The sequence below is a fragment of the Oryctolagus cuniculus genome, chromosome 11 (genome assembly GCF_964237555.1).
Source record: "Oryctolagus cuniculus chromosome 11, mOryCun1.1, whole genome shotgun sequence".
Classification (NCBI taxonomy): Eukaryota; Metazoa; Chordata; class Mammalia; order Lagomorpha; family Leporidae; genus Oryctolagus; species Oryctolagus cuniculus.
In genome coordinates this window covers 115473164-115534111 of record NC_091442.1, presented here as the reverse complement: position 1 = coordinate 115534111, position 60948 = coordinate 115473164, and the positions used below count along the sequence as shown (strand labels likewise).

At 60.7% G+C, this 60948-nt stretch overlaps 2 protein-coding genes and 1 long non-coding RNA gene across 8 annotated transcripts; 2 read left to right on the top strand and 1 right to left on the bottom strand.

The window, feature by feature from the left end:
• The first annotated feature begins 17651 nt into the window (after positions 1-17651).
• On the top strand, positions 17652-33144 carry CBX7 (chromobox 7). Of its 2 annotated transcripts, none has more exons than XM_070052946.1 (6): positions 17652-17949; positions 19511-19554; positions 25657-25722; positions 27802-27868; positions 29708-30059; positions 30301-33144. In XM_070052946.1, exons 1-6 carry the CDS (start codon positions 17881-17883, stop codon positions 30453-30455), a joined length of 753 nt encoding a protein of 250 aa, XP_069909047.1. In that variant the 5' UTR covers positions 17652-17880; the 3' UTR covers positions 30456-33144. The 2 variants fall into 2 exon arrangements, with proteins under 2 accessions (XP_069909047.1, XP_069909048.1); XM_070052947.1 differs by having other exon boundaries at positions 17655-17949; positions 29987-30059.
• Positions 33145-44992: 11848 nt separating this feature from the next.
• LOC100340649 (DNA dC->dU-editing enzyme APOBEC-3H) lies at positions 44993-55629 on the bottom strand. Of its 4 annotated transcripts, XM_070052943.1 has the most exons (9): positions 55321-55629; positions 54412-54549; positions 53120-53276; positions 51326-51611; positions 51093-51207; positions 46969-47125; positions 46475-46742; positions 46175-46285; positions 44993-45238 (listed from the first exon to the last, which is right to left on the bottom strand). In XM_070052943.1, exons 3-9 carry the CDS (start codon positions 53126-53128, stop codon positions 45213-45215), a joined length of 972 nt encoding a protein of 323 aa, XP_069909044.1. In that variant the 5' UTR covers positions 53129-53276; positions 54412-54549; positions 55321-55629; the 3' UTR covers positions 44993-45212. The 4 variants fall into 4 exon arrangements, with proteins under 4 accessions (XP_069909044.1, XP_069909041.1, XP_069909043.1 ...); XM_070052940.1 differs by lacking the exon at positions 54412-54549 and having other exon boundaries at positions 55321-55628; XM_070052942.1 differs by lacking the exon at positions 54412-54549 and having other exon boundaries at positions 46475-46542; positions 55321-55628.
• Positions 55453-58355, top strand: LOC103348386 (uncharacterized). 2 transcript variants are annotated; one of them, XR_516801.4, is made up of 3 exons: positions 55498-55639; positions 57058-57194; positions 58104-58355. It is a non-coding gene; the product is annotated as an uncharacterized lncRNA (long non-coding RNA). The 2 variants fall into 2 exon arrangements; XR_011380288.1 differs by lacking the exon at positions 57058-57194 and having other exon boundaries at positions 55453-55639.
• The last annotated feature ends 2593 nt before the right edge of the window (positions 58356-60948 follow it).

Sequence of the window (60948 nt, the reverse complement as noted above, 5' to 3'; positions counted from 1 at the left end):
GGGGTCGCTGTGTGGCTGAGCTTGGGCTTCCTCCCAGCATGGCCGCCAGGGCCCCAGGAAGCTCAGGAAGCTGGAAGCCCTGTGCATCCCCTCCCCCACGAGCCTGCACAGGCTCACGGGGAGAGAAAGCTTGGCACTCCATCTCCTGGTGGAAGCGTGGAAGGTTCCAGAAGAGCCTGTGGGCGGGAGATGTGGGGCAAAGCCGCCGCCTTCCCACCTTCCCCAGGCACTTGCTCCCCGCCCTCGCCCGGGGTTTTCCCATCCTCTCTCCCTGCCAACCCTCAGCCCCGTCTTCCCTCCTTCGTAGCCCCCGGCCTTGCTGCTGTTTTCACTTGGAAACAGGGACTCATGGGAGGACCTGCACCTGCTCCCCTGCCCCCGCCCCCAGCACTGCACCCACATATGCTGCCGTCTCTGCTACTCCTGGGGATGGGGTCGGGGTCTCACCCTGCACCCTGCACCTTTGCCCTGGCTGCACCTCTCCTGCAGTTCCCACCCTCGGCCCCTGCCCCTGCCCTGGCCCCTGGTGCTATAAACAGGTCAACAAGCTCCCTTGGCACCTGAGGAGGGTTTGCACTTGGAATCCTCCAAGCACCAGAACACGGGGGTGTGGGCGGGGCAGACTGCAGCCCAGCCCCCTCTCCTGTCACCCCAGCTTCTATTGCCGGGCGCTGAGCACCTGCCGGTGGATCCCCACTCCGCCCTGAGTAAGCCAAGCCCTGTCTATCATCCGTCGCGCCCTGCCCCACAGCAGACACCTGCCCGCGGCTGAGCCTCCTGCCTGGGTCTCACTCTCCTGGGAGGAGCTGCTCTGTTTGCCTCTCGTGTCCTTGCTGCAAGCCTCTCCCCCCATCAGGCTCCGTGGCTCCGTGGAGGAAGAGTGCACAGCACCTCGGCCCAGGACCCGGCTCTCCTGACCTCACCTCCCGGCTCTGGGCCTCATCTCCCCTGTCCCTGACTGTGGGGGGCCCGGGGCTCAGTTCCCCTGTGTCTGCATCCATTCCCGGGGTGACCTCACCCCGACACCACCCGCGAGCCCATGCCAGCCAGGTGTGTGTCCCCAGTCGGGACAGGGACGTCAGACTCCTGTGTGCAGCTGCCTGCTTGCTCTGGGCATCTCCACGGGCCCTGCCTGACCTCGACACCTGCCCCTCCCCTCTCCCCAGCGGCCCCTGCAGCTCCCCGGCCCAAACTTGGGCTTGCTTTGACCTCCCTTTACTCTCCCCTCACCACATCGGCCCTGGGTGCTGTCAGTCTCTCTTCAGAGCCCATCAGATCCTGACTCCCCCAAGGCCAGTCCCTGCGCCCTTAGCCCCACTGGCTCCCAGGCCAGGGGGTCACCGGCCAGGGTGGGCTCCTCACCGCCTGGGTCAGATCCCTTCTCCGCTCAAACCCTGCACTTCCCAGATCTCATTCAGAGCACCAGCCCAGCTCCTCAGGACGCTGACCTGGCCCCGCCTGCAGCCTGCACTGTGCCTGCCTCGGGGCTCTGCAGGGGCAGGCCCTCCGCCTGCAGCCCCCTCTTCCTGGTCCGGCCTCTGCCGGCTCAGCCCATCACTCCCGTTAGTTCTGGGTCCGGTGCAGCCAGGCCTGCCCTTCCCCCGACCCGGCCTCACCTTTGCTCAGAGCCCTGAAGTCAGCCTGGTTTATGGGTCCTGTTTGGAACGAACACCCCCAGACCGGGGCACACGTCCTCCTACTCGGATGGGAGCTGCCGGCAGGGTCCAGGGGCAGTGTGGGGACCCGGATGCGGCTGTTGAATGCACTGCTGGCCAATCCTGCATTTCTGCTCAGGGAAGGCCAGCTCCGGGGCTTCTGGATCTCTCTCCACCCAGGCTCCAGCCTTTGGGGGAGGGGAGCCCCAGCTCCAGAGCACCCCCTGCCCCAGCACCCGGAGGCCCTGCCAGACCCCCAGCCACACGCGGCCTTTCCCCCAGCGCCGCGTTCCGGCCGCCAGCCTCCGCGGCAGCAGTGACCGTCCCCGAGGTCCAGCCTCATCTCCTCCCCACTCCGGGTCTGTCACCTGTGGCGGCCACTGATCCCCGCCCCACCAACGGGCTCTACTTCCTTCACTCCTGGAAGCCCCGCACTGGACAGAGCTTCTGCATACAGTGGGAGCTCACTCGATGTTGTTAACCTGCGGTAAACAGTTGGCTTAGGGTGGGCGTTGTAGCGCCGCAGGTAAACTCCCGCGTGGGATGCCGCGTGCCACATGGATGTGGAGTCCCAGCCGCTCAGCTTCCGACCCAGCTCCCTGCCAATGAGCCCAGGACAGCAGCGGAGGACGGCCAGGGGCCAGGTGCGCGGGTCCCTGCCCCACTGGGAGACCCGGATGGAGTTCCCGGCTCCCGGCTTCGCCCGGCCCTGTCCCATCCGCTGTGGCCATTTGAGGGGTGAACCAGCAGATGGGAGATCTTTGTATCTCTTTCTGTCACTCTCCCCTTCAAAAAAATAAATAAACTTCAAAAAAGAAAAAAGGAGTTGACGGAATCGCACGGGTCCTGTCCCATGGCGCCCCGTGTGTTTGATCTGCTTTGCGGTTCTCCTCTCACGTGCGCGTGCGCGGAAGGCAGACGGGCACACCTGCGGCTCAGCCCCGCTGGCGCCTTCACGCCGCTTGCATTTTCTTGCCCTAAATCGCCCGTCGAAGCCCGTGTCGTGTCATTGCCACGCTTCAGACCTCGTATGTAGTGGCACACAGCCTTCCGCGGCACCGTCTTTGTCATAATTTACTTAACTAAGAACAGCACACAGATGATCTCACCCCAGTCCCTCCCCCACGAACACACCATACCCTCTCGTCTCCCCCGCCCGCCCCCGCAGACACACCCAGCCCATGTGGCTCGCGGGGGCCCTGGGATTTCCCAGGGGAGGGGTAACAATGGGCTGGACACGTGCACCCCGCAGGGTGGGGCCCCAGCTTCTTCCTCCTACTGTCCCAGAGAGACAGACACAGTTGGATGGGCAGCCAGGCAGGAGGCACCAGCCGCACCCTGGGCAGGAGCCCGGAGCCCAGGACGAACCCAGACGGGGGTTAAGAGTCTCCAGGGCGAGCAGAGGGAAAGGAGAGCTCGAGTCTCAGTACGCTGGGGCCAGGCACCTGCGCCCACCTCTGCAGGTCAAGTGAGGGTGGGCCCCCTGGGGCTCCCTCCTCGCCCTGTGGCCCGAAGCAAACCTCCTGGTCTCTGCCCCCCCCCGGGGAGGGGGGACAGAGGAGGGACGTGGAGCATCTGGTGTCACCCGCCCACACTGGGGGGGTCCCAGGCCTGGACACACGTGCGTGCACTTACATGCACACTCCGCAGTGTGTGGGGCCGCGCAGGCTCCTGCTGGGAGGAGGGTCTCTGAGACACCCCCGGCTCCGGCTCTCCTGGCTCTGAGGCCATGGCAGTGTGCAGAGAAACGGGAAGAACCATGACCCCAGTGCTAGGCGGCTGACCTAGCTGAGTGGGACCTGGGGCAAACCTTTTCCCTCCCGGGACCCCCAGGCTGTCCCAGGGGCGGGCACTGGGAAGCCCGACCCCTCCAGGGGTGGCTGAGCGTTCGAATCCTGCAGACCCTGTGGAGAGGGCCTGGTTAAGGAAGACACCCTGCGAAGGGGCAGTCACGGTGTCATGGATGGCCACATCAACGTCTCCCATTTTACAGATAGAGATACCGAGTCCTGGAGAGGCAGAGTGGCCACAGCATTAGAGACCGGAAGCCAGGGCCCCTCTGGCTCTCCCCCTCCTCCCTTCCAGCCCTGGCCCTGGCCGCTTTCCAGAGCAGCCGTGGGGATAGTGGGTGGGCCGTGGAGCCCCAGGAGGAGGCAGAACAGGAAACAACCCCACACACAACGCCTTTCACTGACGGCTCGGGTCCCTGCTTCCACGGTCCAGGGTCCGTGGATGGCCCGGGGTCGCATGGGACTGGCAGGAGAGGGTCCCCAGTCACCCCAGGTCCAGGGGCACCCCGAGCGGGCCGCTGCTGCTCCGCGCCGGCCGGCCCCAGTGGCTCCGGGCCAATGCCCCCGGCGGCGCGGCCCAGGCAGCTGGACGGGACGGCTGCCAAGAATGCCAGGAATGCGGCGCGGCCGTGCTCTTCCCGCTCCTCTTCCTCCCCCCTGGCGGGGACAGGATATTCCCTGTGCAGGGGACTCCAAGGCCTTCCCTTTATGGGAAACCGCGGGCACTGGTGGGCCCTGCTCCTGCCCTGGGATGGGCGCTGACTGCGGGGCTACATGGGGGGGGGTCTGGGCATCGCACGGGGCCCTGGGGGTCTTGCTGAGGGTCGCCTACTGTGCGCTAAGCCCTTGTGTGTGTTAACCCGCTGACCTGCCATCAACCCCCGCAGAGAAACTTGCCCAGAGCAAGTTACAAGGCTGCACTTGAACGCAGGCCAGTCTGACCGATGCCCACACGGGCCAGCGGGCCAGGTGGCCTCGGCTCAGTCAAGGTGGGAAGTGCACCCTGGGGTGGGACTGGCTCCGCTATGCTCTCTTGCCGCCCCCCGGGGCACCTCTGCGTCCTAGAATCCATGCAGGTCCATGGGCCATTGGCTCCAGGAGGGGCCCCTTTGAAGGGGATCATTCTGGAGAGCCCGGGGGAGAGGATGGGGCTGGCAGGGCGGAAGGGAGGCGCACAGGTAGGGGACAGGCAAGCAGCCCCACCCCAGCCCTGTGATTCTAGAAGGGCCCCTCCCCCAGGCTGCACCCCACACTTGCTGCTTCCCACCCAGCTCTCCCAGCCACTGCCCTGGCGGCAGGTGCAGACCCCACCTTCCCCCTCCTGGAGGGTGGAGGGCCAGCCCTGGTCCAGGCCCTGTTGGCAGGTGGGGGCCAGAAACCCAGAGCCCCAGGGCTGTGTGCTGCAAGGACACCCCCCAACACCAGCCCCAAACACTTGGAGAGAAAGGGGTCACGTCCCCTTATGAATAGGGGAACCCGGGCTGGGAGTGAGCACCCTCAGCCCTCTTAGAGGGAGTCCAGGCTGGGGCTGCGGCGCCCCCTCCCCATCGCCCCACCCCCTCGGCTGCTCGTCTCCCAGCCTGTGGTCCTGCACCGCTCCAGGTCCCCCAGGGGCCAGGGTCAGGTAAACAGGATCCCAGCCGCACTGCCTGGCCCTGTTTACCTCCCGAAAGAATGCGAGTGGCTCTTCCCGGCGGCCACAGTGTGACTCAGCCCTCAGTAATGCGCCGGCCCGCGCAGCCCCTCCAGACCCCAGCCCCTTGCCCCGGTGATGTCACCCAGGCCCCCCCTGCCCCCCGTGGAGCCCACCGGGCTGCAAGTTGCCATGGCAACGGCTCACAACAGGAAGCAAGGCCCCATGGAGGCCTCAGCCAGGCCGAAACACAGGAAGCGCTGAGCACTGGGCAGCATTGTCAGTCCCATAAAAAACAAAACAGGACAAAAAGATTTAATGAGAACAATTAGCCCAAAGAAAAAGGAAAAAAAAAAAAGGCCAAGAAAACAAACAAAGCCAAACAGCCTGAAGGCAGGGGCCTGGCTGAACTCCCAGGACCCCATGTCTTCCCTCCCCACACAATGCAGGGGAAATACAAGGTAGGGGGCGGGGCAGCCCAGGGGCTCAGCTGCTGAACCCCCACTGCTCCTCCAACTTCCCTGGTTACCCCGACCCAGGCCAGCTCTGATCTGTCCTGCAAGGCTTTTTTTTTTTTTTAAAAAGATTTATTTATTTTAAAGGCAGAGTTAGAGAGAGAGAGAGAGAGAGAGAGAGAGAGAGAGAGGTCTTCCATCCACTGGTTCACTCTCCAGATAGCTGCACTGATCCGAAGCCAGGAGCCAGGAGCTTCTTCCGGGTCTCCCACATGGGTGCAGGGGCCCAAGGACTTGGGCCATCCTCCACTGCTTTCCCAGGCCACAGCAGAGAGCCAGATCAGAAATGGAGCAGCCGGGACTTGAACTGACACCCATAGGGATGCCGGCCCCTCCTGCGAATTTTGGGGGGCGAATGGACTGGTCCTCCCACCCCAAGTCCTGCCAGGGGAGGCACAGGCCCTGGGGTCCCTCGGATGCCTGACAGGGAGATTGTGTGCAGGCGACACCCCCTCGAGCCTCAGTTTCCCTGTCAGTGCCCCACCATCCTCAGTGGGCACCATCGGCCTCCCCTCCTCACCTATCCCACAGGTGTTGCAAAGCCTCAAGGTGTAGGCACAGCCCTGGCAACCAGTGGAATGAACTGGTGCAGACTCATGGGCTGGGCAGCAGCTCCCAGGGGTCAGCTGGGGAGGAAGGAACCTCAGCCCCGGGAAGCCCTGCAGGGGCGGGCTCCCCATCAGCAGAGGGACCCTGTGCAAGGGACAGAGCCCGGGGCGGCGAGCGGGCAGCGGCCAGGGCTGCAGCTGGAACTCCCTCTGGGTGATGGGAGGAGAGGATTCTGGGCCCCCGGGCACCCCTCTCTCTACTACTCAGGAGGAGGCAGGCCCAGGGCAGGAGGCCCCACTGCAGGTCATTCTGTCCCCTCTTCAGGAACCTGATGAAGTGAATGGCCCCCAGCAGGGGACAGGGCCTGAGCTGGATAAGAGATGCCCAGGCCATCCCTGGCCACCTGGCTCCACCTTGCACCTGCTGTTGGCCCAGGGCCAGTGGTAGAACTGGGGCGTGGGGAACAGGCTGCTTAGACCAAGACCCGGGTTGAGGGCTACAGCCTGGCTCCAGGCAGCCAGAGAGGCCACAGGGCAGAAGTGGACCAGAAAACAGATCGGAGTTTATTATTAAGCACGTCCAAGAGTGGTAGCCGGGGGCCGGCGCTGTGGCGTAGCGGGTAAAGCCACTGCCTGCAGTGCCGGCATCCCATGTGGGCGCTGGTTTCGGTCCTGGCTGCTCCGCTTCCGATCCAGCTCTCTGCTGTGGCCTGGGAAAGCAGTGGAGGATGGCCCAAGTGCTTGGGCCCCTGCACCCACGTGGGAGACCTGGAGGAGGCTCCTGGCTCCTGGCTTCGGATCAGTGCAGTTATCTGGGGAGTGAACCAGCAGATGGAAGGCCTTTCTCTCCGTGTGTCTGTGTGTGTCTCTCTCTGCCTCTCTGTAACTCTGACTTTCAAGTTAAATGAATAAATCTTTGAAAGAGAGAGAGAGAGAGAGAGAGAGAGAGAGAGAGAGAGGCAGCTGTTGAGCCCAGGCGTGCCGGTGAGACAGCCTGAGATAGGCTGTGCGTGGGACTGGACCACGAAACTGCAGTAGAATTTGATGCCACAAAATGAGGGGAGAGCAGAGAGGCTGGCGCCAGATCCCAGAGGCCTTGGGGGCTTCTGAGCAGGAGGTGGCAGGTGCACCTGCGTCCTCTGCACAGCTTTGGAGTCAGGGGCCCCCCAGGGGAGAGCAGAGCGGGGCCCCGGGGTTCCTGCCTTGCTTCTTGTCTTTAGAGCCGGACGATGCGACACGAATAAAAGGTGGGCTGCGTACACAGTGATGCTGTCAGTGCTGGCTACAGCCTTAAGGCCTTTCTTCAGAGGCTCAGAGAGGCCGAGGGACGTGCCCAGGCTGCACAGCACATCGGGGCGCTGGATGCAGCCCAGATCACACTACGTGGCCGTCTCACATGGCAGAGGCTCTCCAGGGCTGCCTCTGCGCTGGGCTCTGGGAACACACAGACGACCCAGCCCCGGGCCTGCCTCTGAGATGCCCCTGAGCCAGATGGGCGTCTGGGAAGCCCTCCAAGGGGAGGCCGTGGCCGTGCGGAGCCTGGCGGGCACTGCAGGGGCAGTGGAGCTGCCCTGGCCCTGTAGGGAGGCCTGGGTAACCGCGGGTGTCCACAGGAAGAGCTGAGAGCAGCTTGGTGAGGAGGGGGAGGGGCGGGTGTCCTGAGGCCAGGGGACAGGTGTGGTCAGGAGCCCAGAACAGGAGGAAGTGCACCTCAGTCCGGGCCCCAGGGCTCTCAGGCCCCCAACAGGGAGATGGGGACGGGGCAGCACCTGAGGGCCCCCCTGCCCACACCTGTCTTCCTGCCCTCCATCCGGGCCTGGCACACCTACTGGGGGGAAATCCTCTGGGGCTGTTGAGAGGGCTGGGTGGGCCGTTGGTGCTGGTGTCTGCAGCAGGGGAGGCGGGGGGGGGGCGTGCAGGGAGGAGGGCCTGCGGAACTGGTGGACGCAGCGCATCACCGACAGTGGAGGGAGGGGCATGGCCTCGCAGCCCCCAGTTACTCCCCTCTGTGGGCCTCAGTTTCCCCCTGTGGGGAGAGGCAACAGGCAAGCCCAGTGCTGGGGTGTGGTGGTCTGGAACCTGACTGCCTGGGCTCAGGCCTGGCAGCCCCGTGGACAGACCCCCAGTGTCTGCTGAACCAGGTGCGAGGCAACATTGCTGCCCATGTAGACAGGTTCTGGCTCCGTCACCCGCTGCCCGTGTAGACAGGTTCTGGCTCCATCACCCACCGCCCGGGTAGACGGGCTCTGGCTCCATCACCCACTGCCCGTGTAGACAGGCTCTGGCTCCATCACCTACTGCCCATGTAGACAGGCCCTGGCTCCGTCACCCACCGCCCATATAGACAGGCTCTGGCTCTGTCACCCGCAGACCGTGTAGAGGAGCTCTGGCTCCGTCACCTGCTGCCTGTGTAGACAGGCTCTGGCTCCATCACCCGTGGCCCGTGTAGACAGGCTCAGGCTCCATCACCCGCGGCCCGTGTAGACGGGCTCTGGCTCCATCACCCACCTCCCGTGTAGACGGGCTCTGGCTCCATCACCCACCTCCCGTGTAGACGGGCTCTGGCTCCGTCACCTGCTGCCTGTGTAGACGGGCTCTGGCTCCGTTGACTGCAGGCTAGACGCTCAGCATCTCTGGGCCTCCGTGGCCTTGCAGAAGAGGGAGAGCGGTCCCTGCCGGCCCTGTCTGCACCCGGCCACGGCCCTGGGGACAGGAGTGGGGCAGGCAGAGGGGGAGGGGAAAGCAGGGGGAGGGCCTGACTCAGAGGTCAGGACCACTCCCCTGGCCCCTCCTCCTGACCTCGGCCCAGGAGGGCTGGCGGTGGCCCCATGCCTGGCTGGGGCTCACTAGGAGGTTCCACGTCCTGGGGGAACCGCAGGGCCCTGGCCTTCCCTGCCAGCCACCTGCCTCTGCGGACCTCTGCATGGGGGGAGCGGCCAGGGCCAGGTTGGGTGGGGGTGACACCACGCGTGGGAAGGGCCAGCGAGGGCCGGGCCGGGGCCGCTGCTGGAGTCTGCCCCCTCCCCTGCTTCCAGAATCCTTCTCTGCACCCAGCACCCTCAGCCCCTCAGCCTCAAAGGCCACCTCCACCGCAGCTGCACCCCGCCCGAAGCTCCCACGGCTCCCTGGCGCCCCCTGGCGCCGTCACCGTTGCCGGTGCAGTCGTGGTCCCTCCCTGCTTGCACCCCCCTCAGCTCATCAGCATCCCCACCCCATCTCCCCAGGCTGGGGTGGGGGGTCCGCCTCCACCCCTCCTAGCTGCTCCCCTGCTCTGGCTGCAGGGACTCAGCGGGGGGACCTCGGTGGGCCAGACCCCAGCTCCTAGCTGTGTGACCGTCAGCAAGGCCCTGACCCTCTCTGTACCTGAGTTCCCTCATCTGTGAAACGATGGTGGTTCATGGACTGGGGACCAAGTGGATTCAGATGTGGAGCAAAGCAGCCAGCAAATTCCCTGCCATCCCCTGAGACACCTGTCACCCTCTTTCCTGGGGGAGGGAGTTCACCGTGGAGCAGAAGGGGAAACCCCCCCCCTCGCCCCCACACCCCCGTGATACTGCTGTCGTCCCTTAGGCTCTGGCCTCCTCCGGGCTCCAGACAGCAGGACATCCGGGTGCCTGGCGCCACCTGGTGGTCAGAGGGTGCCCCACAGCCCTCCTGGGCTGCCGGCGGGAGCTGGGGACCACGCCCCCGGCGGTGGTACCCTCCCCGGCTTCTTCCCGAGCGGGACCGGCTCTTCGGCAGCCACCAGGCTCTCCCTGGGCATTTATTCTTAAACCCAACAAAGGCAGACACCCTCAGCTGTATGCCTAGTCCGGGGCACAGCACCTGGGTACGGGACGAGCCAGGCACCTGCCCTGTCCTGGAGGGGCGCCCAGTCTGACGGGGGAGGCACACGCAGACCCGCAGCAGGGACGGGGCGGGGAGGAAGCGTAGCCGGGGTGAGGAGGAGCAAGCCGAGGGTCGGCGAGGACGGCTGCGCGGAGACGTTTGGACCTCGTTTTGCAACATGGGGACCGGACGGACGGGAGAGCGCAGGGACACGGAGGCCCTGAGCTGGCTGCGGGATGCTGGGAAGAGGGGTGATGGTGGCGGCGGCCAGGGTGGGGAGCAGAGAGTGCGACCGAGGGAGGTCAGCCTGGGGTACCCCGTGGGGATCTGCTTGGCCGGCTCTGCTCACCGCAGGGACTGGGAGGAGAGGAGGTGTCTGAGCCCATCGTGGGACGGGGGGCAGTGACCGCAGGGTTCCCAGGGCGGCAGTCGGGGTGTCTGCTAAGTGAGGACGAAGAGGAGTCTGGAATGCCCCCCCCCACTTCCTAAGACAGTGCTTCTCGAACTCACGCTTTCGGGGTGGGGGCGGAACCTGAGAATCTATTTGTGACCAGTGTCCGTCCCTGCTCTGAGGCCAGAAGGCTAAAAGACGCTCGGCGGGTGGTGGGGGCAATCACAGAGCAGGAGCCAGGACAGGTGGGGCCGAAGGTCTGGGGCGTTCAAAGCTCTGCGGGGGACTCCCGCCCCGGGCGGCCGGGCAGGACGGATGGGGGACGCGGCGGGCTGGCCGCCTGGGCAGGGTCCCCGAGGTCCCCGGGCTAGGAATTCCCAGATGCGGGGCAGGCAGTGCTGGGCGACGCCTTTCCCCTGGTGGAACCCTTAGTGGCTGCACAGGTCACTCGCCCGCCCGGGGCGCCCGCCCTGTGGGGACAGGCAGCTCCAGGGGGCTTCCACCCCCTCCCAAACTTGCCCATCCACCTGGACCTTCCCCTCCCAGTCATTCACCCACCCCCTGTCCGTCCCTCAGCCAATCACCTCTCTCCATTCTGCAGCCTGGGTCCCCTCTGCCCTGGGCTATGGGAGGACCCTCCTGACAAGTGTGCCCACTGGGCCCCTGGACCCTCCCCGCCCCCGACCTCACGGACTCTACCAAGGACACATTGTTTGCTGTTTATTTCTAATAAAAATTATGCACATATATAGATATCAAAAAGTTGTAGGAAATGGAATTAAAGGGCACGTCTCTGTCGGGGCAGCAAATTCTGAAATCCGGGCATTTACCGAGGTTCTCCCAAACTTCTGTGGAAAATGTGTGCTGTGGGAACGCCGCCTCGCGGGCAACGCCATTACCTCCAGCTTCTCCGGGCGCTCTTTGCGGCTTTTTCCCTGGAGTTTTCTACTTTTCATTTTTATGTACTTATTTTTTCAAGGATTTATTTAACCCGCAGAGCCACAACTCCTGCCCTGGGTTGCTTCATTTTAAAAAATGTAGAGACTGGCATCGAGGAGCAGTGCACTAAGCGGCCACCTTGGGTGTGCCGGCACCGCATTCGAGCATTCGAGCGAGCGCTGGTGGTGGCGTCCCCGCTGTTCCACTTCCCATCCAGTGGGTGAAAATCTCTGTCTCTCTAGCTCTGCCTTTCAAATGCATAAAATTCACTTAAAAAAAATAACAAGTTTGCTTCACTACCAGTTCCAACCCCAGCGCCCCGCGACCCCCGCCCTCGGGTCCCTTTGAGCTCCCCTGCGAGGCTGTCCATTTGGTGTTCTGGAAGGAAGCCCCTCCCGGGGTGCAGCCGGCGCCCCCCCCCCCAGCTGTGTGGCTCTGGGTCTCCCGTCGCCCTCCCCGCCCTCACGGGCCCTGCAAGCCGGTTCCTCGCCCCCTGCAGCGGCTTCCTGAGAAGGGCGCGTGGGAAGGACACGCTGGGGACTGCGTGGTCCGCTCTTCAGGCGCCGTGGCTGGTCTGGCCGGTACAGAGTTCCCACGGCGGCCGGCGAGGTCGCCAGTCACTCCGGCTCACCCCTTCTGCACGTGACCCCGCTTTTGTTTTTAGAAGCTTGGAGGATCTTTGTTCAGAGTTCTCACATTTCAGCATCACTCGGCTCAGTGTGGGGCTGTTTTTGCTGACTGGGCGAGGCCCTTTCCACATGGATATTTATTACACTTTTATTTCAAAAATCAAGCTTTATTCTAGATTTGACCCTATTATTGAGTTTTAAAAATAAAATGTGAATTCGTCATCTAGGGAAAACGATGAGGTCATCCCAGTAGACGCAAAAAAGCACTTAGAAAATTCAACACTGTCATAATTGACAGTGCACGTAAGGAAACTTTCTCAGTCTATTAAAGGTGATATTACAATGTGATAGCTGGCATCGTAAACGCCGTAAAACCTGAGCACCTCCTCCCTCAGATAAGGAAAAAAGCAAGGTGGCCACTCAGTATTTCCACTCAACACGGACCTGGGTCTCAGGCAGTGTGATGAGATAGAGAAAGGCAGCCAGCGGTCCCTATTCAAGACTGCTCAACTGTGCGGGAAGCTGGGAGAGTGTGCAGGACCTGGACGGCTAGGACAGGAGGTTAGCAATGCTGAGGGCACGAGGACATCACACACAGATTCATTTCTCCATGCTACTCACAAGTAAAAATGGAAATCTAGCACTTAACAAGGGGACGGACACACTTCGGGATAACTTCTAACATTTACAAACGGGTTTTCCTGTGGCACATTGGCAAGCGTGTCCATGTACATCACCCTAAGGCATGTCCATGTCCCGGGAGATCAACTGCTGGTCACAATGGAGTCGCCAATGCCAAACTGATGGCTCCCACAGTCGCTGGGTCTGTGTCATCATCCCCAGCGGCGCAGGAGAGTGGGTACTGTCCACATCCTGGCTAAGTCTTGCAAGAAATGGCCATCAGATTTTAAATGTGTGCTCGGGTGGGGGAGCTGCAGCTCACTGTGGATTTGGATTTGCATTTCTGAAGGGGTTGAGCGGCTTTCCATCTGGTCCCTGCGTGCCTGTGGCTCCTTTTGTGGAGGGCCTGCTCCAGCCTGTGGCCACCCTCTCATGCCCCCGTGTTTTGTGACACTTGGGGCGCCTGGCTTCCTTATGGATTTGCAGGAATTTTTTGCATCTTGTCCTGTGCAGGTTTCCGGGGGTCTTACATAGTTTCTTCCCCTGTTCATTCTATATATAGTCTTTTAATGAGGGTAGTTTACAGCTTTATTGTTGTGCACGTTATTGTTCCTATATGACTCACACTCTGTTTCTTGTTCAAGAAGTCGTTCCCTACTGCATGGTCGTACTTTGTGATGTTATCTTCTGAAAGTTTTGTCTTTCACATTTAGGTTTTTATTGGTCCGCTTTTATTTATTTGAAGGGCAGAGTCACACACACACACACACACACACACACACACAGAGAGAGAGAGAGAGAGAGAGAGATCTTCCACCTGCCGGTTCCCTAACCGAATGCCTGCAACAGCCAAAGCCAGGCCAGGCTGAAACCAGGAGCCAGGCGCTCCACCGGGCAGGGACTCCAGCACTTGCGCCCTGGTCTGCTGCACGACCGGATCCCGGGCATCCCCAGTGGCTTAACCTGCTGCACCGCGATGCCCAACCCACATTTAGGTTTTTATGTGATGTGAAAGGGGCCCAATGGTCTAATTTCATTTTTCTTTATCTGGATAATTATTAGTTCTAGCACTGTTTATCAAAAAGCTCATCCTCCACACTGGCAGTTTTAGTCTCTTTCTCGCTTTCTTTCCCCTCCCCCTTCAAAAGTTCGTAGGAAATTGAATTAAAAGATAATTTAAGAAAAATTTGAACCTTGCAGTTTTTTCATAATAGGTATGTTTCTGTACTTTTTGAAGACCCCAGTGCATGGATTCCAATTTTTTTTGCACCAAAATAAACTGATTTTTAATTCAGTTTCCCTTGTTAGATCTCCTTTAACACTCAATAAGCTTTTATGATTTTATTCCATAAGGGCCTTGCACATTTCGTTACATGCAGGTCCACGTTCTTTACATGTTTTAGGTTTTTTGCTGACATATTCAAACACAAAACAATAGATTTTTGTACTTGATTTTTTGTCGAAAACAATTTTGCTAAACTCTTCTTAAGTAATCTGAAGAGTGAGTTTGATTTTCTACATAAAATCTGAAAATAGAGACAGTTTTGCTGATTGATCACAAATCCTTTTACCTTCCTTTCATTTTGTTGTTTGGGACAGCCCTGTCCAACAGGAACCTAACCTGAGCCGGAAACACAACCCCCCCCCCCATAACTGGAACATTTCTAACAGCTGCCTTAAAACACTGAAGGGAACAGGTGAAATTAATTTTATATTTTACTTAACCAAGTGTATTAAAATATACAATTGAATTACATATATAGAATTATTGAGACATTTTACAGGATTTTTTTGGTACTAAGTCTTTAGAGTCTGAAGTGTGTTTAATTTTACGTCTTGGCTGCTCATATTTTAAGTGCTGGGTAGTCACTGCGGCTGGTGGCCATGTGGGGGCAACACAGACGCAGGATGGAGGAGGCGCGGCACCGGGGGACTGCAGCCACCTTTGCCTCGTTCCCTGTGCGGAGGGGAGTGCTTAGGACATGCCAGCATTATTCAGGAAAGGCGCTGTGATCAACTCTACCGATAGAAACAGTCTCTCCTATCCCTAAACATAAATACCCGTTGAACTCCCTGCATCTGGTGAGATGATCAATCCCAAGCCTTCCCCCTTAACATTTTAAGGTGGTGAATTACGCTGATTGCCAGTTAAACCAACCTTGCATTTCTGGCAAGACCCACACTTATTATAATTATTGCAATTTTTCCATGCTGCCAGATTGGGCTGCTAATACTTGGTTGAGGATTTTTTGTGTCTGTATTTATGAGCAACATTGGCCTATCATATTTTTTTCTTCCTTGTCATGAAAACAATTGGGAAGTATTCCCTGTGTCTATCACGTGGAAATGCTGGGATGCACCTGGAGTTGAATAACTGACAGGAGCCGCTGCGTGGTCTGAGTTTCTCCAGGGGAACGGTTCTTCTAAGGAGCGGGGCAGGTCTGATGGCAGCTGGCTCCCGAGGACTTCAGGTGGACAAAGTACGGAACTGGTCTCACCCGCCTGGGCACCCCCACTGCACAGCCACTCTTCCAGGGCTGTCCCAGAACCCCCAGCCCTGCAGAGGCCACTTGAGAAGATATCCGGGAGCCTCTGGCTCTGCTGGGCATGCAGTCATTGTTAAATTCCTGGGCGCTACGACCAGGGACGGTGCTCATTCAGGGTTTCATTTTTTCACCTTGACCACACTGGTATTTTACTTTTTCTTTTTCCTTTCCTTTTTCTTTCTCTTTTAAAAAATATTATTTATTTGAAAGGCAGAGTTACAGAGAGGCAGACGGAGGGAGGGAGGGAGGGAGAAAGAGAGAGAAAGAGAGGTCTTCCATCTGCTGGTTCACTCTCTAGTTGGCTGCAATGGCCAGAGCCAGGAGCTTCTTCCGGATCTCCCAAGCAGCGGCAGGGGTCCAGGGACTTGGGTCATTGTTTACTGCTTTCGCAGGCCATCAGTGGGGAGCTGGATCGGAAGTGGGGCAGCTGAGACCCATATGGGATGCCCGCGCTGCAGGCAGCACTTTACCCACTACCCCACAGCGCCGGCCCTGTAACTTACATTTTCCGAGAAATTTGCCCATTTCAACTATATTTACAAGCTAGTGTAATAAATTTAATTCATAAAATCCTATCTTTTCCTCCCCTTTGTTAAAGGTCTACAGATTCTTTACCTGTGCATTCCTGATCATGGCTGTCTGGTTTTGGATCAGTTTCACCAAGCGCTGTCAATCCCGCTATCTTTACATAAATCAGTTTGCTGTTGCCGCTCCACTGTCTCACTTCAAGGGGGCCTTCGGTTACTTCGTTCTCTTTGCTAGCTCCTAGCAATGGGTGCTTTCTCTCTTCTGAGCCCGACTCCACACCCGCACCTCTCCGCGGGGCTGTAGCTCTCCCCCACCACCCTCAACACATTTCCAGTCACACCCGGGTAAACACTTTACAACTGCCATTAGGAGTTTTTAAAAACTCCACCAGTTATTTAGCAATGCACCGCTTCTTCCCACACGTCGGGAACTGCGCGGGTTCTCTCTCCCTCTCTCTCTCTCTCTCACTTCTATGAGCTGTGGTCACAGAACGCAGTCCCACTGCTGCAGGCGTTGGGGACGGCGCCTGGGTGACCAACCGCTCAGTGTGTCTGCGCCCGCCGTCGGAGGCAGCGCTGGACAAAGTCAAGTTTACTAATCGTGTTGCCAACCCGCGGAGCTATCTTGTTTATTCTTCCAATTCCAGGCAGCTGTGTTCGGGCACCCCCCCCCCCCCCGTCACCGGGGCGTGCCGGCCTCTCCGAGTTTCTCGGCAGTGCCGACCCCACAGCTTGCGTTCAGACCTGAAACGGTGGACTTTCCGGTAACAGGGAAGTTCGGCCGTCGGAAGTGACCTCGCCCGCGGCTCCCGACGCCGCTTCCCGACTCCTAGGACGCCCGCCCCAGCCCCCTCTGTTAGCATTTGCATGGTGCTTCCGCCATCCAGCCAGGCGGACCTGCTAGTGCCTCTCGGGGATGTCTCTTGCAAATTGCGCTTCCCCGGGTCTCACGCGGGGCGAACTCATCTTTGTGTCCCAACTGCGGCGTTTAATCCGCTGGCAGCTGTTGAATTACAGGACATTTGCATTTGTATCCACCGCCCGTCCCGCTCGGGGCTGGCCAGCTCCCGGATTGTTTGCTTGGCTTTCTCCATCTATTTCCCCTTCTAATAACCTGGATAAATGTGACCGCCGTGTTTCCATTGTTTCATTGTTTGCCCGAGCAGTGACGGCAGGAATTCCTAACTCATCGTTCCTCCCGTTCCGCCCCCGCAGCGTGGAGAGGTCCCGCGGCACACGGCGACTCCACGCACCCACGCTGGGCGCCACGGCTGCGTGTTTCCACGCGTCTGTGACGAAGGACAGGGTTCCGGCTTCGCCTCGCGCGGGCCGCCTCGCCCTGGACTCCCTGTCGCTCCAGACCTGCCCCTGGCCGCCCTCCTCCGGCCTCAGCTCTCCGTTGGCATTTCCTCTGGGGAGGACTGATACCGGTCACGGCCATCCTCGCGCCCTCGCTCTGCAGCGCTGTCCCCCCCGCACCGGGAACACGGTTCTCCGACTTGGGCACGTTCACGCCCGAGCATCCCTAAGCTCGTGGGCACTGCCCCAGGGTCTGCCCCCCGGCTCGTCAGGTGTCCGTCTCCGTGTTCCCGCGTGTCAGGCGTTATTCTGAGAACTGGGAGCCACGGGGCGTTCTAGAGCGCGGGGCGTCCCAGGCAGGTCAGCCGCGGCCGAGACGCGGGTGCGGGGCTGAGGGCCCGGGCAGCCTCGAGGGCCGCGGCGACGCCGGACCGGGCCGGGCGGCGGGCGTGGGGCCGGGTCTGCCCCCGCCGTCCCGGGACCCCGACGTTCCCGACGGGGTGGGCAGCCGCCACGGCGGCCCAGGGCCCGCTTCCTCCTCGGCCCCGGCGAGCCCCCGCCGCTTCGCCGGCTCGCAGGCCCGGGCAGCGTTCAGGCCACGTGAGCGCCGCACCAAATTAGTCCCGCGGGCCGCGGCCCGGGAGGGGGCGGGGCCCCGAGGGGCGGGGCCTGCGCGCGGGGCGCGAGCCGGGCCCCGGCGCGCGCGCGCCCCGCCCCCTCCCCGGGCGCGCGCGCGCCCCCGCTCGCTGGCGCCGAGGAAAACGTTGCGCAGGTTCAAAAATGGAACGTCGGCGGCGTGAGGGAGCGCGAGGGGGTGTGCGCGCGTGCGCGTGCGCGTGCGCGCCCGGGCGAGGGTGACGGGGACCCCGCTTGGCCCGAGCCTCGCGCGCAGCAGCCGCGGCCCCGCAGCTCCGCCCCCGGCCCAGCCCGGCCCCGGGCCCGCTCGCCCGCCGCCCCGCATGGAGCTGTCAGCCATCGGCGAGCAGGTGTTCGCCGTGGAGAGCATCCGGAAGAAGCGCGTGCGGAAGGTGAGGCTGCCCGGGGGCGGCTCCCGGGACCCCGGCGGGGTGGCCTCGCGGCCCCCGCACCCGCCGGCGGCGCCCGCTCCACGCTGCGGGCGAGGGGGCGAGAGTGGCGCGGGGACCCCGGGGCGCCCTGGCTGCTAGGCCCGGCCCCTCCCCCCACGCGCCCCGCAGCCCGTGCCTCAGTTTCCCCGCCGCGAAGAGAAGTGAAAGTTCCCGGCGCGGCGTGCTGGGGGCCGCGGAGCCGGCCGGAGCCGAGGCTGGGCAGGGGCCGAGGGGTCCCGAGTGCTGTCCGCCGCCTCCCACCTTCGTTCCGGACTCGGGGCGACTGAGGCCCCGTTGAGGGGCCGCCTCGCCTCGCCCCGCGCGCTGGCGTGCGAGCGGGGTCTCGAACTCGGGGCGCTGGGCGCCAAGCCCCTCAAGTTGGAGGCGGAGCTCGGGAGAAGCCTGCGCCAACGCTGGACTTCGCCCTCCGCCGTCCCTGCCCCGGCGCACACCCCTCTCCCCGCCTCCCTCCCACTCCCACCCCCGGGCATCCTCGGAGCCGCTCCCTCCGGCCTGCGCCTGGACGGTGGAGCCGCGCTGGTCCGCGCCTCGGGGCCGGGCCGCGGCGGCCCGCACGTGCCGGCGGAGGGGGCTCGCCCCACGCGGGAGCCGGGCTGGGGGAGGTCCTGGGGCAGAGTTGCCTTCCTGGCGCGCACCAGGTGGTGCTGCCTCCGCTCCCCTCTGCAGCTCCCCGCAGGGGGCAGGCTGGGGGGCGGGAACGGGACCGGCTCAAGGTCAGCAGCCCGGCCTAGAGGGTTGGGGGGCTGGGCTCCGTTGACTGCCAGCCCACCACCCTCAGCTCTGGCATCCCGCGGGTCCTGAGCTTACTCCCCCCGCCCCGCTGTGAAAGGATTATTCCTTGCAGGGCAGCGGGAGCAGGTACTGGGATTACCCGCGCTGGGCAGGGGTGGTGCTCCGAACTTGGGAGCCTCCCGGCCCCAGAGAGCACGGGGAGCACCAGGGATGCCACCTCTCCCTGTTCCAGTGGCCGTGCCACTAATGGGGTCCGTGTTGGCTGGTCTGGGGGGACAGTGTCAGAATGTGGCCGGGACGGACCTCTGGGAGGAGGGGCCGCGTCTTGGTCAAGTCCTGTGGACAGACTTCAGGGCCCCTAGCTCTGGTGAGGGAAACGGGGCCTGGCTCTGACTCCTGAGGTGGGGGTGTCGGGATGGGGTGCCTGCAGGTGGGAATTCTAAGGGAGCCTCCCCAGAGAACCGGCCGCAGGGCGCACGCCTGGAGGCTCCTCCAGGGTCTGGGGGGGGGAGGAGCCAGGGTCTCCCACTGGGACTCTGGACCCGGGTCTTGGGCCATGGGTGCCTGCTCGCACCTGGGCGCCGTCTGCACAGGAGGGGACGTCTGGGGCCGGCGCGGGTCCCACGCTGCAGCAGGGAGGGTGGTCGCACAGGGTGGGGGGCGGGGGTGTCTGGGACTGGGGACCCCTGTCTCTCTCCAGAGGGCTTTTACCGGCCCTCGAGTGGTGCGGGACGAGTGCGCGTCTCACCGTGTCTGTTTCTCTTCCCAGGGCAAAGTCGAGTATCTGGTGAAGTGGAAAGGATGGCCCCCAAAGTAAGGCTCCTTGGTGTCTGTCCGTCTGTCCGTCTGTCCGCCTGCCCGTCGCTGCTCCGTAGGGGGCAGCTGACCGCGCTTTGTCACCCTCTTCTCTGGGTCTCAGTGGTCCCCCTGCCCGGCAAGGAGCGCCCAGGGGCCACCAGCTGCCCCCTTCCTTTGCCGCCCAGTGTTGCCTCCGCCCTGTGCTGGCAGGGGGAAGCCAAGGGCCAGCACCTTGGCTTCGGGGCCGGCGCAGCGCTGGGTGAGTCCGCAGAGCCGCACGGCCGAGTGCGCCTGCTTTAGGAGGCACTTGGAGTCCAGAGAGTGGGTTCCCAGCCAGCCTCTGAGGGAGCTGTGATCCTGACGGCTCAGAGAGGGCAAGCAGCTTGCCTTGGGTCACACAGCAAGTGCAGCAGAGCGGGGACTTGAACTAGGGCTTCCCACTTCGAGGCCCTCTGTGTGCCTCCATAACCCCCCCATCTCTGCCGCAGAGGCTGGGGGCTGGGTCTCACCCCTCTCCCACTGGCTCCATCTCTCTTGCCCCAGGCCCAGCTAGGAATCTTCCCACGAACCAGTCAGGTCCCAGCAGCAGGTTGGAGAGGGAACGAGCCCGCGTGGGGCCTCCCCATTGGCCTACAGATGCCCCACCCCCTGGAGACCGACCGCTGGAAACCCCCTCTGTACAGGGCTGTGCTGCGGGTGCCGGTGGTTTTCTGCTGAGGCCGCGGAGCCGGTGTCGCTGAGCTGGTATTAGGACAGCCCCTACTGCCTCAGCTTTCCTCTGTGAAATGGGCTCAGCAGTCCAGGCCCTGCTCCCAAGAGGACAGGCGCAGGGCGCAGTGGCCCTGGTGGAGACGGGCTTGTTTCCCCCGACGCCCTCCTCCAGGGCGAGCAGAGGCGAGCTCTGGCCTGGGTGCAGGTGCGGTCAGGGGAGCCGGGGGAGGCAGAGGCCCTGACTCCGGGCGCCGCCGCCCCTCGCGGCTAAGGCAGCAGAAGGCACCAGGGCTCCGGGGACCGGCCTTGGCTCTGCCGGTCCGCCTCTCTGTGGCCCATCTTGTGAAAGGTTTGGTTCTCCAGCAGAGGCCCTCAGCAGCACAAAGTTGTTTCTGCCGCGTTGCTGCCGATCAGAGCTTCAGCCGGCTGGGGGGAAGGGGGGCGGGGGGCGTGCCAGCACCGGGCCTGCACGGCTTTCCTTGGCTTGTGCCGGCCTTGGGTCCACCGGCTCCCTAGGCAGAGACCACCAGAAGGGGCCTCAAGCCTGCCCTTGGAAACAGGCGGTGTGAGTGAGGGGCGCAGCGGTTAGCTGGCCTCCTGCGACACCTGCATCCCACGTGGGAAAGCCTGGTTCAAGTCCCGGCGCCTTCACTTCTGACCCAGCTTCCTGCCAGTGCACCCTGGGAGGCAGCAGGTGACAGTGCAAGCACCCGTGTCCCCGCCACCCACGTGGGAGACCCGCTGGGGTTCTGGGCTCCTGGCTGCAGCCTGGCCCAGCCCTGGCTGTTGCTGCTTGCGGAGGGTACCAGCAAGATGGAAAGTTCTTTCTCTCACTTTGTCACTGCCTTTCAAGTAAATAAAAGTAAATAAAACATATATATGTATATTTTATTTATTTAGAGGCAGAGAGAAATGGAGCTAGGAGCTCCTACCTGCTGTCACTCCCCGCATGCCTGTCCTAGCCCCTGGCTGGGGCAGAAGCCAGGAGCCAGGAACCCAGTCCAGGTCTCCACGTGGGTGGCGGGAACCCGGGTACTTGAGCCTCCACCCCTGTGGCTCAGGGTCTGCGTCAGCAGGAAGCCGGGCCAGGAGCAGGGCTGGCGTGGAACGCAGGTGCCTTATATGAGACAGCCATGTCCCGCCCCGCGCCTGTCTTTGCTCTTGGAGAGTTGGACCAGGTGACCTGGGACACCTCCCTCCGGCACAGGGGGGTTGGGACGCTCAGATGGTGGGCCGTGATTGGTGCTGGCTCCGCCCCCGCTGGGGAGCATGGGGAGGGGTGCAGCGGCCTCTGGGTGTCGGGCCCGTGCCTGCGGCAGGAAGGGGGCACAGGGCATGCCGCCCTCCACGGCGGCTCCGGGCAGCCTCAGGTATGACCCACGCAGCCGTGTCATTCTGCAGACGGGGAAGCTGGGGCCCCGGGCGGCCGCATGCCACGTGGTACCCGCTTCACGCTGACCACGTGCCACCCGTGGGAGACAGGGCCGCTGCCAGCCACTCCCACCTCACGCGCGGGGACCCAGAGGTTCAGCCTGGGGAAGGCAGGAGAAGCAGGGCCCGCTGTGCCCAGCTCTGTCTTCAGCCTCCCCTCGGCAGGCGGCCTTGCTGGGGAAGAGACGGAGAGGCCAGGAGCGGGCAGCGGGGGCAGCCTCTGCCCGGCCTGGGCGCGCGGGCTGGGCAGTGCCAGTCTGCGGGGTGGGGGTGGGCGACTCAGGTCGTCCCCTCAGCAGCCACCCTCAGGTGGCGGGGACTTCAGGCCCCTCAAGTTTCCTGCACCCACACTCCAGGGCGGCCCTCCCTCCAGAGCAGGTGGCACGCGCGGTGGGGGGGGGCGACTGGGGGGCTGGGAGCCTCCCTGCCCCCCCCCCACCCGCGGGGGGTGGTAATTGCCAGCCACGGGAGCTGCCTGCACCCGAGATCCCCGCGTGCCTGCCCAGGACCCTGCCGCTGCCCCTGTGGGGATGCCTGCCTCTCTCCCACTTGGGAAAGCCTAGCGATGGATGGCGTCAGGGGCCCAGCAGGAGCCAGGCTGCCAGTCAGTGCGCCCGTTACCAGCCAAGTCTTGGCCCATTTGATTGCCCACGGCAATGCATTTTACAGATGCAGAGCAGAGCCTGTCCAGGGCGCACAGCGCAGGCTGCCCGGCCGGCTCGGGGGCCTGCTCCCTGGGACACAGGGACCAGGTGACCGGGAAGGAGCCTGTCTGTCGGCCTTTTGGCCATTTCGGTGGGAAGTGCTCCGCCTGAGACTGGCCTGTCTTTGAATTGTGGTTGATCGGTCAGCTGTGTGCCGCGGGCCAAGCCCTCAGCCGCCCTGTGCCTCCATTTCCCCATCGTGGCGCTAGGCCCGCAGGGTCCGGCAGAAGACTGCCTTAGACGAGGGGAGAGCCTCAGCAGGGGTTTCTCTGCCAAGGCGGGGGTCGGACGGCGGCAGCGGGGTGGGCCCGGCTTCCCGTGGACCCGACTGGCGCTCGTTCGCGTGTGCTGCGTTGCCCACGGTGCAGCCCCGGCTCTGGGCGCCTTCGGGTCAGCCCTTCCAGTCCTCACCACAGCCCGAGGCGACGCCCCCAGCCCCCAGCGGTCGCAGTGCTCTGGGGGTCTGGGGGAGGCCTGGCTCTGCAGGGTCGCTAGGGTGGCCGCACCCGCCCCGCGGCGCCTGCGTCACACCTCGGCAGTGCCCCGCGCTCGCCTCCCCGGGGAGAGCCCGGCCTTGGCCGGACACACGGTTACCCGCTCCCCGACGCGCCCCGAGCCCCAGTCCGATCGGGCTTGTTTACCCGGCTTGGGGGCGGGGCGCGGCGGTCACGTGGCCGTGTTTATCTCCGAGCCGGCGCCTTTGTCCCCGCCCCCTTTGGTTGGCCCGGTAATCGAGGCGCGCGCCCTTCCCGTGCGTTCGTGCGTGCGCGCGGCCGGGGGGTGGAACCGGAGCCGCCTCTGGCCCCTCCCACTACGCGCCCGCTCTCCGCCCCGCCGGCTCGCCGAGGGTCCCGGGCGAGGGGCGGGATGCTGGGGCGCTGGTGCCTGCCCGCCGTCTGTTCCCCGCCCCCGGCCGCCAGGTGCGGCCCGGTTCCCTGCGACCGCGGCTGCCCCAGGTGTAGCCGCGGCCCTGCCGCTTGCTGGCCCAGTGACCGTGGCAAACCAGGTGCCTCACCTGTGCACCGCGGGCTGAAACCTCAGATCTCGCCTCCGACCGTCGGGGAGGGGCGGGGTCTTGCTGTAGCTCTCGCACCTGCTGGTACTGTGGCTGCGGCGGGTTTTTTAAGAAATGGGGGATTAGAGGAGGATAGCAGCTCGCCGGGGGTCAGAGGCGGCCCCTCGGCCGTGAGTGGGCAGGGTGCGCGGGCCGCGGGGTCGGGCGGCGGCTGGAGAGGGGCACACCCGCGCCCCCGCCTGCCTGAGCCCCGACCCCGGGGAGACCCCGAGGCGGCGGCCTGAGTGCGGCCTCACCCGGTTCCAGAGCACCCGGTTTCCCTGTGGTTGCAGGAGGCGGGTGGGGGTGGGCAGGGGCGCTGAGGACCTGGCTCTCCAGGCGCTCCCCGGAGGGGCAGGGTGCCCAGGAGGAGAGCGCAGCTCGGGCAGACGGCAGAGCAGGCCTTGCTGCTGAGCGCCGCTGGTGTTTGACAGTGTTCCCGCACAGCTTAGCATCAAGATTTCTTTTTTGTTTCAAAGATTTCTTGACTTATTGAAGGAGTTGAGAGAGAGAGCTTCCATCTGCGGGTTCATTCCCCAGATGGCTGCAATGGCCAAAGCCAGGAGCCAGGAGCGTCTGCATCCCACATGGATGCGGGGCCCGGGGAGCTGGGTCATCTGCTGCATTTCCAGGCACAGTCACGAGGAGCTGGACCGGAAGTGAAGCAGCCGGGACTCGAACCGGCGCCCATATAGGATGCTGGTGTCCCTGGCAACAGCTTTGCCTGCAATGCCGCAGCACTGGTCCCAAGATCAAGGTTTGAGTTGAGTTGACTGGGAGACAACAGGGCAAGTGTTCTACCTGGCCTCTGTGCCCTACCTCCCATCTCCATTTTATCCAGCGCAGCTCTGGTTAGGATCATAAAGTGCAGATCCTACTCTCACACGTGTGTATGCATGTACTGCGTATGCTTTTTAAACATTAGACAAGGGAGAGAGCAAGCCCCCATTCCCTGCCTCCTTCCCCAAATGCCTGCAGTGGCCAGGACTGGGCCAGGGCCAACGCTGGGGGCCAGGAACTAGAGCTGCCTCCCAGGGCCTGTGTGGGCAGGAAGCTGGAACCGAGCCAGGAATGGAACATATGTGTGTTCAATTGAAAAGTCTTTTATGGTTGTATCTTTATGGCGTATGATACTGGATTTTCTTCATTTATGGAAGTCATAAAGTTTGCTTTTAAAAATAAAATAATGTGATGGGCTGGCGCTGTGGCAAAAGAGGTAAAGCCATTGCCTGTGATGCCAGCGTCCCACACGGGCGTCAGTTCGTGTCCCTGCTGCTCCGCTCCTGAGCGGGCTTCCTGCTAATGCCTTGGAAGAAGCTGCGGAAGGTGGCCCAAGAACTTGGGCCCCTGCCACCCACGTGGGAAACTTGGATGAACCTCCTGGCTCCCGGCTTCAGCCTGGCCTAGGCCTGGCCATTGCAGCCACCTGGGGAGTGAATCAGTGGGTGGAAGATTCTCTCGCTCTGTCTTTTCCTCCCTGTAACTCTGCCTTTCAAGTAAATCTATCTTTTAAAAATGGTTTGAGCAAAACATGGTGACGTGCTGTGAAGGCAGGTACTAAGGACACAAGTGCAGGGGCAGGGCCGGGCCGCAGCAGGTGTCACAGGGTGGCACCCTAGAGGCTGAGCTGTGGGGCCGCTGTCTGGTCTGGAGGTGGTGGGAGATGGCCGTGGAGGTAGCGGGGGCCTGCCCCAGGGGCACGGAACCACTGGGTCACCAGAATTTACCAGATCCCCGCTGTGTGCCAGGCCCCGAGGCAAGGGGCCTTGAGACCTGGCTGGGATGGCACAGACACGCCTGTGCTGAGGAGGGGAGGGGCTGGGCTGGCAGGGGTGGGGGGCAGCAGCGGCGCGAGCCCCCTGGGCTCTGCCCTCATACCTCCATGCAGTCAGCCGGCAGAATCCCTCGCAGGTGGGACGCTGAGCCCCTGAGCCATGGGTCAGTGCTCGAGGTTGCCCGGCTGTCGAGGGGCAACCTCGCAGGCCCGTCCTCTCCCAGGCACCGAGGGTCTCGGGCGAATGTGAGGGCTAGTGGGTTAGAATGGGATGGAGTGAGGAGAGTTTGGTGTCCCTGGAGCCCACAGGAGACCAGGCGTGGGCCCAGCCCTTTGAGCAGGCCGCAGTCACCTTATCAGGAAGAGGCCCAGGCTTGCCAGGGGTGGCCTTTGCAAAGCCAGGTGGAGGCCGGCCAGTGCTGACCTCTTGTTCCTGTCCCCAGGTACAGCACGTGGGAGCCGGAGGAGCACATCCTGGACCCCCGTCTCGTCATGGCCTACGAAGAGAAGTAAGGGGTTCCCACTGCAGCGGGCCGGCCTCACTGGACCTGAGGTGTCCTGGGGAGCCGGAGCCCGCCGCTGGCTTGCCCTGGGCAGAGGTCCAACGGGGGGGGTGGGGCTGGAGGCGTCTGACCAGGCAAGTGGTGGGTGCTGAGCCCCGGGCCAGCGAGGCCCTGCGCCCTCTCCTGTTGCTGGGAGGTGTGGGCTGTAGCGTGGCCCTGGTGCTGCCTCCCAGAGGTGCCCTGTGTGCAGGTGGCCAGGTCAGTGATGGTCTGGTGGCAGAGTCTCGCCAGGAGCAGGCTGGGGAGGCCCAGCGAGGCCGAGAGGGAGTGTGGCCTTGGGAGCCTCGGTGTCTGCATCAGCTGACCACACCCTTCCCCTGCGCCCTCAGACAGCCTGAGGCTGTCCCATACCTTTACGCAAAACGGATTTTCCACTTGGCCTGGCGCAGCCGCCTCCTGAGACAGGGATGAAGGTGTCACTGGACAGGTGGGGACACAGCTCTGAGGAGCTCGGGCCCGTCCAGGAGCTCCGCTGGCCAGTGGCATGATGGGGCTCCCTGGGCTCCCTCCAGGTCGCCACTGCGCTCTTGGGCTTCTCCCCAGGAGGCTGCCTGCTGCTGACTTGAAGCCAAGTTTTCGTTGTCCCTCTTTGAAAGTCAGAGTGTCCGTGTCTAACAGCTTCCCTCTGCTTCCTTGGGTGCTTGGCGGGGCTTTGGTCACCAGGGTCATGGAGGGGGGGCTTGGAATGTGGCGAGGGGGGCAGTGGGCAGCTCTCCAGGGCCCAGAGTAGAGCCCTCCGTCTGGCCTCAGGTGGCGGCTAGCAGGTGTGGCCATTGTCACCAAGAACCCCTCAGGCATCCCAGCTGGACACGTGGGGTTCCTGAGAGGTGGGGCTGCGGCTGCCCAACTCCTGCTTCCTGGTGGCCTCTGAAGTGGGGGCTACAGAAAGCAGATGGGACGAAGTGAGACAGGAGGCAGAGGGAAATGCTGCTGGGTTCTGCACACACGTGCGCACACACACACGTGCACGCACAGTGCACACACATGTATACACACATACACAGTGTACACACAGTGCACATACATGTATATACACAGTACACACAAATGCATACACACATACACAGTGTACACACAATGCACACACATGTATACACACACGTGCACACACACACTTGTATGCGTGCACAGTGCACACACATGTATATACACAGTGTATGCACAGTGCACACACATGTATACACACACGTGCACACACACACTTGTATGCGTGCACAGTGCACACACATGTATATACACAGTGTATGCACAGTGCACACACATGTATACATAATGCACGCACACTCTTGTATGCATGCACAGTGCACACACATGTACACACGTGCACGCACACACTTGTATGCATGCACAGCGCACACACATGTATACACACATGCACACACAGTGCACACACATACACACGTGCACGCACACACTTGTATGCACGCACAGTGCACACACTTGTATATACACAGTGTACGCACAGTGCACACACAGTGTACGCACAATGCACACATGTGCACACACGTGCACACACATGCACACACACCTTTGGCACTGTTCTTTGGAGCCTCTGGTTGTGCTGCCTGGTGTGCAGTGTGTGTGGCCCTACGGTAAGCATCCTCTGCTGGTGCCCTGGTGCCTGTATGTGTGTGCGAGGACAGCACCCGGCAGGGTGACAGGTCCACCAAGCAGCCTTCCCTCCCCTCCCCGAGCAGATGGTACAGACAGACAGGGGCCTGTCCTCCCCAGGGTCCTTCAGATCCCAGAGAGGGCAGGCTGGGTAGTGTCCCTGGCATCCAGGGCAGGTGAGGCGCAGGTGTGTGCGCAGCTGTCCTCAGAGCAGAGTCGGGGCTCTGCTGGGGGCCGTCGCAGTGGCTTAGGGCGGAACCTGTCTGGAACAGCCCCTGGGTCCTGCCTCAGTGGCCAGTTTACCAGATGGGAAGACTGGGCTCTGCAAGGCAGGTGGGGAGGTCTGGGGTGGGGCGCGCCTTCCCCTAGACGTCACCAGCGTCTCCTTTTCTCTTGCCGCCTGCCTCGCCCCAGGGAGGAGAGAGACCGAGCGTCGGGGTATAGGAAGAGAGGTCCGAAACCCAAGCGGCTTCTGCTGCAGGTAACGCGGCCGGCCCTGCACCTGCTCCCCCTGCCCACAGGCCCCGCCACCCCACCCCTCCCAGGGCGCTGCAGGGGACGCACATGGAGGGGGGGCTGGGGCTCAGGAAGACGCCCTGCATGGACCAACCCTCAGGGAGGGAGGACATGTGGCTACAGAATCCCAGAGGGCTTGAAAGCTTAGAAATCCTGCAAACAGGCCTTCTTGCCCAAAGTCCCAAGCATAAAATTGTAATATTTGGGGATCTTACAAACTTCCGAAGTGAGGGGAATGCGGGACCCTTAGAATCCTGGAACCACAGCCGTGGAGTATCTGGCTCCCAGGAATGGTCGTTTCTGAGTAGGAAGGGCTGTAGGGCCTCCCCAGTGCTGTCTGGTGGGTTCCTGCGTCTCAGCTGTTGGGGGCACTGTGCTGACCTCAGTGGTTCGCAGTGAAGCAGTGGGGGGTTTGTGGTTCTGGGCAAGCCTCTGGCCTTGTCTGTTGGGGTCTTCTGACTGCAATGGGGGAGGTAGGAGTACCCACACTCCCTAATGTAATGAGCCCCCTGGGGATTCACAGTCGAATGATGTGGATACGGGGACCGTGTGCAGTGTGGCCACCCCGGTGGTAGAGCATCCAAGCTTCTGCCCGCGCCGTGCTCCGTGGGCCTGCTGGGACTTGGGTCCGAGGACAGGAAGTAACGCCTCCAGGGCAGGTGCATCGGTCACTGTCGCTGGCGGATGGGTTACCCCTCACTCCGCAACTTGAGGCAGCGAATCGGGGAGCGCCTTCCTGGCCATTGCGTGTCTCCTCTGCTAGCCTGGGGGCCGTGCTGCGTTGCTGCTGCCTTGCCTGGCTGTGGGTGGCCGGTCCCTCACCACGGGGGCCTCCCCGTAGGGCTGCTAGGACAGCCTCACCGTATGGCCGCTCTTCCCAGAGTGGGTGGCCCGAGAGAGAGGCTCGAGGTCACACCCCACGCACATGGGCCTGGATCCAGGGCAGTCACGTGGGGACCGCCCTGGAGCCAGCTACTGGGTCTCTACACTGTTTCACTAGAGGGAACCAGGGCTCAGGGCAGCCGGGGCCAGCAGCAGGAACCCCGCCATGTGACTCTGGGAGCTCCTGGGGCCCTGGCAGTGGTGACGAGAGCCTTGTGGAATGGAAGGGGAGTCCCTGGGCTCTCGGTGCCTGTGGCAGAGGCAGGAGTGGGCTTTGACGGAGCTGGGGGCGGGGGGATTTTCCCACCCCTTCCACCTGAGACTTCTCCCATCGCTGTGTTGCCGGCACCGCGCCTGGTCCGGGGGTGTGGGTCTGTGGTGACAGGTGTGACGGGGTCATCTGGGGGTGACCGGGATCTCCCAGCATCTTGCCACCAGGGGTCTGTCTAGAATTCATGCAGGTCCCTTCCAGATCGGATCAGCAGGGGCGAGGCGGGCCAGAGCCGCGGGCGCGTGTGCAGGCCGCTGGCAGAGCTGTCCCTGCGGCAGCTGTCGCGATGCCCACGCCGTGGGCCCCGCGTCACGCCGCCTTGCCCAAGCGAGCCGGCCCGTTTCAGCTTTGGCGGTCATTTGGGAAGTGGGGGCCCTTCCTTAAACTGAAGGTGAAGCTCCTGCTCTGTTGCTTCGCCAACGCGGACTTTCTCTCCGTCTTTGGTTTGTGCCTCCTGTGTGCTGTAACGCTGTGCAGCGAAGGGGTCAGCCTGGGGGTGCCCAGCCGTGGGCAGATGAGACCGCACCCGGGCCCACCCGGCGACGCGGCCGGGCCCGAGGGGAGGGCTGGCGAGGGGGTGCTGGGGGGGCCGAGCCGTGGCGGTGGGTTGGAGGCGGGGCTGACCCGCCGTGCCCTGGCTTGCCCCTGCAGCGGCTGTACGGCATGGACCTGCGGAGCTCCCACAAGGCCAAGGGCAAGGAGAAGCTGTGCTTCTCCCTGACGCGCCCGCTCGGCAGCGGGAGCCCCGAGGGGGTGGTCAAGGCGGGGGCGCCCGAGCTGGTGGACAAGGGCCCCTTGGTGCCCACCCTGCCCTTCCCGCTCCGCAAGCCTCGCAAGGCCCACAAGTACCTGCGGCTCTCGCGCAAGAAGTTCCCGCCCCGCGGGCCCAGCCTGGAGAGCCACAGCCATCGACGGGAGCTCTTCCTGCAGGAGTCAGCGCCCCCAGACGCCCTGCAGGCGGCCGGCGAGTGGGAGCCCACAGAGCAGCCCCCCGAGGAGGAGGGTAAGTGGGCATCGGAGCGGACCGGCGCTCCCAGCACAGCATAGCTGCCGACACAGTCAGGCCGACTCAGGCTGAGCACCTGCCCTCGGTCTCTCGTCCTGCTGCGGAGGACGCTCGGGGCCTGGCCCTGAGCTGGCTGGAAACACGGAGGGGAGTGGGGGGTGGCCCTGCTGCCGCGGTGCCCACCTGCACACCTTATTGTCGGCACCGTGTCTCTGTCTCTGTCTCCTGGCTGCAACAGATGCAGACGCGGCCGACGGGCCCCCTCCCTGGACACCCGCGCTCCCCCAGAGTGAGGTGACCGTGACCGACATCACCGCCAACTCCATCACCGTCACCTTCCGAGAGGCCCAGGCGGCTGAGGGCTTCTTCCGAGACCGCAGCGGGAAGTTCTGAGTCTCCACGTCTGCTCTTCTTAAACTGTTTGCTTCTGGGCTTGGGGTGGGCACTCCCAGAGCTGGGGAGGGGTCCCGGGAGGGGTCATTATTTTATTTAAACAAATACCAAGCAGAAGGAGGAGTGAAGTTGCCAGCGCCCTCCACCACCCTGGCCTTCCTCCGTGGGGGCCGAGCACAGGGAGGCCTCTGGCCAGGGCTGGGGAGGCCAGCAGCGCTCTGTCTCCGGTGCCGTCTCCTGGACAGGAGGGGACGGGGGACGGCCACCCGGCTCCGTTGTCATCTCTAGAGGCGCACCAGCTGGTTCTAGAAGCTGGAGGAGCTGGAAGGCCCAGGTCCCCTCCCTTGAGCAGCCCTCCCCTCTTGGGTTGACCCCCCTACACCTTTTTTTTTTTTTTTTTTTTTTAGCCTGGGTCTTTGTTGCAAACTTTCCCTCCAAAGCCGAGGTCTTGGAGGCCGGCTTGAGCGCAGGGCTGGGGCAGGGGAAGGACGGGAGGAAGGGTTTCTCCGCCCCCCAGGGAGCAGCTGCCAGCCAGGCCCCTCTGAGCGCTCCCCTTCCCCCGCCACCGGCCGTGCACGCGCCCAGCACGCAGCCCACTGCACAGGTGCGCACACACTGCCCTCCCTGGCTGCGTTCACAGTGCCTGTGACCGTGGGGTCTGCAGCCGTGTCCGCGTGCCCGCGTGGCTGTGGCTGTCTGCAGACGTGTCTATGTGACCATGGTATCTGTATCCATATCTATGTGTCCACGTGACCGTGGTATCTGCAGCCGTGTCCACATGACCATGGCTGTCTGCAGATGTGTCCGCGTGTCCATGTGACCATGACTGTCTGCAGATGTGTCCATGTGTCCACGTGACCGTGGTGTCTGCAGCCGTGTCCACGTGTCCGCGTGACCGAGGTGAGCAGCCGTGTCCAATGGGCCTTGCAAACCTCGCTGAGTAACCCTGACTAGGTGAATGTGAGGCAAAGCACAGCACAAGGAAACTTGCCGCAGCCCCCACTGCCCGCCCCGCACGCACACTCCTGCCGGGCCCTCCCAGCGCCCTTCGCTTGCAGGGTCAGCAGAGGCCGGGCTTGGCCCCAGGAGGGTCCGATCCTCCTCCCTGGTTCTTGTTCCTTCTCACTCAGGTGACTTCACAGCCCCCACTGTTTGCTCTGCACCCCCCCATCCCTGCCCCCAGGCCACTCTGCATGTGGGCGTGGCTGTGGTGGTCTGGGGGAGGAACGTCCCGCCACTTCTCAGGGCAGCCTCACTCCAGAATCCCTCCTCCTCCGCTCTGTCCTCTCTGGCCGAGCTCGCTGTCCCCTGGGGCGCGGGCTGTGCTGGGTGGTGGGTGAGGCCAGGCCAGGGCTGTGTCTGCCAGGCAGTGGGCGCAGAGGCTCCAGGCCGGTAGCTGTCAGCCAGCGAGGGTGGCTTCTGGGGAGGGGATAGGAGAGCGGGGAGGAGGCCGGCCCCCACCTTGCACTGCTGTCAGCTTGAGGCCAGGGGCCCTGGAGGCCGCCTGCCCCTCTGCACCCCCAGCTCAGCTATGACTGCGAGGCAGGGACGCCCCCCTTCCCACACCAAAGCTCCCTGGGAGGCTGTCAGCCAGGTCAGTTCCGTGCTTCCACTGGGGGTAATCCCTTCTGGGGTGACCTCATTCAGCCCTGGCCCCGGGAATGGAGTCCGGGGGAATCGCTACCCACCCCGCCGAGGGTCCCTGGGGAGGGAAGGGGGCTCTTCCTGCGCAGGGGCTCTCGGTAGGGGTGGGGGTCGCGGGGTTGCTCCAGTTGGCCGTGTTGGCCCGTGGCTGTGGGATGTGGCGGCAGTCTGTCCCCGTTCCTGGGACACACGCTGCGTCCTGCTCCCTGGGCATTCGGCCCTGCTGTTGCGCAGGCCAGCACCGTGGCCGCAGCAGCGGAACTTCTCTCTTTGGAGCCCTGTGGCCCAGGGAAGCTGGACGCCGGGACGCGGCCCTGAGAGGCCCAGCTCTGGCTGCCCTGGGGCTCATGGCCAGTCATGAGCCAGCTGCTTGGCAGGCAGGGCTGGCGGCCATCGGGACCTTCTCCAGCCCGGGGCAGGTGACCCCTGCAGGGGGTTGGGTGTGGCCAGGGAGTGTCCCAACAGGGGCCAGGTGAGAGCAGGCCAGGGGGACGGTGCCCGCCCACTCCCACCTGAAGCCCCCCAGACGGCCAGTACTCGGGGTGGGGGTCTTGGAAGGCGTGCAGCCCCTGCCTTGGTTTCCCCGGCCCACCCCACTCTGAATGTAGAGACCCGTGGGTGTTTCCCTCTTGCCGTGGGGCTGGGAACCGGGGCCCCTGGCTGGCGCTGGGATGATCCCCGTTGCCAACGTCTGCTCGTCCCTTGCTCCGGGGGACAGCGCCAGGCTCCTGTCCAGTGGTCTGGCCTTTGCTTTACACGCGCGAGTGGCCGCCGGGTCTCAGCGCAGGAGTTGCTTCCTTTGCACAGAATGGGCGGAGCTTTGTTCAGACTCAATGAATGTACCGGGGCGGGCGGGCGGGCGGACGGGCGGGGCGGCCCGGCACAGCTCTCGGGTGACGCGCTGGGCGGCAGAGCGGGTGCACAGTGCGCTTCTATTTTTGTACTGATGTTGGTAAGAGACTGTATAGCATCTATTTATTTAGATGATTTATCTGGTAAATGAGGCAAAATTATTAAACACACAGTAAAGATGATTTTAAAAAGCTCTTGGGTTTCAGATCCTTTGCCCCTGAGGCGGCCCCTCTGTGCCGAGGAGGGGCTGCAGCCCCAGCACGGAGTGACCGTGATGCTGACCATGGGGAAGGCTGGCCCTCTGGGAAAGTCCCTGGCTCAGGGCCGCGGAGCTCCCCACCCTCCTCCTCCCTGTGGCTGCCCTGCCCACCGCGCCCCTGCCCACCGCGCCCCTGCAGCACGCGCAGCGCGTCTCACTGCTCTGGGGGGCTCTCCCCCCGCAGTGCTGGGCTCTGCGGCTTCCCGTGACCCGGCTTCCGGTCGCTTCACTGTGTCACTGCCTCCCCACCAGAGTGATCTGCTCCAGAACCCCGGGGCAGCCAGCGCCCGGCGTGTTGAGTTGTAGGTTCTGGAACCAGGACCGTTAGGGAGCAACACCCTTACCTGTTTGCTCCCTCAACCCAGCACGCCCCCCCCCCCCGAGACAGGGGGAGAGCCCTCCGGGCACATCTGGCCACGGGCACGTGGGGCTGGTGCTGGCGGGAAGAGGCCGTCGCAGCTGGCCACAGCTGTGCAGACGCACAGGCGGGAGGCGTTCGGGTGCCGGCATCATCAGACACAGGGGTTGATTGTTGGGAGACGAGGGAGACGGGAGACGTCAGCATGATGCCTGGGGGACCGCAGGTGGGGCGCCTGTGACAAAGTCCCGGCTACTCAGCTTCCGGTCCTGTCAGAGGAGGCAGGAAGGGACGGTGAGCCTCCTGCTCTCTGGGCGGGTGTCCCCTGCTGGGCGTGAACCCGATATGGGCTGCCATGGCGAGGGGACAGGGCAGGTGGGCAGGTGGGCCCTCCAGCCTCACGTAGGAACCGCCTCCAAAGCTTTCCAGCCACTGAGTCTGTCTCCTTCCTCAGAACCATTCCAAGGCTGATCCCACATCAGGGACGGTCGCCGGCAGAGGCGGGCTCCTGCCACGGTCTGGTCCAGCTGTTGAGGCTGATGACCCCACACACACACCTGGAGGGTGTGAAAATGTCGGGGAACGACCTGATCAGGGTCTCGGGAGGGCAGAGCGGGCCTCCCGGGCAGGCACAAAGTGCCCTGAAGGAAGGGCAGGGAGGGAGCGTGGCCTTGGTGCCCACTGGGGCCGGGGTACGGGCCAGGACCCGCCTGGCCCAAGTGGGTATAACCCCTGAGGCAGACCAGGGGTTCTGAGCCTGCCACTGTCCCTGCGACTTCCAGGTGGCTCCAGTGCCACCATCTAGGGCCGGGCCATCTCGCATCTGTCCCCACACTTCAGAGCAGGGTCCTCCCAGAGCCCAGGGAGCGCCCACCTGGCATCAGAGGAGCCCCTGGGGCAGGGAGTGAAGACAGGGCCCGAGCCACGGCTGACGTCAGAGACCAGCACCCAGCAGCGCCCAAGCGAGGCGTGTAAGGTGTTTGTGGGAGGGCTCTGACACCGTGCTCGGCTGCACGGCTTAAAGACACAAATGAATTTTCCCGCGGCTCTGGAGGCTGGCGTCCAAGCTCAAGGTGAGCGCGGGGAGGGCTCCTGGGCGCTCACCTGCGGGGGAGAGGACGCTCAGGGCCTCCCCCTCTTCCCGTCCCGGGGGCTGCACCGCGTGGCCTCTTCCAACCCTAGCCCCCTCCCCGCCGGGCCCCACTCCAGATCCCTCACGCGGTGGTGGGCTTCAGCTTCCGCCACGGAGGACGCAGGCTGGGCCTCAGGCAGGAAGGCCCCACAGCACTCCCGAATCTCTGAGAAAAACACGTTGGATGCCGTTTAGTTTTTAAATGTCTTATTACATATAAGGAAAGTTCCAGCATATACAAAAAGTAAAGGCAGCCGTCAGTGACCTCCATGCCCACCCCCTCCCCCCGCCAGGATCCTCACTGTCGCTGGGACACAGATGTGGGGCTGTGGACACAGGAAAGTGGTAGCCAGGCGCTGGCGCTGTGGCTCAGTGGGTTAAGCCACTGCTTAGGACAACGTTATCCCATGTGGCAGCACTGGTTCAAGCCCCGGCTGCTCCACTTCCAATCCAGCTCCCTGTTAATGTGCCTGGGAAAGCGGCGGAGGATGGTCCAAGTGTTCGGGCCCTGCACCCGTGTAGGAGACCCAGATGGAGTTCCAGGCTCCTGGCTTCAGCCTGGTCCAGCCCTGGCCATTGCAGCTTTTTGGAGAGTGAGTCAGCAGATGGAAGACCTCTCTCTCTCTCTCTCTCTCTCTCTCTCTCTCTCTCTCTCTCCCCTTGCCTCCGTAACTCTGCCTTTCAAAGAAATTAATCAAGCCTCCCCCCAAAAAAAAGAAATTGGGGTGGGCATTTAACCTAGCAGTTCCAAGGCCTTTGTCCCACAGCAAAGCACCCAGTTCAATCCCTGACTCTGGCTCTTGCTTCCGGCTCAAGTAATTGGGTCCCTGCACCCACGTGGGAGGCCTGATGGAGATCCGGGTTCTTGACCTCTGCCATGGCCCAGTCCCAGCAGTTGGGGGCATTTGGGGAGTGAACCTGCAGATGGAGTACTCTGTCTCTCTCTGCCTCTCAATTAATTAAATAAATAAATTTTAAGACATAAAATAAAACTTTTAAAAGAACATTAAGACATTAAAAATGCTTTATTTATTAACAATAGCAGGGATGGTGCTGTAGCATAGTGGTGCAGCGCTGGCATCCCATGTGGGCGCCGGTTTGAGTCCCGGTTGTTGCACTTCCAATCCTGCTCTCTGCTGTGGCCTGGGAAAGCAGTGGAGGATGGCCCAGGTCCTTGGGCCCCTGCACCCATGTGGGAGACCTGGAAGAAGCTCCTGGCTCTTGGCTGCAGATTGGCTCAGCTCTGGCTGTTGAGGCCATTTGGGGAGTGAACCAACGGATGGAAGACCTCTCTCTCTCTGTCTCTGCCTCTGCCTCTCTGTAACTCTGCCTTTCAAATAAATAAATAAATCTTAAAACAATGGACCCCTTGTGTGTATTCTTCCTCCCTCCCTCCCTTGCTTCCTTCTCCCAGGCCATAGCAGAGAGCTGGATCTGAAGTGGAGCAGCCAGGACTTAAACCGGCGCCCATATGGGATGCCGGCACCCCAGGCGGAGGCTTAGCCTACTCGCCACAGCGCTGACCCCCTTTTTGTGTTAATACAAATGTTTTATGAAAATTAATTCCAGTTTTCAAAATTATTTAGTGAGAAGAGTTGGCATTGTTCTTGCTTCCCCCCACCAAGTCCTTTAACATCCGTCTTGCCCTGCCTCTGTTAACTCTGCCCGAGGCAGAAATTCCACCACACACTTGTGCCAACGTGACACACGTGTGCCCACATGCCGGGAAGACAGTCTGCGTGTTCCGCACATTTGGGAACACCTTTGGGCTGTGCAGCCCCTGGCAGGGTCCCCGAGTGCCTCTGGGAGCCGCCGTGCTGCTGTTGGTGGCTTGGAGGGGGACATGGCCAGGCCAGACGCCCACCAAGGTGCGCCGACATCTGGCCGGCCTCTGCCGTGGGTGCCTGGAGAGCGCCCGGGGGCGGCTCCCAGCGTGCCTGTTCCTGAGGCCTCCTAGATAAAGGCGGAGCAGGCAAGCTAGGGGGAGACAAACTGCTGGGGCAGGAGGGAAGAAGAGGCGGCGGCACGGGGCACGGATGGAGCCCAGGAGTGAAAAGGCTGGCAGCCCCCTGGGCCTCGTGGGCTGTCAGCAGCGGCACGGACATCCTGAGAGAGTGGAAGGGCTTGTCCCAGAGTGAGGGGAGCGAGTGGGAGTGGGGGCTGCCGCCTGTCCCAGAGGTTCCTGCTGGGGAAAGAGGAAGCAAATCTGCCCAGGCCCCCGCCAGGCCTTCCCATCCCTCCCCTCGCAGCCTTGGGTTTGCTCCCGGCCCCCAGCTTTGAGGGGGCCTCGGTGGTGGCCGAGCCTGCCGTGCTCAGGCTCCTCCCCAGGGGTCCGGCGTCTCCTGCCCCCATCGGTGGCTTCCGTGGCTTTCAGCGGCCCCAGCTACGGGATGCATCCGGGCTGCGGGAGACAGCGGGAGCCGTGTGCACACCTAGCAAGGAGCGTCGGAGGAGGACGGGCAAGGTTCTGGTGGGCGGCCCCAGGGCCCTGCACCTGCTGTCCCTCATCACTAGGGTGCCCTGCGCTCTGGCTGCGAGGGAGAGCGGACATTTTTCACCCGTTCTTCTATTTGTCTGCTCCCCCTCGTTCTCATCCATCCCATCATCGCGGCCATCACCCGTGCTTTGAGAGAGCAAGTCCAGCCGGAGCCTCTCCCTCGCTTCCCTCCTCAAATCCCGTAAAAGCACAGTCAGGAAAATGCAAGAGGTGGCCGATCGTAGGGCAGGGACACAGGCAAGGGCCACCCAGCCCATGAAAATGGCAGAGAAGTTTCCAGAGGGCACAAAAGTGGCTGAGGCCGGAGAGGCAGAGGGAGCCATCGGTGCTGACTGGGCACCAGGGGAGGAGGCCGCGAGCCGTCCGTGGGCTTTCAGGAAGTAGCTACTGATGGCTACAGGAGAAGTGACTTCCCAGTGGAGAAGTCTGGGGGCTCCATCCGGATCAGAGGATTAGAACAAGCCTCAGCGAAACCACCCCTGATGGGGCATGGGGAGAGGCCCAGTGTCGCCATGGTGACCTGGAAGTGGTTACGGGGGACTTTGGATGGGCCCCTCCCTCCAGGTGCAGCTGTGCGTGGCTCACTCACTTTGGATGGGTCTGCATTGTTTAATAGACTTAATTTGTATGGCCTTTAAAAAAAAAAAAGAAAGAAAAGATTTATTCATTTATTTGAAAGTCAGAGTTACACAGAGAGAGAGAGAAAGGCAGAGAGGGAGAGAGAGGTCTTGCATCTGCTGGTTCACTCCCCAAATGGCTGCAATGGCCAGAGCTGCGCTGATCCGAAGCCAGGAGCCAGGAGCTTCTTCCAGGTCTCCCACATGGATGCAGGGGCCCAAGGACTTGGGCCATCTTCTACTGCTTCCCCAGGCCATAGCAGAGAGCTAGATCGGAAGAGGAGCAGCCGGGACTAGAACCTCTGCCCATATGGGATGCCGGCACTGTAGGTGGCAGCTTTATCTGCTACACCACAGCGCTGGCCCCATTGTCTGGCCTCCCTTAGAGTCCTTAAACACTGCACCTCCAAAGCCACACGCTTCTTGGGGGTCCTCACGCAGCCAGGGTGTGTGGCAGTCGGCGGCACTGGCTGAGGACAGCGTCTGTTGCAGTGGCCTTGCTTCTGGGGCCTCTGTGACAAAGTATCACACGATGGCTGGCTTTCGGCAACACAAATCCAAAACATTCTGGATGGGCAGAACCTGGCGGCGCAGTGGCGAGGCGGCCACCCGGCCATGTCCTCACTTGGGTCCACTTAGCCAAGCGCGGACTCTCATCAAGGTGGATGTGACCGAGCCCCGCCCGGGCTACGTCCCCGCCCCCTCTGCTGTCCTCTGGCAGCTTCCGGCCTCTCCCCTAAGACAGGACGAGCGTGGTCTTTGTCCTCCTCATCTCCCCCGTCCCCACCTGGCTCCCTGGAGCATGGGGGCTACATCCTGGGCCACGGGGGCGAGGACCTGTGCAGGAGGAAGCAGGAGGCAGCCCGGGACCTGCGGGACTGTGGAAGTGGCCCTTTGCATAAACATCCACTCAGGGCTGCCGCACTGCACGGCCCCATGGGGGCGCTGTCACGCTGTGCGTGGGGTTAAGTGGTGCGGCCACCAGCCCAGGGCTTCTGTTTCTTGTAGGCAATCTTGATTTCAATGAATGTGATTGACGCTGGATCATTGCTTTAATATCCAGGAGGGGCCGGCTCCGTGGCTCACTAGGCTAATCCTCCGCCTTGCGGCGCCAGCACACCGGGTTCTAGTCCCGGTCGGGGCGCCGGATTCTGTCCCAGTTGCCCCTCTTCCAGGCCAGCTCTCTGCTGTGGCCAGGGAGTGCAGTGGAGGATGGCCCAAGTGCTTGGGCCCTGCACCCCATGGGAGACCAGGAGAAGCACCTGGCTCCTGCCTTCGGATCAGCACGGTGCGCCGGCCGCAGCACACCGGCCACGGCAGCCATTGGGGGGTGAACCAACGGCAAAGGAAGACCTTTCTCTCTGTCTCTTCTCTCACTGTCCACTCTGCCTGTCAAATATATATATATATATATATATATATATATATATCCAGGAGGATTTTGTGCATAGAAGAAATACTCATTCATGTGTATGGTTTAGCGTTCCACTGACCAAACTCCTATACCTCTCACAATCGGCTTTCTCTCAGCATCTAAACGCTAGCGATGTGGTTAACTGGATATCTAGCGTGACTGATTCTTCTCAACTCCTTCCTCTTAACGTGGGCACAGATCAGGATTTCAGAGGGACTGGGATGGCGCAAGCTGATCGATTTCTGATTACTTACAGGGAGGCACCAACTGCCATTCAAACAGAAACCTTGACCATTAAGTGGAGTCTCTCTTTAAATCAGAGTAGTAGGGGCCAGCACCCTGGCGCAGAGGGTAAGGCTGTGGCTTGAGTCGCCGGCACCCCACACATGAGCCAGTTCAAGTCCTGGTGGCTCAGTCCCGTGCTAATGCACCTGGGGAAGCAGTGGAGGAAGGACCAAGCGCTGGGGTCCTTACCACCCACGTGGGAGTGATGTAGGCTGGCAGATAGGATAAAATCGATCAGATTTGTGAGCTGGAAGACCACGCCCCCAGCATGATCTCATGCCCCTACCTGATCCCACCTGTACGCGTACCTGCCAATTAGACTACGTAACCACGCCCCCTTTGGGAGTAAATAAAAGGTCCAGAACACGTGGGTCCTTCGATGGTCGGGGCCACGGGCCCGTGGGCTTCTGGCCGCCGGCTCTCTACTTTCCTGCCTGCATGCTCCCTCCACCTGCTTGTGGCCGCTCTCTGCCTGGTAGGGACCCAACGTGGCTTCTGGACCTGTCTCTCCCCCCTAGTGAAAGCCTTCACTTTCCTGTGTATTTCTCTCATTGAATAAAAAGCTTAAAAACTTACCATGCTGCCTGGGCTACTTGAGCCAGTATTTAGAATTCTTCTCTGAATAAGAACCCACAGGGTTATTAATATTGAAAATTGTTAATAGCAGGACAATATCAGCAGGTCCAGAGGAGCTCCTGGCTCCTGGCTTTGGCTGTTGCAGCCATCTGGGGAGTGAACCAGTGGCTAGAAGCGCTCTCTCTCTCTCTCTTTCTCTCCCCCCTTCTCTCTGTAGCCCTGCTTTCAAACAAATAGCTTAAAAATGTTTCAGGAACTGATAAGTGTCCCTTTGCCATTGAGATTTTTTAAAAAATATTTATTTATGGGGCCGGTGCCATGGCTCACTAGGCTAATACTCCACCTGTGGCGCCAGCACACTGGGTTCTAGTCTTGATTGGGGTGCCATATTCTGTCCTGGTTGCCCCTCTTCCAGGCCAGCTCTCTGCTATGGCCCAGGAGGGCAGTGGAGGATGGCCCAAGTGCTTGGGCCCTGCACCCCATGGGAGACCAGGAGAAGCACCTGGCTCCTGCCTTCAGATCAGTGTGGTGCGCCAGCCTCAGCGGCCATTGGAGGGTGAACCAACGGTAAAGGAAGCCCTTTCTCTCTGTCTCTCTCACTGTCCACTCTGTCAAAAAAAAAAAAAAAAGAAAGAAAGAAAGAAAAAAATATTTATTTATTTGAAAGGCAGAGTTACAAAGAGGCAGAGAGAGACAGAGAGAGATTTTCCATCCACTGGTTCACTCCCCAAATAGCTGCAATGGCCAGGACTGAGCCAGGCCAAAGCCAGGAGCCAGGAGCTTCTTCCCAGTCTCCCATGTGGATGCAGGGGCCCAAGCACTTAGGCCATCTTCTACTGCTTTCCCACGTGCATTAGCAGGCAGCTGGATTGGAAGTGGGGCAGCTGGGACTCGAACCGGCACCCATATGGGATGCCAGCGCTGCAGGCAGAGGTTTAGACTACTATGCCACAGCACTGGTCCTGGAATTGTGATTGGATTTAAGAAATCTTATTGCTATTTTGAATATAATATTTGTCCCCATAATCTTTAGATTATGATTGTGAATACAGAGAAAAAGATTTTATATATTCATTTTGTATTCAGCTCTCTTATTTGAGAATCTTTGGGAAAAAAATTCAAGTGTCTCAGATATGCAAAGTAGAAAGTTGTCACCAACGCCACAGAAGGGTCGTGAACCACACAGGAGGTGTGTGTGTTCTTTTCTAGTGTTTATGCTTCTTTGCTTACTGCATTCGTTAGGATTCCAAGACAAAGTTGAATACATAGTAGTAGATACCAGCCCTGCACACCCCCAATTCAGTTGAAATGGTTTTTATATTTTGCCATTTATAATAATATTTACTAATGTCTTCTGTCGCTCCCCCTCTTCGTGGAGGAACGACACAGGACCCTGTGCTGTTCTTTTGTCTGCTCGGCCCTCCCCGGGTTTGCTGCTGGTTCTTCCCGGGTTGGCTACCATCCCTTCCACCTCCGTGGAAGGGCGGTTCCCCCTGCCACTTTCCCCGCTTCCGCGGGGGAGCGGCACACCGCCGGCCGGCTCTCTCGGGGGCTGCTCAGATGTTCCTCAGGTGTTCCTTCAGATAGATGTTCCTGGTGCATGTTGTCTCTCTCCTCCTTTATAGTCCTCTTCCACCAATCCCAGCTCTGCTACCCACACGCCGAGTACGCTGCTCTCCTCCAATCAGGAGCAGGTCCTACAGTTTATTGGTTGAACTGGAGGCAGCTGTGTAGAAGCTGTTTCCTCCTCTCCCAGCGCCATATTGTGGGAGAGCAGATGCATAGAATAAGTCTTAATTCCAGTAACTTAGTCTAGTCCGAGTTGCTCCCAGTTGCTCCCCACAGTCTTCTATAAAAATTCTTTTCTTTTTTAAAGATTTATTTTATTTATTTGACAGAGTTACAGACAGGTAGACAGAGAGAGAGAGAGAGAGGAGAGAGAGATTTCCATCTGCTGGTTCACTCCCCAATTGGCCGCAATAGTTGGAGCTGCACTGATCCAAAGCCAGGATCCAGGAGCTTCCTCTGGGTCTCCCATGTGGGTGCAGGGGCCCAAAGTCTTAGGCCATCTTCTACTGTTTTCCCAGGCCACAGCAGAGAGCTGGATCTGAAGTGGAGCAGCCAGGACTCGAACCAATGTCCATATGGGATGCCGGCACTGCAGACGGCGGCTTTACCTGCTTCACTACAGCACCAGTCCCAAAATTTCTTTTCTACACTTCAATATATTTATTATTGTTTTACTTAATATTTTTTTTTTTTTTGACAGGCAGAGTGGACAGTGAGAGAGAGAGACAGAGAGAAAGGTCTTCCTTTGCCGTTGGTTCACCCTCCAATGGCCGCCGCGGCCGGCGCGCTGCGGCCGGCGCACCGCACCGATCCGATGGCAGGAGCCAGGAGCCAGGTGCTTTTCCTGGTCTCCCATGGGGTGCAGGGCCCAAGCACCTGGGCCATCCTCCACTGCACTCCCGGGCCACAGCAGAGGGCTGGCCTGGAAGAGGGGCAACCGGGACAGAATCCGGCGCCCCGACCGGGACTAGAACCCGGTGTGCCGGCGCCGCTAGGCGGAGGATTAGCCTAGTGAGCCGCGGCGCCGGCCTATTATTGTTTTACTTAATATTTTAATGACTGAATCCCATGAAATTCTTTTCAGCATCTACTGGTCTATGTAAGACTTTATTTCTCCTCTTTTCTTTCTTTTTTTATTTTTTTTTATTTTTATTTATTTATTTTTTTGACAGGCAGAGTGGACAGTGAGAGAGAGAGACAGAGAGAGAAAGGTCTTCCTTTGCCGCTGGTTCACCCTCCAATGGCCGCCGCTGCAGCCGGCGCACCGCGCTGATCCTGGCAGGAGCCAGGAGCCAGGTGCTTTTCCTGGTCTCCCATGGGGTGCAGGGCCCAAGCACCTGGGCCATCCTCCACTGCACTCCCTGGCCATAGCAGAGAGCTGGCCTGGAAGAGGGGCAACCGGGACAGAATCCGGCGCCCCAACCGGGACTAGAACCCGGTGTGCCGGCGCCGCAAGGTGGAGGATTAGCCTATTGAGCCACGGCGCCGGCTCTCTTTTTTTATTTTTTGACAGGCAGAGTGGACAGTGAGAGAGAGAGACAGAGAGAAAGGTCTTCCTTTTGCCATTGGTTCACCCTCCAATGGCCGCTGCAGCCGGCGCACCACGCTGATCCGATGGCAGGAGCCAGGTGCTTCTCCTGGTCTCCCATGGGGTGCAGGGCCCAAGCACTTGGGCCATCCTCCACTGCACTCCCGGGCCACAGCAGAGGGCTGGCCTGGAAGAGGGGCAACTAGGACAGAATCTGGCACCCCGACCGGGACTAGAACCCGGTGTGTCGGCACTGCAGGTGGAGGATTAGCCTAGTGAGCCGCGGCACCGGTCTCTCCTCTTTTCAAAAACACTTTTTCAGGGGCCCGGCGCTACGGTGTAGCAGGTAAAGCCTCTGTCTGCAGCACCAGCGTCCCGTGTGGGTGCTGGTTTGAGACCTGGCTGCTCCACTCCCAATTCAGCTCCTTGCTACATGCCCAGGAAGTCAGCAGAAGATGTCCCAGGGGCTTGGGCCCCTGCCATCTGTGTGGGACACCCAGAAGAAGCTCCTGGCTCCTGCCTTCAGTCTGGCCCAGCCCTGGCCGTTGTGGCCATCTGGGGAGTGAACCAGCAGATGGAAGAGCTCTCTCTCTCCCTCTCCCTCTCTCTCTCTGTAACTCTGACTTTAAAATGTAAATAAATCTTAAAAAAAAAAAACCTTTTATCATTCTATTTGCCTTCTGAAAGCTGGGCTGCCTGGATGCTATCATCCCTTCCTTTTCTTTCTTTCTTTCTTTCTTTCTTTCTTTCTTTCTTTCTTTCTTTCTTTCTTTCTTTCTTTCTTTCTTTCTTTCTTTTTATTTGGATTTAGTTATTTATTTGAAAGGCAGTTGAGAGAGAGAGAGAGAGAGGCAGAGAATCTTCCATCTGCCAGTTCTCTCCCCAAATGGTTGCAATGGTCGGAGCTGGCCCAGTTTGAAGCCAGGAGCCAGGAGCTTCTTCTGGATCTCCCATGCGGGTGCAGGGGCCCAAGGACTTGCGCCATCCTCTGCTGCTTTCCCAGGTGCATTAGCAGGGAGCTGGATCGGAAGTGGAGCAGCCGGGACTCGAACCGGTGCTCACATTGTAGCAGGATTCGTGTACTGACTCAAGACACCAAGGCCTATTAACAGGAAGCGGTCTTTTATTATGCCGGCATAAGGCCCAGGTGGAATTCTTATCCAAAATCCTGAGCCCTGAACAAAGAAGGTTTTTTTCCCCCCTTATATATGGTTTTAAGCCTCTTTGTCTCCCTTAAATGGTCACATGCATGCATTTGATTGGCTGTCCTAATGTTCCATGGTGGCCACAGGAATTGGGGGTGGAGTTCCTGAGGATGCTCCAGCCGCCGGGCCAGGGTTAAGGCCGCTGCTCTGTGCCAGCCAGCGGAACCGGAAATGGCGACATAGACGCAGACAGGGACTCAGCCAAAGCATCACAGGCAAGCACCTTTCATTCCGGGACAGCCACCTCCCTCCTGCTCTGACCTCGCGACGGCTCCGCCGCCTGTAGCCACGTCAGTTAGCAAGGAGTCTCAGGAAGAGACAGAGGCCTCTCCACGGCGCGGGAGCTGGCGCCGCGCGCGGCAGCCGCACCTGCTCTCAAACACCTCGCATGAACTTTGACCCAGTCTACGTGGGTACTCGTTAGACGCTGAGAAGGGACCCAGATGCACAGACCCAGGGGCTGCTTGGACCCCAGAGTGAATTCCAGCCTCAACACGGGATTTCCCGGTGCGTTGTTCTCTTGGTGCTGGAGGATTAAAAATTCCTACTTATTTTTTGATGAAGGAAAACACCTGATTGCCCCCTGAGAAAGTAACCTAGGTTTTTCAAAATTTCAAAGCATCTGTATTTTTTTCAATTATAAAATGATGAGCCCTCCTCCTCCACAGAACAGAAATGCAGGAAGGGAGAACAAAAGGTCTTTGGGGCTGGGGCGAGGGCGGGATCTGCAGAGCTGGTGGCCCTCCCGGGGAGGCCACGCCACGCTCGCTCGCTCGGTCACTACAGTCACTACGCTTGAGGCTGAGTTTGCTGGAGGCATCCTACAAATCGCTCAGACTCCAGACCTGTTGAGAGAAAAAGAGAAATTAGGGGAGCTGTGTTGTGGCAGAGGGTAAAGCTGCCCCCAAGATGCCAGCCTCCATGTGGGTGCCAGTTCCAGTCCCAACTGCTTCACTTCCCATCCAGCTCCCTGCTGATGCACCTGGGAAAACAGTAGAAGATGCCCCAAGTGCTTGGGCCCCTGCACCCGCGTGGGAGACCCGGATGGAGCTCCTGGTCCTGACTGTGGTCTGGGCCAGCCCTGGCCGTTGTGGCCATCTGGGGAGTGAACCAGTGGGTGGAAAACCTCTCTCTGTCTCTCCCTCTCTCTCTGTAACTCTGCCTCCCAAATAAATAAATAAATATCAAAAAACAAAGAGAGGGGTTGGCAGTGTGGCAAGGCAGGTAAAGCCGTGGCCTGCAGTGCCAGCATCCTACATGGACACCAGTTCGTGTCCCGGCTGCTCCACTCCGATCCAGCTCCCTGCTGTGGCCTGGGAAAGCGGTGGAAGATGCCCCAAGTGCTTGGGCCCCTGCACCTGCGTGGAGACCTGGATGAAATTCAAGGCTCCTGGGTTTGGTCTGGCCCAGCCCTGGCTGTTGTGGCCATTTGGGGAGTGAACCAGTAGCTAAAATACTTCTCTCTGTCCCTCCCTGTCTCTCTCTGTGACTCTGCCTTCCAAATAAACAACTAAATCTTAAAAGAGAAAGAGAAATTAGGAAGCACCCATTGGTGTGAACCCGCAGGGGCTGAGGGAAGGAGACGTGGCTGTGCAGACAGAGACGAGAAAAGGACGGGACAAGGGGCCAGGCAGGCGGGAGAGAGAGGGAGGTGGGAGGTGGGAGGTGGGAGGGAGTGGGAGGCCCTGGTGGGAGAGACGGGAAAGGCAGGGGTCTCCAGAAGAGAGGTGGGGGGAGGAACAGGAAGGGAGGGGCGTGGGTGGCTGGGCACAGCATCTCCCCTTCAAAATCCGCGCAAGCCGCTCCTTGATGCTGGCGCTGCATTCCGGTAGCTTCCGCCAGGCTGGGAAGGGCTTCGCTTGGTCCACAAAGGTTTTCCAGCAGTGCCGGAACTCTGAGATGGAGCAGGGAGGCCAGTGAGGCCTGTGGGGTGGGAGCCGCGGCGGGGGGGCCTTCCCTTCCCCTCGCCCCTCCCCAGGGCTCCCCCCCCCAATTCTCCCCTCCAGGTGGAGTCACACATCTTGGGCCCCAGCCCCCAGAGGCTCCGCCCTCCTGGACCTGCGAGCCCAGCCCTGCCTCCTACCCGGGAGGCCCATGACGGTCACTGGGATGTGGGCCTTGCACAGCAGGTACAGCCCCTGCTGGAAGTTCCTGAGCCAGTGGAAGTACAGGCGGGAGGTGAAGATTTGCAGGCGCAGGTTGCAGTGGCTGCCGGCGAAGTCCAGCAGCTTCCGCGCGCACAGCGGGCAGGGGCTCTGGGAGAGGGAGCAGGTGAGCTGGTAGCTCTGGGCGGGGTCCAGCCCCATGGCCTGGATCGTGTCAACAAGGCACACTTCTACGTGACGACCTTTCTGGAGAGGGTCCAGAGAGGGAGGGAGGGAGGTGTGGACGGCAGAGGCTAGAGGGCTTGTGGCTGGAGGCGGGGCTGGGGACGAGGGGCTCCCCTCCCCCACTCGCTCAGTTTCCCCAAAGCACCCACAGCTTTGTTCGAATTGGGCGAGGGTCCCGGAGCCCAGAGGGGAGGGCGTGCCAGTGCCCGCCCTGCCTGGTGGCCGCCTGCGCCCGCCCCGCACACACCTGGTTGCACAGGTAGCCTCTGTGGAGCGGGGACCCGGTGGGCGTGGCCAGCTGGTAGCACAGGTAAGGCCGCCTGCGTCGGTGGGGCTTCGGCACCCGGCGCTGGTTGTTGAACTGGAAGCAGAAGGTTTCTTCCTCGAGCAGACCCATGGCGCCCCTGTGCAGCAGGGAGACAACAGAGAGGCAGAGCGCACTGCCTGCCGTCACCCAGCCTCCTCTTCGGGCAGGGAAGGGAGGAGGGCAGGCAGGGAGAAGGGGGCAGGACGGGGGTCTGGCCGCGGGGAGGCCCTGCACCTGTCGCTGCCCTACTGTCATTGTCAGTGTCACCTCCCTGAGAACTGTGGGTATGCCCTTCCCTTGCACAACTGCACGTCCCACCTGGGCCCAGGCCCTCCGTGCAGCTGGCAGCTGTGGGGTTCCCACAGGCGCCTCCACAGGTCCAGTCAGAACTTGCCTCTCTGGGGAGCGAGGTGATGGAGACTCGGGTGTGCTCCGACTCTGTGACTGTGCCCCAGGCAGTGAAGGGAAAAAGCCCTGCGACAGAGACTTTGCCTGAAGGGCTCACCTGGTTTTCACCCCTCCCAGCTGTCATTACAACCTGCAGAGTATCCAATTGTTGTCTTGCTTTGTATTGCTTTAAAGCTTTATGTACTTAATTTCATTTTATTTGAAAGGCAGAGAGAGAGAGAGAGAGAGATTGCCAAAGCCAGGAGCCCAAACTCTACCCAGGTCTCCCACATGGATGATAGGGACGCAAGCCCCAGGGCCATCAGTGCCGCCTCCCAGGAAGCTGGACGGGAAGCAGAGTTGGGGCCTGAGCCAGGCACTGTGAGGGGGTGTGGCAGTCATCCCCATTAGCGTCTTTGGTGCTGTGCCCAATGCCTGTCCCTATCTTGCTTTTTTAATTATTTTATTTTATTTTATTTTTTTGTCAGGCAGTTAGACAGTGAGAGAGAGACAGAGAGAGAGAGAGAGTTATAGACAGTGAGAGAGAGAGAGACAGAGAGAAAGGTCTTCCTGCTGTTGGTTCACCCTCCAAATGGCTGCCACTGCTGGTGCACTGTGCCATCCAAAGCCAGGAGCCAGGTGCTTCTCCTGGTCTCCCATGCAGGTGCAGGGCCCAAGCACTTGGGCCATCCTCCACTGCACTCCCGGGCCACAGCAGAGAGCTGGACTGGAAGAGGAGCAACTGGGACAGAATCGGCGCCCCAACCAGGACTAGAACCTGGTATGCTGGTGCCGCAGGTGGAGGATTAGCCAAGTGAGCTGTGGCACCAGCCCCCTATCTTGCTTTTTAAATGAAATTAATATTATGTGGCAAAATGACCTGGCAAAGGTGGGCTTGCAGAACCATTGGGTTTTTGGACATTATTTGAGAGACCCACAGAGCTCCCCTGTGCTGGTTCACTTCCCAGATGCCTGCAAAGGCCTTGGCTGGGCCAGACCAAAGGTGACAGCTAGGAGTCCTCGATCGTGGTCTCCACGTGAGTGGCAGAGACCCAGCTCGCTGCCCCCCAGGGTCTGCACCCGCAGGAAGCTGGAAGCAGGGGCCCGGGCTGTGGCTGGGAGTCAGGCACTGCTCTATGGGACACGTACACCTCAACCACCTGGCCAAACGCTTGCTCTGCCCCATTGCATCCTGCTGGCTTCGCACAGAGAGCAGGAGACGGACAGAACTGGGCGCTTCGCTGCTCCCACAGAGCAGTCGCTTAGGCACCCTGGGGCTGGAGCTCTGAGGCTCATGGGCAGGCTCAATGGTCTTTTACTTTTAAAGATTTGTTTATGGCCGGCGCCGCGGCTCACTTGGCTAATCCTCTGCCTGCAGTGCTGGCACCCCGGGTTCTAGTCCCGGTTGGGGCACCGGATTCTGTTGCCCCTCTTCCAGTCCAGCTTTCTGCTGTGGCCCGGGAGTGCAGTGGAGGGTGGCCCAAGTGCTTGGGCCCTGCACCCGCATGGGAGACCAGGAGGAAGCACCTGGCTCCTGGCTTCGGATCAGCACAGCGCCAGCAGTTTTGGCCATTTGGGGGTGAACCAATGGAAGAAAGACCTTTCTCTCTGTCTCTCTGTCTCACTGTCTAACTCTGCTTGTCAAAAAAAAAAAAAGATATTTATTTATTTATTTATCTGTAAGGCAGATTTACACTGTGTGGGGGGGGTGTGAAACAGAGGAAGAGAGATTTTCCATCCGCTGGTTCACTCCCCAAATGGCCACAACAGTCAGGGCTGGGCCAGGCCGAGGCCAGGAGCCAGGAGCTTCATCCAGGTCTCCCATGTGGGTGCAGGGGCCCAAGTGCTTCCACTGCTTTTCCTAGGCACATCAGCAGGGAGCTGGAATGGATCGGAAGTGGAGCAGCCGGGACTCCAACCAGTGCCCATATGGGATATGCTACAGCACCAGTCCCAAGCTGAACAGTCTGGCTTGGGAAGCCCCGTGGAGACCAGCCTCTGTCTTTCTGGACGCTGACCTATGACTCAGGGCAAATGTGACCTGGGTGCCTTGGAACCTGCATCTGGACATGGGGCTAAAGCCGAGGGCACTGCTCCTCGGCAGGAGTCCAGAAATGTCGCCGCCCCCACATTTCCAGCCCACTCAGGAACTGCCTCCAACACCTGTTACGCTAGCGCCACCAGGTTCACAAATTGGAAATCCACTCCTGACACCCCGGCGCCAACGGGTGAGACTTCCAGTGGGTTTGAAGACAGCGGACGCCATCTCTGGACTGTGGCTTCGGATTCATTGCCAGTAGCCCCGTGGTTGGGCAACCAGGCAAGACCTCACACAGAGACACTGCTCATGGCACACACGGCACAACCAGCCCTGGCCCCCCATCCTGGGTCTTGCATGTTCCCCGCCTCAGTTCCCATGTGCTGGGACCCCCATGTTGTGGGCCGGCCAGACCAACCCTCAAGGCCGACAGCAGCTCTCGCAATAGCGGAGACGCTGGCCACAGGGGAGCTAGGTGACCTCCGGGGTGTGGGACTCGGGACCGGGGGGCTGGCTGCAGCCCCTCAGTCCAGTGAGTTAATTCTAGTCCAGGCAGAGCGAGGGCGCTCGTGTGTGGGGCAGTGGGTTAACCCACCGCTGGCGGACGCCTGCATCCCACACTGCAGCGCCTGGGTCCGGTCCCGACTGCTCTGTTTCCCGTGGGTGTCCTGCTAATGCATCGTGTGAAGCAGAGGTGATCTGGGTTAGGATCCAGGCTCCTGGCTTTGGCCTGGCGCAGACCCGGCTGTGCAGGTGCTTGGGGAGTGAACTAGGGAATGGGAGATCCCTCTTTTTCCCTCTCTCTCTCTCTCCCCCTTCCCCTCCCCCGTGCCCACCTTTCAATAAATAAATCTTAAAATTTTTTTAGAAAGGCAGTGTGGCAGAGGAAGCGCTCTGGTGGCCTCCAGCCTGTCACCTGAGCCCCCTTTTCTCGCCCAGTCTCACATTGCATTCCTGCGGCTGTGGCCACCCCAGTTGCATCCCTGGGGGGAGCTGGGAAATGGGACAGGCAGGGCTGAGCAGGGTGGGCGGGGCATGGTGACGATGTGGGGAGAAGCAAAGGGGTCTGGGTGGAAGCGGGGATCAGCGTCTGGTCAGGACCCTCAGAGCCAGGGCCCAGATGCCTCCCACCCCTCGGTCGCCGTCCTGGGTTGAATTTTGCCCCCACTAAGTTCAGAGGTGGGAGGTCTAACCCTAGCACCCCAGAGTGTGAACACCTCTGGAGACAGACCCTTTAAAGGGGTGGCCAAGTTCAATAGAGGCCCTTGGGTTGGGTCCCAACGCGGATGCACGGGGGCACAGCCGGGGCCACGTGGCCACACTCAGGTCGGAACAGAGGCCTCAGAACAGAAGGAAATCCAATCCGCCTGTGGCGGCCCCGATTTATTTTTGTCTCTGGGAACTCGAGTCAGCCTTAGGGAATGCTTCCGGAATCTTCTGGTTTCCTTGCGCAAACCCATTGGGGGGCGGTTCTCAGGCCGTGCCGGAGGGAGCCCGTGGGGGGCAGGGACTGCAGGGGGGCGGCCTCGGGGTGCAGGCCAGCAAGGAAGCGGCTCTCACGGGAGCAGTGAGGGCAGGAGGCTGGGGCAGCGGGGGTCTGGTTGGAAAGGGGGTGGCGGCCTGAGGAGGGGCCACTCACCTGAGGATGTCCTGCAGATTCTTCACCTGGACGCGGTAGTTTCGACGCAGCATCCGCCAAGGCCTAAATGGGTTTCCTTCATTGTACACAAACTCTTCCCAGCACTTTTCAAATTCTGAGATAAAAGGGGAGACAGCAGTGAGGGCCCAGGGCCAGCACAGACTCCCCAGTCCCCCCAGGGGCCCTGCAGAAGCCCCCACCACGGCGCCCCCCCACTCCACCCTGGCGCTCACCTGAGAAGGACATGGCTTCCACCTGGGCCCCCGCGCTGACCAGCCGGCAAAGCCCAGCCCTGTACTCCGGGTGTAGGTGGTAGTAGAGGCGGGCAGTGTAGATGGTCAGGTTCACGTTTCTGTGCGTGTCCAGGAAGGCAGCCACCAGCTCGGCACAGTGGCTGCAGGGGCTCCAGGACAGGTACCAGGTGACCTGGCACGGCCGCTGGGCAGGGAGCGGCAGGCGGTTCTCAAACCAGGAGAGGAAGGACTGTTCCGCGTGGTACTCGGGAGTCCTGGGCCACATCTGAACGGTGGGGAGGAAGCCGTGGGTCGGAGGCACGGGCAGAGTAGGGTGGGCAGGGGGTCCCCAGACAGGAGCCCCGGGGGTCCTCCCCTCGCTCCTGCCGTCTCTGCCCTGCAGGGTCCCCTCCCCGCATTCTCAGCCTGGCACCCGTTCAACAAGGAACCCCAGCCCCTGCTCTGGCCAACTTGTCCCCTGCCTGCTGGCTGTGGCGCAGGCACAGTGCTGTGTGTCCCAGAGGTGAGCCGTGGCCACAGGCCGCTACTGAGCCCTTGAAACGTGGCTCATTGGAACCGAGACATGCAGGTCATGTGAAACACACAGCTCGTTTCAAAGAGCTGTCTGAGGAAAAAAAAATTTGCCAGTGATCTCACGAAGAATCTTCTAGGGATTCTATGTCACAATACTGTTAGATAACATTGGGCTGGCCGGCGCCGTGGCTCACTAGGCTAACCCTCCGCCTGCAGTGCCGGCACTCCGGGTTCTAGTCCTGGTCAGGGCGCCGGTTGCCCCTCTTCCAGGCCAGCTCTCTGCTGTGGCCTGGGAGTGCAGTGGAGGATGGCCCAAGTGCTTGGGCCCTGCACCTGCATGGGAGACCAGGAGAAGCACCCGGCTCCTGCCTTTGGATCGGTGCAGTGCACCGGCCGCAGTGCACCGGCCGCAGTGCACTGGCCGTGGTGGCCATTGGAGGGTGAACCAATGGTAAAGAAAGCCCTTTCTCTCTGTCTCTCTCACTGTCCACTCTGCCTGTCAAAAAAAAAAAAAATTGGGCTAACAAAGTATTGGAAGCAATTTCACCAGCGTCTCCTGACTTTTTAAACTATGGGTACTAGAAAAATGTCAATTATGTATGCAGGATCTCCAAAAAGTTTGTGAAAAAATATGTAATATGAAAAAGTGATACATGGATTTAAAAATATTGATTAAAAAATAAACCATCTTTTCATTCCATTTTTTTCCACAAGCACTTTGAGGGCCTGTGGTGCGGGACTCCTGTCTGTTACGAGGCTGGCAGGTGTTACTGCCCACCCCACAAGTCCCTTCCACCCCCGGAGACATTCTGAGAAGTCTGAGGTCTGGGAGGGGCAGGTGCACGGCGCTGCTGGAGGTGGCACTGCTCTCAAAACCTCGGAGGCTGTGTCCAGCTGCTGCAGGGGTCACCCAAGGGAGTGAGGGGCACGGAGGTGTGGGTGGGTACGTCCTTGTGGGTCCTCACTCTGGACTGTGGTGGGGGCAGCAGGGCCAGCTTTCTGCAGACGCTCTTTCCTGCAAGACTGAGAGGCGGGGGGGGGGGGGGGCAGCCACAAGAGTGTTTGAAATGACCGCTGAGCCGTTCCAGGACAGTGCTGGTCTCGACGCAAGTCAGACACTTGAACGTGTCATCGGGCCCCGGCACAGTGCAGCAGGGACAGCTGTGGGAAGAGCCTGCGGCGACATCCTACGGCTGGTCTGTCCTGCACTGCTGGCTGGCTTAGCTCCTGCCTGGGACGTGGGTAGAGTCTGGCCGATACCTGCTTCATAAAGATCCCCTTGTCCGGCGAGGAGCTCCCGCTGCCTTCCACCTGGTAGCAGAGGAAGGTGTTGCGCCGGCCAAAGGCGCGGGGCACGTTTAGGAAGTGAAAGTAGAATGTCTTTTGATACAGCCGCCTGATCCATTTTCCAGGGACACTGCAGAGAGAGAGAGAGAGAGAGAGAGAGAGAGAGAGGACTGCAGATGGGGCTTCCACAGCCCGGACTGAAGACTGGGGAGCAAAGAAGAGGAGGGGCAGCCCCAGCTCCGGCCTTTCCCACGGGACACCCCCCAGCAGCCCAATGTTCCTGCGCGCTCATCCCTCCATCCCAATCGGAAAGGAGAAAAATGCACCAAAAGGGGGGAAAAAGCCCCTCCAGCCCCGAATCAGAGCTCTCAGCATTTCAGTCCCACTTGGAACTGACGTCGCGTCTCTGCACTCTTGCTTTTCACATCAGGGGAAGGGGTACATTCACACCACAAGCCCCTGGCGGGAGGGCATTTCCAAGGGTCCATGGAAAAATGGAATGAAAAGAGTCGATTATCTCGCGATGAGACAGCTGTGAAATCCATGCAGGGTCTTCGCACGCTATGTATTTTCCAGGACTGTCTGAAGATCTCTTGTATCTGAACTCAGGGACTCCTGCCCTCATCCTGCCAGGGCAGGCCCATTTTGTGGATGGAGAAGCAGAGGCACAGAGTGGGGGGCCCGGCCACATTCCAGAGCTGGCGCGGACACACTCGGGGTCTTCTCATTTGAAGCCACAGCCAGACCAGAAGGATGAAGCCTGGCAGGGCCTCCTCCCAGGGGAACGCATGGCAGAGAGAGAGAGAGAGAGAGAGAGAGAGAGCGAGAGAGCGAGAGAGCCCCTCCCTTACAGACTAGCAAGAAGGGGCTGGGGGTCTGAGCTAAAGCTGGGCTGTGGAGATAGAGCGTGGGCTTGGGCTGGCTCTGCAGCTCCCGCGAGATGACAGTATGAGCCGGGTTTGGGCCGAGGCTGAGGCTGAGCCTGGACCTTGTGAGATAGGAGGGAGAAGGCTTGGGAGGAGCGGGGAGAGCTCAGGCTGGTGGCGGGACCCTTCAGATAGGGGTGTGTCCAGCCGCCCAGGGCTGCATTAGCAGGGCTCCAGGGAACTGGGGACCTGCTTGTCGTGTGTAGGTGAGTGGTCAGCGTGGGTCTAAGGCTTCCTGCCCTTGCTCCGTCACCAGCACCACCCCGGCCAGGCCATGTCCATAGCTCATTGCGTCACCTTGCAGGAGTGGGTGGTTGGGGATAAGGCTTTCTTTTTTACCTCGCTTTAACAAAAGAGCATCAGGGGGCTGGCGCTGTGGCGTAACCGGTAAAGTTGCCATCTGAAGTGCCAGCATCCCATATGGGCGCCAGTTCGAGACCCGGCTGCTCCACTTCCGATCCAGCTCTCTGCTATGGCCTGGGAAAGCAGTGGAAGATGGTCCAAGTCCTTGGGCCCCTGCACCCACGTGGGAGACCTGGAAGAAGCTCCTGGCTCCTGGCTTCGGATCAGTCCAGCTCTGGCCCTTGCAGCCATTTGGGGAGTGAACCAGTGGATGGAAGACCTCTCTCTCTTTCTCTCTGCCTCTGCCTCTCTGTAACTCTGCTTTTCAAATAAATAAATAAATCTTAAAAAAAAAAAAGAGCATTTGCCCTGATGATGTCAGGTCCCCCACTTAACCTGCACGGCAATGAGACAGTTCTGGAAGATGAAGGGTGACCACTGAGGTGGTGGCCATGTTTAGGGCCTCTCTACAGGGGTGGTGGCAGACACGAAGGAGTGCCCTGTCCCGGGAGCTACGTCTTCCGCCGTGGTGTGCCTGTGACGACAGGGTGACAGCAGTTACCCCAACAAAGTGCACTAACAGAACCCCAGCCTCATCCTCCCCTCCACCTCCCGGCACCTCTGCATGGCAGGGAGGTGCAGCCCACCTCCAGGATGGGGGGGTACCCCCTGCCAGCTGGGTGGAGACAGGGGTGGGGTGGGGGCCCGTTAGGAGTCTCGGAGGGGCCACAGAGGCCCTCAGGGGATGTTGGGTGCTGCAGAGATGCCCAGAGAGGGAGAGGACCCAGGGCTGGGCTGGGAGGAAGAGGAGGAGGAGGTGGCCCAGGGTAGAGGCACCACAGGGACCACCAGCAAAGATGGTGCAGGGGGGGCTGAGGGGGCGTGGGCCGGAGCAGGCGGGGCTACCTGTGCTGGGGATTCCGGCCGTAGTGTCCTGGGCAGGCTTGTCCCGGACCTGCCCTCGGTCCTGGGCGCCTGGACTCCATTTCCTCCTCTCAGGAAGCCACCGTATCGGTGAGTGACCTCACGGCACCATCTGAGTGCAGGCCCCACCTTCTTCCTGCTTCCTTGGCGGGCTGCAGGGGCTGGGGATGGGAGGGCCCCCGGGTGGCTCAGCCCACATTTCAGACCCTCCCCCCCATCCCCGGGCAGAGCTGAGCTGGACTTCCCCGCAGAGACAGCCCCTCGGGAGCCATGGGATTGCGACTGCGAAGTGAAAGAGAAAGTAAGCTGGGGAGAAAGAGTTAGAAGCTGCGTTTATCTGGGTGCAAAGCGTTTATCTGGGTGCCCACTCGTGGGTTTTCGTGATGCGCCTTTTCCAGCAGATTGCCAAGGACCCTGTGCAGGCACGGACGGCACTGCCCCCAGCTAACCCTCACCTTTCACTCCATTTCCCACGAGGTTTTCCAAGCACCCTCAAAAGTGATCCAGAGGGAGGGAGGGAGAGGGGTCCCAAGGATGCCCCTCCCCTCTTGGACAGGGCAGGCGGGGTCCCTGCCTCCTCACCCGCACCCCTGCCCAGCTGAATGAGGGACTCGGTGCCCGGGGGAGGGGCACGCTGAGAAGACACCCAGACAGGGGTGCTCTGGGTCCCTGATTCTGCGCTTGGCCCCCCAACTGGGTCTCCACTGTCCCAGGGTGGAGGAGAAAGCCAGCCATCCCTTGAGACTGCTGGGGACAAAGGCTCCTAAGAGGGCAGAGATGGCTTAGGACAGACAGTTGCCAATGGCAGAGGCAGGACAGGGGCCCGGTGTGTGCTTGCCGCACGATGCACAGTTGTGAGGGAGCTGGATGTGGAGACCACAGACTCACTGCCTGCATGGACCCCTCCTGGCTTGCTGTGTGGACCGAGAGTGGGCAAAACACACCGCCACCCTCTGGTGGTTGGACTCCATCCGAGGACAGAACGCCCACTGAAGAATGTTTGGAGGAGTGAGCGGGCAGTGTGTCCTTTGTCTTCTTGCCTAGTGCATCCTCCGGCAGGACTTTGCTCCCGGTGCACAGCTGTGTGCTCTAGAGACAGCTGGAGAGGATGACGGGTGGCGTCTGGGCGGGGGACAGCGTCCCAACTCTGCCCAAAGTGGACTGACTACCAGTGTAGGACTTTCTCAAGGTCAAGTTTTCTGACTGAAAATAGATGGACAAAGGATAGTGACAATGGTAGAAATGGATAAATAGTTCACTGACCAGACTAGAAGGAGATGCATTTAAAAAAAAGTTTGAAAGGGAGAGAGAGAGAGAGAGAGAGAGAGAGAGAGAGACCTTTCGTCAACTGTTTCACTCCCCAAATGCCAAAGCCAGGAGCCAGGAGCTTCTTCCGGGTCTTCCACGCAAGTGCAGGGGCCCAAGCACTTGGGCCATCTTCTGCTGCTTTCCCAGGCCATAGCAGAGAACTGGATTGGAAGTGGAGCAGCCGGGACAAGACCCAATGTTCATCTGGGATGAACATAGGCAGTGGCTTAACCAGCTGTGCCACAGCGCCAGCCACCAGAAGTAAGATCTATTTTAGGGAAAACGGTAACGGTGACCCTGCACCAAGGAGGCGTCCCCAGACCCAGCTCTGCGGTGGCGGCGAGGCACAGAGGTCAGGAGGCACCAGACCCGAAGGCAGGCACGCCTGAACTCCACGCCTTCCTTCCCCAGAGACCTCGCCTGATCAACCTGATGCGGCGGAGCCTCACCGTAGGTGGACAGCATCCTGCCCGCCTGCAGGCTGCCAGGAAGTCACGCGTGGCCATGTTTTCAAGAACGCCCCCAGCAGAAGGGATGACGCTCATTCGGTCAGTCACGCTGCTTCCTGTCATTTATTGCAAAGGAAACGTTTCCTGTTGGCGCCATCTTATTTCTGAAACCTGGTGTGTGTGTGCAGTGTGGGGAGTGGGCTTGAAACTGAAAGAGGCACGCCTGGTAACAGGGTCCTGTGACACCTGCCGTGGCGTGCAAGTCCCGAAATAGCATCTTCTCCCCGTCTGTGAAAACCAGCAGAGCACCTGAAAGATCGTCTGCAGGAGTGAAACTGACGCCTCGAGCTCAATGGCGGGAGCAGCCCTTGTCTCGGCTGTGGAGGGACTTTGTTTTTATCATACAATTTCATTTAGTATAGAGTTAATCATACGGTATAAAGTTAACTGAAAATAGATCTTAGTAAAAAATAAAAATGGGAGGGACCGGCGCTGTGGCATAGTAGGCTAATCCTCTGCCTGCGGCGCCGGCATCCCATATGGGAACTGGTTCTAGTCCCGGCTGCTCCACTTCTGGTCCAGCTCTCTGCTGTGGCCTGGAAAAGCAGTAAAGGATGTTCCATGTGCGTGGGCCCCTGCACCCAGGTGGGAGACTGGGAAGAAGCTCCTGGCTCCTGGCTTCGGATCAGCACAGCTCCGGCCGTTGTGGCCATGTGGAGAGTGAACCAACAGAAGGAAGACTTTTCTCTTTGTCTCTCCCTCTCACTGTAACTCTACCTTTCAAATAAAATAAATAAAATCTTTAAAAAAATAAAAATGAGAATAGGGAGGAGGGAAGGAGTGGGAGAGTAGGTGGGAGGGCCAGTGTGGCAGGAAGAACCACCACATTCCTGAAGATGAAATGCATGCGGGCCGGTGCTGTGCTGGAGCCCGTTAAAGCCCCAGCCTGCAGTGCCGCATCCCATATGGGCACCGGTTCAAGTCCTAACTGCTCCTCTTCCAATCCAGCCCTCTGCCATGGCCTGGGAAAGCAGTAGAAGATGGCCCAAGTCCTTGGGCCCCTGCACCCATGAGGGAGACCTGGAGGAAGCTCCTGCCTCCTGGCTTCGGATCAGCTCCTGGCTGTGGCGGTCATTTGGGGAATGAACCAGCGGATGGAAGACCTCTTTCTCTCTCTCTCTCTCTCTCTCTCTGGCTCTACCTCTCTCTGTAACTCTGTCTTTCAAGTAAATTAAAATAATTTTTTAAAAGAAAAAGAAATGCATGAAGTTTGTATTCCTTAAATTAAAAAGTTTCTGGGGGAAAAAATAGCATCTTCTCCCCACTACCCAGAAAGCCAAGTGCTGGCCCCGCCCACAGGTTTCTAACCACACACACAGACACACACACACACACACTCACAATGTCACTGGGTGTGTCTCCTGTGGTGAGGATTGCTGGCGTAGCTGGGTGCAGGGTAACATGAACATTACAGGGGTCACATCTGTTGTAGAGCAACACCCCCAAACTAGCTGGAGGAGCTGCTACAGAACCCCCAAACCTGGGTCTGCTGGCTCGCTGCGCAGAAAGCCAGCCGCTGATACGGGGTGGTACAGCCGGGAGGTGTGCACGGCACAGCGCGGAGCAAGGAGCCGGGCAGCTTACTTCCCAGGCTCCCCGAGGGGTAGGGGAGAAGGTTCTTATTCTCAGAGACTGAGGTCGGGGCTGAGGGGCGCGTGGTCAGCTCGTGCACAGTTCCTGGCGGGTCCGCGGCGCGCGTGGCCTTCCTTCGCCTGGTCGGCGATGCTGTGCACGTAGGGAACGTGTGGTGGCCGGGTGGCTCGGGGTGGTCTGGGGGTTGCATGTGAGCGGCAGTCACCTTCTGCCCCCGCCTGGAATGCTCACAAACCCCTCTGGACAGGACCGGCCAGCAAGGGTTATGCCTTGGGGGAGCTATGGCGCCTTGAGTGCGGGGATCAGAACCCTGCAGGGCCAGCGGGGCCGCTCCCTCCAGTCAGTGAGCTCCTTCCGGTAAAGGACCGGCGAGGACACCGTGGGCCGAGGGCGACGGCGAGAGGCGGGGGCCTGTCTGCGCGACAGGGGTCTGGTCTCAGTTCTCACCGTCATCAGCTGCAGGGCGGCAGATTCCCATGGTGCACGCTCTACACACTGCGTCCAGACAAGTGATGCTCTCGGGGCCGCTGGGACAGAGCACGCTGTCGAGGTTACGTGGTTGGCTTCCCCTTTTGCTTGTTCTGTGGGAATGCTTTCACTCTTATCTGGACTGCTCTCACAGGCAGAGCAGAGCAGCCCAACCAGGGGCAGGGCTAACCTCGGCACCTGCAGGTGCTCTAACCCTGGGCTAACCTCAGCACCCACAGGTGCTCTGACACTGGGCTAACCTCGGCACCCGCAGGTGCTCTGACACTGGGCTAACCTCGGCACGCAGGTGCTCTGACCCTGGGCTAACCTCGGCACCCGAAGGTGCTCTGACCCTGGGCACAGCTTCTTTGCCGCTAATGTCCACATGCTTGCTGTGTGCAGTGGTGCTCACGATCAGACTGGCCTTCCCGCAGTCCTTGTCCTGTCACTGGATTCGGCCCCAGGACGGGGACGAGCCTCTGGTAACACCGGCAGTCATTCCCCATCAGGCTTGTGGGGGAGGGGCTTTCCTAGGATGCCAGGGTGGGGTCCATGACACCCCTGTTCCTCCCGGGGCTTGGGGCCCAGCGCTGGTGGAGGGTGTGGAAGGGCCTGGGCAGGCCTGGGGGCTCAGGAGGAAGCTGGGGTGCAGGTTAGGGGAGGACAACCCGGGGAGAATGGAGCCACCACACTTTGGAGGGGCTTTCTTGGAGCTGGGAGTGAGAGGAGGGGGCTGTGTGGCAGGGTGGGATTGGAGAAGGCAGGAAACAGGGCAGGGGGCTGAGCAGAGAGGGGTGTTCATGGGGTTAGGAGCGGTGTGCTCTTTCCCCCAGAATTTAGCTCCCTCTTTTGTTTCTCCAAAAATCCTTCTGTAGGATCTGGAAGAAGGGAGGGGGAGGAGGGAGACACAGAAGCGGTGATTGTTCTGGGGTTTGTCTGCTGTTTTGATATCAGCAGGAAGGGCTGGACAATAGCCAGCTGCCTCCAGGGCTCCAGTCATACCCCGGGCACACTCTGGGTCCAAATGCCCCATTAGCGTCACCTCGCACGGAGCCAAGGGCACTCTGGCCACACCTGCCGTCAGAAGACGTGAACAGGTGCACACAGGTTCAGGGCGGTCCGAGCTCTGAGCCGGCACAGACGCGCTTCAGGGCACGGTGGGGCCCGATCCCAGCCCGGCTGGTGTCTGGAACCGCACAGCCTCGTACCCGGGGTGCTTGCTGGGAATTAACAGCCCTGCCCTCCTGTGCAAGCTCTTTGCCAGTATCTGGAATGACATCAGTCTTCCCTCAACTTTGTTTCCAGTTAAGGAATGTTGCAAAGGAAGACAAGAGTACAGAAGCTGAAAGCCAGGCTGTGTTACAACCCACAGCATGAAGTGGATACTATGTTGCCCTAGACTGCTACAGATCTCTCTTGTGGGGAGCAACTCGGACTAGACTAAGTTACTGGAATTAAGACTTATTCTATGCATCTGCTCTCCCACAATATGGCGCTGGGAGAGGAGGCAACAGCTTCTACCCAGCTGCCTCTCACCAACTTGACAAGCTGCAGGAGCTGCTCCTGATTGGAGGAGAGCAGCGTACTCGGCGTGTGGGTAGCAGAGTTGGGATTGGTGGAAGAGGACTATAAAGGAGGAGAGAGACAACATGTACCAGGAACATCTATCTGAAGGAACACCTGTGCAGCCCCCGAGAGAGCCGGCCGGCGGTGTGCCGCTCCCCCGCGGAAG

Excerpts from the sequence above, each read along its gene's own strand:
- CBX7 (XM_070052946.1), top strand. The coding sequence starts at position 17,881 with ATGGAGCTGTCAGCCATCGGCGAGCAGGTGTTCGCCGTGGAGAGCATC. Across the intron at positions 25,723-27,801 it reads GTCATGGCCTACGAAGAGAA|GGAGGAGAGAGACCGAGCGT; the intron begins GTAAGGGGTTCC and ends GCCTCGCCCCAG. Across the intron at positions 30,060-30,300 it reads GCAGCCCCCCGAGGAGGAGG|ATGCAGACGCGGCCGACGGG; the intron begins GTAAGTGGGCAT and ends TGGCTGCAACAG.
- LOC100340649 (XM_070052940.1), bottom strand. The coding sequence starts at position 55,400 with ATGGAGTCCAGGCGCCCAGGACCGAGGGCAGGTCCGGGACAAGCCTGC. Across the intron at positions 46,743-46,968 it reads GAGGCTACCTGTGCAACCAG|AAAGGTCGTCACGTAGAAGT; the intron begins GTGTGTGCGGGG and ends GACCCTCTCCAG. Across the intron at positions 46,286-46,474 it reads GACCGTCATGGGCCTCCCGG|AGTTCCGGCACTGCTGGAAA; the intron begins GTAGGAGGCAGG and ends GCTCCATCTCAG.